General features: G+C 47.0%; 1 protein-coding gene across 2 annotated transcripts; it reads left to right on the top strand.

The window, feature by feature from the left end:
• The first annotated feature begins 12,056 nt into the window (after positions 1-12,056).
• Positions 12,057-71,199, top strand: LHX5 (LIM homeobox 5). 2 transcript variants are annotated; one of them, XM_085636383.1, is made up of 5 exons: positions 12,057-12,982; positions 18,717-18,940; positions 28,432-28,709; positions 51,746-51,911; positions 70,043-71,199. In XM_085636383.1, exons 1-5 carry the CDS (start codon positions 12,810-12,812, stop codon positions 70,411-70,413), a joined length of 1,212 nt encoding a protein of 403 aa, XP_085492509.1. In that variant the 5' UTR covers positions 12,057-12,809; the 3' UTR covers positions 70,414-71,199. The 2 variants fall into 2 exon arrangements, with proteins under 2 accessions (XP_085492509.1, XP_085492508.1); XM_085636382.1 differs by having other exon boundaries at positions 18,714-18,940.
• Positions 71,200-72,089: the final 890 nt, after the last annotated feature.

Raw genomic sequence — 72,089 nt, 5'->3', positions numbered from 1 at the left:
CCGTTTGTCTAGCTGTGCTCGAGTCAAACCGCGCGCCTGAGCGCGACCCTTGACTGGCTGTGCTCGAGTCAAATCGCGCGCCTGACGCTGGGTCTTCGTGGAACAAAGGCGGCTGACTTGCGGTGTTGAGCCTGCGACGAGTGAAGGGCAACAAGTTGATCTGTACACCAGCTCGAGTGTTCACCTTCATGAGCAGTCCTTCTGAACTTGTATGCCTGTTTCCACGAAGCGGAGGGTGTGCAACGAGATAGACACACTTCCTGGAGCGCGAGATTGTTTCTAAGTGATAGACACGTGATAGACACACTTCCTGGACAGCGAGATTGTCTCTAAGAAAAGGGGAGGAATACGTGTAGAAACACAACGAGATGGAGTGCCAAACAAAAAAAAACAACAAAAAAACATACAACTCTTGCAACATGGAACAATATTATTAGGCAACAAAAGGAAAAAGGACATTTGGAACACAACATTAGAATCGTTCATCTTAAAAATAAAAAGGACATAATTACAAAGATATTAACAGCAGCTAAAATATGGCAACACAGTCGTCGATCCCCATTCCACCTACATTTTTACATGAACCTGGTCCTCCGTGTATGGAATGGGAGGATTGGAAGGAGGCTTTTACTACATATTTAGAAGCTATAGGGGGGGATGTGTTTATACCAAAAAGAAAATTAGCCATATTAAAAGTATGTTTGGGGGTGGAAGGAAGAAATGTTCTAAGTACCTTACCTAATTTTCAGCCTGATTCCACGAATGTTGATAATTCGTCAGACAAAGAAGAAGATGTATATGAAATGGCTATGGCAGCCTTGGCTGACAATTTTGGTAAAAAGTTGAGCATTGTGGTTCCCAGAAACAAGGAGAAAACATAGAGCAATATGTTGTTGCTTTAAGAAAACTTGTAAATTTAAGGATTTAAGGGATGAAATCATTAGAGATCAACTTATAAACAGAACTAATAACAAAAGAATACAAGAGAAATTACTTGATTTAAAAGACCCATCGTTAGATAAATCCATAGAGATTGCTAGACGCTTAGAAAATACGTCACAATATGTGAAAGAGTGATCTGAAAATAATTCAAGGAGTGAAACAGATGCCAATAAAATATGTGCAGTGAATTTCAATTAAAAACAAAAAATGTTGTAAAAGTGATAGTGATGATAAGACAAATTTCAAGATGAAACAAGAAGTGAACAGTAGGAAATGTTGTTATAGGTGCGGTAGTTATAGACACAATGCTGATGCTGTACATTGTCCTGCACTCAAAAGTCGGTGTTATAAGTGTAAAAGGATAGGTCATTTTTCAAGGGCTTGTAAAACTAATGACCTTCCAAATTTTAAAAAAACGATAAACACGATAGATAATGCGTACATGACTAGTAAAACAGATGGTGAAAGTGTGGATGATGAAAGCGATATTGAAGTCATGGTAGTTGAACAAGTTAGTTCAGTTATTAATGATCAATCAGCGTTGTATGTTCATCCTAAATGTACTGTATCAATTAATAATTCGGAGATACAAATGTGAGCTGATTCATGTTCCCCGTTCACTTTGATAGACAAAATCAAATGGGAAAAACTAAGAGTTGGCAAATTAATTCCCACTGACGTTGAACCTTTAGGATATTGTGGGAAGAAACTACCAGTTATAGGATGTTTTAATGCTAAGATCCATTTTAAAGATCGAGAAACTTTAGCGAAAATTTATGTGGTAGAGTCAGGCAGATGTCTTTTGGGGTGGATGGAACAAAAAGGATTGGGCATAATTCTTAATCCAAATCATCCTTCACAAGTGCTTTTAACAGATGTGGGCAAGGCAAACAAATGGGTCAATGATTTTCCCAAGCTAATTAGTGATGACCTAGGGTGTGTCAAGGTATTTGAGCATAAAATTATTGTCAAAAGTGACGCAATTCCAAAAGTACACAAAGTACGTAATGTACCTATGGCTTTAAGAGGGGAGTTAAAAAAGGAATTACAAAGATTGTGTAAGGAGAATGTTATTGAACCCATAGAAGCGTCAGAATGGTTGAGTCCAATTGTGATCGCGCACAAGCCCAACGGAAAGATCCGCATGTGTGTGGATTTGAGAGATTTAAATGAGAACATTTGGGTGGACAGGTTTCCATTACCCCGTATAAATGAGATGTTATCGAGTATTGAGGGTGGAGAGTATTTCACGACCCTGGATTTATAAAGTGCTTATCACCAAGTACGCCTACAACCTGAGTCTAAACACTTAACATCCTTTATCACGCCTGAAGGTGCTTTCCAATTTATTAGGATGCCGTTTGGGTTAGCCTCGGCATCAGCAGTGTTCCAGAGGATTATGCAAAAAATATTGAAGGATGTTAATAATGCTATGGTGTTCCAAGATGATGTACTTGAATGGGGTAAGGATGAAGACCATCATGACAATGTTTTGAAGGAAGTACTGTCCAAACTTGAGTCTGCTGGTCTAACCATCAGTTTACAAAAGTGTAAATTCTGTTTACCCGAAGTTGAATATTTGGGACATATGTTATCCACCAAGGGTATAAAACCGAAATTAAATTTAGTGGAGGATTTAGAAAAGGCCCCTCCACCTTTAGACAAGGGCCAATTAAGGTTGTTTCTCGCACTGGCCGAGTATTATGCCAAATTTGTGCATCATTTTTCTGACATAGTACAACCGTTACGTGATATTATGAAGAAGGGTATCAGTTTCCAATGGTCAAAGGAATGTCAAGAGTCTTTTGAAACGGTCAAGAAAGCAGTTGCTAGTGCCACTGCTCTAAATTCTTTTAATCCCTTAAATAAGTCAATCATAGTAACTGATGCTAGTGGATATGGCTTAGGAGCAGTATTAATGCAAGAGTGTAATGGTAAGGAAAATGTGATAGTGTTTGCTTCACGTACACTTAAGGGTGCAGAATTGTCGTATTCCGCAATTGAGAAGGAAGCATTAGCATGTTGGTGGGGTGTGCAACATTTCAGGGTGTATGTTTGGGGTACAAAGTTTGAATTGTGTACCGATCACAGACCCTTGTTAGACATATTCACGACTAAGGGGGCTAGCAGAGCAACTCCACGCATAGCCAACTGGATTTATAGACTGCAAGAGTATCTGTTGGACCTGAGATATGTGCCTGGTGTAAAAAACTTAATGCGGATTGCTTATCAAGATTACCTGTGGATAATAAGTTGGATGATAATAGTGATGATGAAGATCTGCTAATTTCTAACATTGATGATCTCCGTCATTCTATAAGCGAACAAGAGTGGAAGGATGCCATTAACTCTGATGACTCATTGGTCAAAGTAATTAAAAGTTTGCCATCTATGAACAAGGGCAACCTGGATTACGACATAGCTATGTATAAGGATGTTTGGGAAGAACTATCTGTAGTTGACAGAATAGTGAGGCGAGGGGACAAGTTGGTAGTGCCTACTGTTCTAAGATCCAAATTGATGCATCTATTACATAAAGGTCATGGCGGCATGTCCGCTGTCAAAAGAAAGGCAAGAATGGATTTTTGGTGGCCTAATATGGACAGAGATATAGAAAGATTTGTGAGATTGTATATCTTGCACATGTAGTGACAAATCTCATGTGATGAGGGATTCCCCTATAACACCTATGAAGTTTCCTGAAAGAGCATGGGAAAGGCTGGCAATTGACATATGTGGGCCGTTTGATGGGCTAGGCTCGGTAGAAAAATACGCCATAGTCATGATGGATTACTATTCGAAGTGGCCTGAAGTAGTGCTTGTGACTGAAGTCAAGACCAGCAATGTTATCTTTTTTTGTGAAGAAGTGTTTAGGAGGGAAGGATGTCCGGCAGAACTTTTGTCTGATAATGGTCCACAATTTTCTTCACATGAATTTGATGAATTTCTGAAGAAATGGGGGGTCAAACATTTAAGAACACCAGTGTATCATCCTAGGGGAAATGGTTTGGTTGAGCGTTTCAACCGTGTTTTGGGGGAAAACATACAATTGGCAGTATCCATGAACATGTGTTGGAAAACGCAGGTAAAAAAAATGTTGTGGGTCTATAGAACTACTCCTAGTTCAGTAACTGGAGAAACTCCTTTTTGTTTACTTAAAGGTAGGACTCCTTGTTCGGCTGCAGTGCCCGCCTGGATGGGTAGGAGTGGTAGGAAAATGATAAAAGAAGAAAAAATCAGGGAATAAGTAATCAAATAGCAAGAAGGTTATCAGTTAAGATTCAATGAAAAAATTGAAAATAGTAAGAGAATCTTTTTAAAAGGTGACTACGTGAGAGTTTGTCCAAACAGTCTTGTAAGGAAAGGGAACTCTAAATTATCTGATCCCAAGATGGTAGTGGAAGTCAATGGAAATTTGGTTAAAACTTCAGATGGAAAATGGTGGAACATTTCTAGAGTTGCCAAATGTAATGATGTTGAAACAAAATATTGGTTGGATAACAGTACAAAAAGGTTTGAAAATTCGGCTTGTGGTAATTCTTTTGATATGACTAAAAGAATTCCAAGCGAACGTCTGAAAATGAGACCTAAAAAATTGGATGACTATGTATGCTCTTGATTTCATTCGTATCTATGTTTGTAATTGATTTGTTCTTTTAATTGCTATTTGTAGTTGTACAAGGGGGGGATGTGTTGTATTCTCCTAAATAAGTAGTGTTGTGTCGGCACCTAGTAACAAGGTTCTTCTGAGGAATCTAGATTGCAGAGACCTCAGAGGAAGCTTGGCTGAGGAGCTGAGAGGGCACGTCTACAAAACTCTGATGTCTTCAGATTGCTTAAATTAAACATCCTACTTGAACGTCGAATCAGGTTTTAATGTTTTCTGTGCTTTTTTGGCAGGGGTGATTTTCTTCATTTGTATTGCTTTGGTTCGTATTAATGATTGGAACTGGATTGTCCGGACTTTGCCAGCAGTGCTTTCATTGTCTTCAGCAATGGCGATGATTTCATTTGCATCTGTGCTGTTGGCTGCTGCTGAGCTGAGTTCCTTCAGACCTAGGGGATAAGGACATGGTTGCAGGGGGAACCCGGAGCAAAGATATTAAGAACTAAGGGGCATATCTACAAGGCGGCGATATAAAATTATCGCCGCTTTTGCGGCCGTTTTCGGCCATAAAGCGGCGATAATTTTATCGCTATATTAGCAAGGTCACGCTGTGGCGTGAAACCTTGCCTTAGTGCCTGAATTCCTAACACCCATCTTTGCATCTCTAATGAGATGTAAAGTGGGCGTTTCTCCCCAGGATAACGGGAGAAATGTCGCTAAGCGACATTTCTCCTATTTTCAAGCCTCACGCAAAGCAGCATAGTGACAAGAAAAGTAGCGTTAAGCCCTGTTATCGCTACTTTCCTTACGCCTGCTTTGAAACTGACTTAGCCATGATATCCTATGGAAGGTGGATATCATGGCTAAGTATGTGAGGCCCTATCAGCAAGCTATCGCCAAACTTCGTGGGATTATCGCTGGGTTTCCAGCAATAATCTCATGTTTGGCAGTTAGCGCTAGGATTTTTATCGCTTTTGAGATAAGCGTTGCTAATAGCACACTATCTCAGTGATAAAAAGCCGGCGATAATTATCCTAGCGCTAAATGCGCTTTGCGACAATTATCGCCGGTTGTTGCTGATATGCCCCTAAAACAGGCCATTAAGGAAGGTAGGAAGCTCAGGATAAGCCATTCTTAACCGAGTGGTGCCCCATTCGCGGCCTTTTTGTTCCGTACAACAGTTTGTTGATCATGTGCATGTGAACTATGATCAGAGGTAAGTCCAGCGTCCCTCTACTTGCACCCCCCTTCCAGTGACTTGGGTACTTTAAGGGTGATCATTGTATTTATTTTTCTGTTCTTTTATGTTTTCGATCTTGTATTAATTTTAGATATTGTACTTTGTTTCACAGTACTATTTCACTTGTTAAGCCATAGCGACACACATCGCGCAGTGCTTCGAGCTGAATCCAGGCTCAGCTCAGAGAAGAGCTGCTGAGTGGGAAACCCACCAAGGTAGTAATAGGCAGGCATTGCAAATACATGAGGGGTTAGACAGACTTTACATAAGGAACTACTTGACTTGGAAAGATCACTACGTCAACTTGAGTCCAAGATGCCATTGCATCTGGGTGGGGTAGGTCGACTGCGGAACCCCAGAAGGATCACACAGCACTAAAGGATTGCTTGGGGAAACTGGACAACAACCAGAATCTCACCCACCAGCACAATGAGGGAGACAGACCAGGGAAGTTAAAGGCCTGACTGCCCATAGGGTCCATTAAGACGGATGATGGTCACATACATACCACCGAAGCTGACATTAACAAGGCGTTCGTCACTTAGTACCGCCCCCTGTATGCAGCGCATGGTGGTGCCACTGCAAATCAGCTACGAGTTTACTTCAAGGGCATCCCCCATTACCGCTTGAACCCACTCCAGAGAGCTGAGCTAGATATACCGCTTCCCCTAGAGGAAATATGCACGGTGATAGCTGAAATGGCCCATATTGCAACCCCAGGCACCGGTAGTCCCTCTGCAGAATACTATGCTTCCTACGACACACTATTACCCCCAATACTGCTTGAAGTATACAACGAGGCGAGGGACAATGAGACACTCCCGGACACATTCCAAGAAGCAATTTCAGTGATTCTCTTTAAACCTGGAAGTGACCCATCGGACGTGCAGTTTTACCAACCACTATCACTCCTTAATCTGGATTACAAAATACTAGTGAGAGTATTGGCCAATAGGCTGCTTCCTGTAATTAATACCATGGTGCATACTGATCAAAATGCGGGATAATGTAATTGGTTCCTCAATATATAGCGCTTACTAGGATTGCTGAATGCGAACAGGGGGACGAGGCGCATGGGGGTTTTGCTTGATTTAAAAAAGGCATTCGACACCTTGGGGAGGAGTTTCTTACTGGAGACTGTCAAACAAGGGACATGGGGCACGACACCTCAGCTGTATGAGCGTGCTGTACAACCAACCGACGGGCAGAGTGACAACAGGGCCCATCATCTCAATCAATCAATCAACCATAACACTTGTATAGCGCGCTACTCACCCGGCAGGGTCTCAAGGCGCTTGGGGGAAGGGGTCTGCTATTGCTCGAACAGCCAGGTCTTGAGTTGTCTCCTGAAGGCGAGATGGTCCTGGGTCAGCCGAAGATGGATGGGGAGGGAGTTCCATGTCTTGGCCGCCAGGTAGGAGAAGGATCTGCCACCAGCGGTGGCTCTTCGGATGCGTGGTATGGCGGCGAAGGCGAGGCTTGTCGAACGTAGCTGGCGGGTGGGCGTGTAGAAGGTCAGGCGGTCGTTGAGGTACTTGGGTCCCAGGTTGTGGAGAGATTTGTGTGCGTGTGTGAGGAGCCTGAACGTGATCCTCTTGCTGACGGGGAGCCAGTGCAGGTCCTTCAGGTGGCCGGAGATGTGGCTGCGTCGGGGCATGTTCAGGATGAGACGGGCGGAGGCGTTCTGGATGCGTTGGAGTCTTTTCTGTATCTTGGCTGTAGTTCCGGCGTTTCCGTTTCCGTTCTCAGACAGTTTCGAAATACAGAGGGGCACCAGCCAGGGACATTTTAGCCTGATTATGAGTAAAGCAGCTTATTTTAAAGACTCTGTGTAGTTTCCTAGAGGCGTCTTTGAAAGGCCTGTGTAAGGGCTGTTGCAGTTATCGAAGGGGCGAAACACCAAAGCTAGAACTAAGGCAATTTGTTGGAGGGCAAGTAGAGGAGGAAATGTACTAGGAAGAAGGCAAAGACGATGAGGCACATTTCTAGGGACAGTGTTCACTTGGACAGAGAGAGCTCAGTATTAAACATGACTACAAGGTTACAACCCTTGGTGGTGGTGTGGTTGGGGCATCTATAGAGTTCCCCCTGGCATGGAAGGAATAAAGTGAACTTACAAGATTCACAAGTCCGACCTCCGTATTCTGGCTGTTGAGAAAGAGGCAAATTTGATGCATCCCGGCAGGGTACCAAACTCAGGGATGAGACACCCAGAGCTTTAGATGTGTCCATTCCCATTCTCACCTCCGCCTTCTGTTATCTAATACCTGATACTCCTGTTATGCTGTCTCTTTTCCTCTTCTTCTCCGTCCTCATCTCACTTCGCTCAACAGTCCTCGCTCTTCGGTGCTCTCCTCGTCGTCTCCCCCAACCCCTTTGCTGCTCTCCCCTCCCTCGATGCCAGTGCTCTACTGTCCTGCGTCCTAACATATTCCACTTCCTTCGCTGTGTCCTGTCTTGCCCTCGCCTTCCATTGCCTTCTCCATCCTTGTCTCCTTTTAACTTGTCCACCTCTTCTCTTTTCCCCCTTCCTTTCTCTCCTGCCCGTCCCCTCTCTTGCTCCCTCAGCTCCGTGTTTTGCTTCCATCTCGCCTCTCCCTTCCGCGCCTCTCTGCTCTTTTAACCTCCTCTCGTCCATCTTCCTTCATACTCCTTTCTTTCCTGTCTGTGCACCCCCTCCCCCCTCTCCGGCGTCCTGCCCTCTGTGTCCCCCCCACACCTCCTCCTTCCCTCTCACCCTCTCCCTCCTCTCTTGGGGTCCTTCCTCTGTCCTAATGAGGGTGCGGTCCAAGACTGCCAGTGAAGTGTTTCTTACGGAAGGCGACGGCCTGAAGCACCGATGGGCGCTGGGAGGGGGGAAGGGGTGTGGAAAAGGATTTCCTAGAATAAAACAAAAACACCTTGAGCTTCACGAGGAGCCGGAGTCAGCCGGCTCTGTCCAACCAGAGGCAACGGGGCACTGTACGCGGGGGCACACACGGGGTTAATTTGGGGAGGAGCTGAAAGGATGTAGCAAGTGGGCTGGGAGGTTCGGAGGGTGTTGAGAGCACACAATTTAAAGTATCGAATATAGATGCCTGTTGGGGGGCGGGGTATGGGTGTGCGTGTATTGTGTTACTGTTGAGGAGAGAAAAAGAAAACAGACTGTATCCTGATGCACAAATGACACATAGCTATATATATATATATATATATATATATATATATATATATATATATATATATATATATATATATATATATATAAGTATCAGTAAATATTTATATATATCGTTTTAAAAATTGTGTGCACGTGTGATACGCAATTATATATCACTGTCATATCTTACACACGCGGCTGTTCATTGTTACGTTGATCAGAAGCTGCACAGGCGCGTGGGATCATCGGCGATAATAAGCAGATGCATAACACTCTTTTTTATTGTTATTACAAATAATAACAAAAATGTCCTACAGTACAAAGTGTCATTACTTTAAATTGAAAAGCTGACCAAACAAATAGTTGTAGAAACTTGAAAGGAATCTCGAACCAGCAGGGACCGGTCACTCGAACCGGTACATATTTGCGGGTCGCCGATCGGAAAATACTACACATTAGTTCATCAAATTACATTTTATTTCACATTATCGTTACCAGTCCGATCTTCATTTAGCAAACATTATTGCAGCTTGGGGTGAGGGTATATTACCGAAAACGCCCGATTTGATGACTAAACCGCGGGAGCCGCCATACTGAGGTCACAGATTGTATTTTTCAGACGTGTTTCAAAACCAATCAGAACACAGCAATAGCAATCCCTGAGCCCAGCCCTCTGGGCATTGTTTTGCTTTAATACTCTTATTTTTTTAATTTTTTTTTTTAAACTGGACGATCGTTGTTATCATCTTTATTGCCTTCAGTTACGTTTGGTACGTCACGAGTTCGAGGCCAGATATCTTGTTTCTTCCATGCATACATGACCTGGGCGAGCCGGGGGCTCATCGGAAACGTCCACCAACTTAAGTAAAAAACAGGCATACTGCAAATATGACCCTCAGGAGAAGCACTGTGTTAGCATACATCAATTAGGACAAATGTAAATCTGCGGTCAGGGACGTGTGGGAAGTTTGACCCTAAACACGGACGGGCTGTTCACCAGAAATTAAACGAAAGAAAGAAGGAGTGGAGGGCGAATTGAGGCAGAACTGCTGAGATAGGGTATGGAAGACAAGAGGTGATAAAACAAATTGAAACGCTTAAAAAAATAGGACTAGAAGAATGAGAGACAATTGTTAAAAAAAAAATGAAATGTTGCTAAGAAATTGGGCAGAAGGAGAAAAGCGAAAAGGATAAAAAGAATGAAGGAAAGGAGCTGAGACTGAGCTGTTAAGTTAGGATACGGTAGACAAAAGAAAAAAGCAAAATGAAACGACAGAAATAATTTAGACAAAATTGAAAAAAATTGGATGAAGAGATAGAATGTTATGAAAAAGGAGCAAGATGGGACGTGGTACAACTGGGTAAGGCGGAAAGAAAAAGTGCGACAGATGGAAAGAAAAATAAATACCCCCAAAAAAGAAAGGGGCGAAGGAAATGTAGGGAAGGCAGACATGCAGAGCACGATTCGTTTCTCGGGGTCGGCGACTGGCGGCGCAGCTCCGACTCACCCCGGATGGTGAGCTACACTCATAAAAACTGCAACGTTTCCCACCCCCCCGAGAGACTTTGACAGTGAATGAGAATGGGCTCGTAGAATGTTTTTCTGGCAGGGGAAGACATTATCCTGCCCCCCTCGAGGTAAGTATCGCTGCCAGTGGGCATCATCTGAGTAACAAGGGCCCAGCGGGGCAACGGGACAGGCAATTCGGCATAAGAAGCTTCACCTTGTCCCTCAGAGTCCTCCCCCCTGGGGGGGGGGGCCTCGGGTGGGACGATCTGCATCCCCACCCAGCCCCCGCTGTGTAATGCGCTCCCACCGCGGGCATGCAGCCCCATATGTAAAGCGCGGCCTTTGTCTCACTAATGGGTGTATGTTGACACGGAGAAGGGCTGGGAAACGAGCACCTGACCTGCCTCCCCCCTCGCACACACACAGACCACCACCGCGGTATGAGGCGCACACAACCATAGGGCTTCAGCCCAGGCAGGAACGAGCTGAGGTTCTATGCAATCCCCCACAGGCCTGAGCAGAGACAACCACAGTGACTGACTCAGCCCCAGCCCTGCCAAACATTCAGAGGCAGCGACAAGTCCGTCTGAGCCCAGGGCACTTCACTGGGACTTTGGTGCAAAACGATTCAAATAAACTGCCATGACTATTTTCTTTGTGTATGCGACACCATCCATTTTGATGCCCATTTAAGCCCCTGGCACATTCGCCCCAACTATTCCTCCAGTCACAGTGCCCGGCTCCAAACAGCAGCGAATATAACCCTCCAAATAAATAAAGGGGGTGCAATAGCCCTCGCCCCTGCTACTATTGAGAAGTGGCTAGGAAAGGACAGATGCCATGCTCTCCTGGCACCGTGTACAAAATCTCAAACGCAGACCCAAAAGGAGCGTGCGCCTTGAGGCGCTTCCCACGCTCTCTAGCTGGAAAGAGAAACCTCAGGCGTTCTCGCTTTCTTCCCGCAAGCACCGGCTGCAGCCGTGGGTGCTTGCTATAAATTAAAGGGGTGCAAATCACGGCACCCCGTATGCCCTGCTCCCCTGTCAAAAAAAAGTACGAGAAATGTCCGTTGTCGCTTTCTTTCCGGAGGTTCAGGAAGCAGGCAGGTTCGATGCACCTTAAAACTTCGGGTCCCAAACTGTCCCCTTTTGTGACACCTTCGCTCAGCATTTAGCACTGCAGGCAATTCGCACTTGGCAAAATGTAAAGGTTTCCCATCACTGCACCACCCTGCTGAGAAGGGGACGAGAAAGTGTCTGCCGCCCTGCCACTGTAGGACGTCCCTCAAAACACACTCCACAGAGGGTGAGCTGCAGGCACTTCGCGTGCTGGAGAAAGACAAGCAAAAAATGAGAAAAGATTCTACTCACTTTTGTTCCATCGGCACCAGGTGAACCCAACCACTTTTGGTGCACTCTAATGTCCCTTGTTTTTTCCCCCTCTGTGCCTAGCTCAACGCCGCAGCCAATGTAGACTTGCTATAAATTAAAGGGGTTGCCATGGACACGGGCCGCTGATTGGCTGCGGAGCCCTGCGGGCCAGGGGACGTCACCGAATCTGAATAAGGATGCGCGAATGGACCAGCTTGGCAGTCAAAGCTGATCATAGGGGAGGACGAAAGTGGAGGAGAAGAAGGATCATCCCGCCGGGCGCCACAGGGGGAGGAGACGCAGGAAGAGGGGCCACTGCTGGTCCCACCTGGAACGGACACACAGATCTGCCAACGCGAAGCTCCGAGCTTGTGTGTTCAGGACACCTGCCTGTTCATCTCCAGGTACCACCTCAGTAACCAGCGAGGAGCACATTTACGCACAAGAGCGCAGAGAGGGGCAGATATCAGCGCAGGAGCCCAGCGAGGGGCACAGGCTGGTCCCTCGAAGATATCACAGCAGGAGCCAGGGATGGACAGGGGGCTGGCCCTCTAACAGCACTATCTCGGCCCGGCTAGGGGCACCTGCTTGAGCCTCTCAAGGCCCCGCCGCAGGAGTGTTTCCTAACAGCAGCACATTGGCCCAGCAAGGGAGCACCTGCCTGGCCCTCTCCGGAGACCAGCACAACAGGCCAGGACCCCTCTGGTTTTGGAAGGACGAGCCATCTTGCAGATCCACAGGAGCGCGCTGGCCGCAGGCCGGCCCAGGCCCTGCTCGGCGGGATAGCTGGACCCCTGGACGCGGACTGGCCCATGCACCGGGCACAGAGGCCCTCCTTGAAAGGACGAGCCTGGGCGCACCGGGGCGCGTGCATGGTCTGTACCCGCGCTCTCCCCCTCGAGGCCCCGGGACGGGGGAGCCGGAGTTGAGGGTGAGCTCCTGCTCGCTGGGGCCCGGGTCTTCCGTTTCTCGGACAAGAGGAGCAGCCCCCAGCCGCAGCCATGATGGTACATTGTGCAGGGTGTGAAAGGCCCATTTTGGACAGATTCCTTCTGAACGTTCTGGACAGGGCCTGGCACATAAAGTGCGTGCTGTGCTGCGACTGCAAGTGCAGCCTGACCGACAAATGCTTCTCCCGGGAGGGCAAGCTCTACTGCAAGAACGACTTCTTCAGGTGAGTGACCCCCGAGAGAGCCTCCCAATGAAACACACTCACACACACACATCCGGGCGATATCAGTCCCTGAGGTATGCCAACCCACCCCTGCGCCGTGGTCAGCTGGTGACATAGCATCGACGGTCGCTGTGCAGGAACCAGAGTTATGCGTTCAAACGGCAGGGAACAGGTAAAAACAAACAGCTGGGCCGGCTCAGCATTTCACCCTTTTGCGAGCCATCAAAGGCGCTTTATTGATGTTGGTGATATTAGCTAGTGACGCCTATTAAAGGCAATGGTGGGCTGTTCGGCTTTGTTATGCCCCATACTCAATAGGAAAAAATGGCCACACTCATAACTATTACTATTTGATCAAATGACACCACGCTGCAATCAGTAATGCTTCTAATAATGGCCTTCTGTCATTTTTATTAAACGTGTTACCAGCACCCATGTTGAAGGGTACTACTTTCCCGACCCGGAAGGGTGAGAGGGTGCACACTCCCGCTTATTATTTTTTTTTCAAACTTAAACGTTGTGGAAATTGCCGCATCCTCGCCCAAAAGGACAGGCGGTCCATTATTTGACGCCCCAGGCATGCACAAACTGCCTCGAAAAGCAAAAACAAGACAAGAACAGCCACGTTTCATTCGCCAATCGAAAACCTCCATGAACCCTGGGCTTAGGGTCCGAGGACCCCCTACGCCGGTGGGGATGGAGGCGCGCGCCGCGGAAGCACCTGCTCTGTGGCTCCCGGGGGCCCGCGCGCACTCACACCGGGATTAGCTGCGTAAAGCTCGCGGCCCCCTCCCTCCACTGACGGATTCGCACGGCCTGTGATTTACATTTTCCACAGAGACCCTCCTGCTATCGAGTTTTAACGGGGAGGGAAACGAGCAGTGATTATATATGTACAGGGTAGAGCGCGCGAGACAGGAGTACATCTTTAGAATTTATTTCTGAAACTGTGAAGTTATTTCTGGGGAAGTCGAAGGTGTCACGCAAATAAAAAAAAAATGTTATTAAACATAAGTCTTTAACTTCTCTCCCTCATTCTCTCTCTCGTAGACGGGCAGAGTCCCCTGTTTAAAACAATCGTTATAAGCAGCACGTGGGGCAGGCACAACGTTTTTCAAGGTTCAATGTCAATGTTGTTGCACTGTGGTAATATAGTGGAAATTGGTGATAGCGCCTATTAATAAATGTGCGTTAATCAATCCACTTGATGGGCGTATCACGTGTTGATATACCACCTTTTTTTAAATTCTACTAAAAATAAATTCGATCCAATAACGCGTTGTGTGAGGCAACTGTTCTAATAAACACACAACCAGCATTTATTATTACAATACTAAGGTCAAATATGATCCACTCAGCTTCTTTTACTCAAATGTCAAAATATCAAGTGGAGAGTGAATCACTAGTCCTGAAAAAACCAGGGTGTATAGTGCCAGTACTAAGTACTATTAAGAAACCCTCATTCACGTTTTTGTAAGTGGGAATTAAGCGGTATATTTGGATTCTCCGCTCAGTTGTTACCAACGTGACAGCATCATCATTGGGTTAATAAAATGCTTCCTCCACCCGGAGGTCATTCCACTGGTCATTTCAGTAGTGATTGTAAATAAAGGGGGTGTGAGTGTTAAGTGGAGTGATGTGTAAAAGAATATTTAAAAATCTCGTAAAACCAGTACATGCCTTTAATTAGACTGGGTTCGAGATTGTTTAAAAAGGTTATTCTGTGTGCACTTCTTAGACTGGTTATGGTCTATTGCACTATACAAAAATGTGTCCAAAAAAAGGTCGACATGTTTCAGCCCTCTAAAAGCCCCGAAGGGTCAAGTGGGCTTTCTTCAGGCCCTGGTAAAGTGAAGGGGACCCCAATCTCCAGGGGTCTCCAGTGAAAAAAATGGAAATTTTTGTTCCAATTACTAAGTTCAATTTGAACCTTGTAACCCTTGTTGTGGGCTACATCGGGTGTTTCAAGGAGGTCGCTCACGCTCTCTTCGGCGTGGGTGCGTCACCAGTGCCGACTCTGCCTTCTATGACCCGGGTCATATTGGGGTCCCCTTCACATCACTCCACTTAACACTCACACCCCCTTGATTTACCATCACTACTGAAATAACCAGTGAAATGACCTCCGGTGGAGGAAGCATTTTATTAACCCAATGATGATGCTGTCACGTTGGTAACAACTGTGCGGAGAATCCAAATATACCGCTTAATTCCCACTTACAAAAACGTGAATGAGGGTTTCTTAATAGTACTTAGTACTGGCACTATACACCCTGGGTTTTTCAGGACTAGTGATTCACTCTCCACTTGATATTATAACATACAGATGGACAGAGTGTAATATGTCATTTATTACTAATGTTGAGGCACCCGCCAATGGCAGTAAAGAGCCGAGTGTGCTCTGGCATCTGCATGCGCGCTATAAACACGCAGAGAGAGAACCATAGGCGGGGGAGAGGCAGGTTCCTTTAAATAAAAATCTGCGATTTCCATATATAGCGATAGTTGAACGCGCACACCTCGTGACAGGTATACACGCGCTCCTGACATTCCACCTGAGGTCAGGGTGATTGTGTACATCGGGGGTCCGGGCGTCATTCTCCCACTCTCAAACAGGACAATTGGTGGGGGGGGTCTGGGTGTCAAGGGTGGAAGTGGAAAGGTGATAGCAGAAATCCTCCTGCCCCTAGAACCCCCACCGTGATCCCGGTGATGGCCGCTCAGGGGCCGCTAATGCCGTCCTGACGGCCCTGCCCTGCGGCCCTCTCAGGGCTCTTAACGACCGGTGATAAGAGGCAGATGAGACAATTAGGTCCCGAGCTCAGAAGACGAGGCCGTGGCTCATGGCCCTAATGCGAGCGCTGCATCACCGTCACCGAGAGTGATGTGTCCGCTGGGGCTCCTTGAAGTGGGGGTGCTTCCCGCCTTCCTGCAGCCAGCGGTGGCCTTTACAGAGGCCGCACCTCCCCGCAGGCGAGACGCCACACCCCAAACACAAACAAGCCCTATTCCTACCTAGAAAGAGAGGGCGAAGGGCAGCGCTCCCACGTTTCTAGACTAACCATAGCCCGTACGTGGTTACACGTGTGGATAATAGTTTAAAAATGTGAGATCATACACCGCGGAGTCTGCATCTTTTATTTAAAACTCCTTATCTTATTACCGGTTATGTAGCGCCTTCCTCTTCTTTGAACGGTCTCACAGCGCTCTGGATCGTCGCGCACTCCTTCCAATTGCATGTTTGTGCTCCGGTTCTTACTGGCTCGAAACATTCAAATGCGGCCTTTGCCCGGAGCCCGCGCTACCTGCCCCTTCCAAGAGGAGTCACATCTGGTCATCCTGCGCCTCGTAGTCCGGGAACGTGCTAATGCAGCGCTATACTGTCCTTGCTCTCCGTGACCGCGTCTGGCACTTGCCCACTGTAGGCAGATATTATGTTTGGAGAGGCGACCCTCCTTCCTGGCAGGTGTGAGGCTGGCTCTACATCCGGCATGTAATTCGTTCAGTGTCCGCCGGTGACCGCCCACACCTCGTACCCTACACGGGGAGAGGCTGCAGGCACTAAGCATCGAGCGCCCGACTCCCAAATACTCCCAACAAATACAACCGCTTGTGCAAAAGGCGAGTTAACCAGCCTACCGCGCAATACGGATTTCAGAAAGACAGTAGCGGGCTAAGACTATATCCATTAAATCTCATGTGTTAGAGGGCTACTCTTTCACCAGGACCCAAGGACACAGAATGTCTTTCCTAGAGGCAGGCGGCGACTTTCCTTAAAATCCTAAATTCCCTCGGGAGAATTCACCCAAGGGTTCAAGAATAATTTTGGAAATATTGAATTCCCAAGTAAAATTGTTCAGCAGAAGCAGACATGGGCTCTCTGGATTCGAAGAATCCACCCATTCTCCTACAGAGAGCTTCGCGAAGGCGCACACATTTGCCAAGGGTTTCTTGGGGGTGTTTACGATCCAAGGTGACCTTTTTTAATAACGAACACCCTGATAAAATACAAGTTATTCAGGGGAATTATTCAAGAATATAAACACCTGCAATAGTATAAAAACATGCATTTCTAATTTGTTTTTGGAAGACTGTAAGCTTCGTTGACAACTCTTAGCTTACATTTGTTTTCACCCAATACCAAAATTCTTCTTTGTTCTGGTGTCACCTTCGCCGCGCAATAGATCAACCCAAAACCCTGGGTAAAGGAAAATGTAATTCGTTTAAGTTTGTGATACACAAGCTCAGGCGAATTAAATTGACCAAAAAATAAGTCTGACTCGCAAACGTCCGTGTTTAAAGAAAGACGAATTCAACTGTCTTTTGATTGGACTGAACTTGATTTAGATAGCACAGGTGTGTTATATTCCGCACTCCTTTTCTTGTTGCTTGACGCGAACAATGATGGATTTAGGCCCAGATCTCTGTACTGCGGTGAATGTATGACATTGTTCTGCATTCTGTCCATCAACTGTTGTTTTTGCATTTGACACGAACAGCAGCGTCTTCAAGTCCGGCTCCTCTGTGAGCCTGATCGGCTGGGGCAGAGCCCCGCGCCAACGCCGAAGCCCGGCAGCAGGCACTGTGTGACTATGGAGGCATGCCACGCCCCCACGACGAGCCATTGAATGGCTCTGTTCGAAACTACACACTGCCATCCGCTGGCAGGCACTGCGCGACCCCCAGGATCTGCCCTGACCCTCCATTCCGAGCCACCGAATGACCATCTTAGACACTCCCCACCCACGCCCCAGAATCTGCTCACCCGAGCAGTGCCTTGGGGCGCCGGCGCGTTACCTATGACCTTGTTTCCGGTGCGTAATCCTGGTAGTCACTGACCCTTGCTTGGAGCCAGCCCCCCCTTGTCCATGCCGAGCCCTGGCGGGCACTGAAAGCTCCCACAGTACCTGTACATTCAAGTCTCATTCGCTACCCGAGAACCCCTGCTCGTATACGTCATTCAATGCCACAGAACAAGTGCTACTGCTGTTTGTCAAGGGTTGAACTAGAGCTGCCATCGAGGCTGAATGTTCACCGCCCAACTCCCCGACCCCTACGGAGCCTGTTCCCAACCACGCTGAACCCGGCAGGCGCTGCACCTCCTCTGGGACACACGTCTCCCCCTCCCAAAGCAGTCCACCCCACCCCCCACGACCTCCTCACACTGCTCCCGCCAGACACTGAATGACCCCTGGGACTTGCTGCATTTACATGCTGATCCATGACAGGAACTGCTTCCGGGTCCTGAGCCTGACCCCAGAGCCCCCTCCACGCTGGGCCTTGTAGATACAGCACAACCCTAGAACCCCTCCCCACGCTGGGCCTTGTAGACACAGCATGACCCCAGAGCCACTCTCCCACGCTGGGCCTTGTACACAGGGCATGACCCCAGAGCCCCTCCTCCATGCTGTATGTGGCTGGCACTGCATGGACTCCAGTGACCTCCTCCAATGCACAGGCACCGTATGTGTATGAAATGCAGATCTCCTCCTCCGTGCACAACCACCAGAGCCACCCACCTCTGTGATGATTCCAAGGGCCTCTTCTCAATGCCAGACTGGCATGCACTGCATGACCCCCAGGGCGCACCGACCCCCACCCATCATATACTGCCCTCCAGTGTGGTGCTGAGCCTGGCGGGCATCGCCCCACACCGCGGGCCCCTCCGAGGGGCGATCTCCCCGCAGTCAGCAATCACGCACTGAGGGCCTTCTCTCTGCTTTTCTTCCAGGAGGTTTGGGACCAAGTGTGCGGGCTGCTCCCAGGGCATTTCCCCCAGCGACCTGGTGCGGAAGGCGCGGAGCAAAGTGTTCCACCTGAACTGCTTCACGTGCATGGTGTGCAACAAGCAGCTCTCCACGGGCGAGGAGCTGTACATCATCGACGAGAACAAGTTCGTCTGCAAGGAGGACTACACCAGCTCTTCCATCGGCCTGAAGGAGGGCAGCCTGAACTCAGGTAGGAGGGCTGAGGGGAGTGCAACTTCAAGGCCAAGGCCCGAGGTGTTTGTTGAAGGTGTGGGGGGGGGGGGCGCAAGGGGTTTGCAGAGTGTGGTGGAGGCCATGGCAGGGTCAGGGGGTGCCAGGTGAGCTCCTGACGGTCGCAGCAGTGTAAACTCAGGCAGATGAGAACTGTGGTGGGCAGCCTGAACTCAGAGGAGAGGGCAGCCTGAACTCAGGTAGGAGGGCTGAGGGGAGTGCAACTTCAAGGGCCAGTGCTCTTGCTGGTGGTGAGGGTGTGGGAGGCGCAAGGGGTTTGAAGGGTGAAGGAGAGGCCCATGGCAGGGCCTGGAGGTGCCAGGTGAACTCCTGTAGGTCGCAGCAGTGTAAACTCAGGTAGAAGGGAACTGTGGTGGGCAGCCTGAACTAAGAGGAGAGGGCAGCCTGAACTCAGGTAGGAGGGCTGAGTGGGTGGAGCTTGAACACAGGTAGACGGTCTGAGTGGGTGGAGTTTAAACTCAGGTAGGGGGGCTGAGTGGGTGGAGTGTAAACTCAGGTAGGGGGCTGAGTGGGTGGAGTGTAAACTCAGGTAGGGGGGCTGAGTTGGTGGAGCTTGAACTCAGGTAGGAGGCTGAGTTGGTGGAGCTTGAACTCAGGTAGGAGGATGAGTTGCTTGGTGGAGCTTGAACTCAGGTAGGGGGGCTGAGTGGGTGGAGCTTGAACTCAGGTAGGGGGGCTGAGTGGGTGGAGCTTGAACTCAGGTAGGAGGGCTGAGTGGGTGGAGTTTAAACTCAGTTAGGAGGGCTGAGTTAGGGGAGCTTGAACTCCGGTAGGAGGGCTGAGTGGGTGGAGCCTGAACTCAGGTAGGAGGATGAGTTGGTGGAGCTTGAACTCAGGTAGGAGGGCTGAGGGGAGTACACCTTCAAGGCCCAAGGTGTTTGCTGATGGTGGGAGGGGCGAGGGGTTTGCAGGGTGTGGGAGAGGCCCATGGTAGGGTCTGGGGGTGCCAGGTGAACTCCTGTAGGTCGCAGCAGTGTAACTTTGGTGGGCAGCCTCGGCTCAGAGGAGAGGGGATCATGAACTCAAATGGGAGGGGGGAGCCAGAACTCAGAAAGAAAGACTGGTTCTGAAGCGAGGAAGCAGGGCTCAAGAACAACCAGACCTCAGGGAGGAGAGAGGGGGCAAGTCTGGTCTAGGGTACAGCAGAGCTGTGGGGCACACATACCTCTGGTGGGCAGGATACGCAGTGGGGGTGGGCATTGACGGCAACATGAAGTCAGAGAGCAGACCTCAAGGGCAGCCTTAGCACAAGTTGTACTCTCAGGGGGCAGAGACAATTTGAAATCAAGCAGGACACCTAAGGTTGCAATATTAGCTGGAACTGAGGAGGAAGAGCACAGGGGCCACCTTAATTCACACGTCTAGTCCAAGTTCTACTCTGGCGTTAGATTTCAGGAGGCTCTCTCTTACGCACAGGGTCGAGGCGGGATTCAGTAGAATGAGACGATGATCCTAGACCCTAGAACCCCTAACCCAAGCCTGGTCTGAGATCTGTAGATCCCATCGAAAGAGACAGAACTTGTGTGGTACTGAGCAGTGTACAGAGGCCATACCATAGGAACAGAGGAGGTTTTCATTGAGACACATCTTTCGCCAGGTGTGATGCCTCACAGAGAGGCCTGAAGACTGCCGCAAACCAGCAGACGGGGATCACAGGAGTACATAATGGTGATTAGCGTTCTCTGGGTCCTTCTCCAAAGCAATGTCAGGGTGTACAACTAAAGAATCATCTCTAAAACCGACTGATGTCTCCTGTATCATATTCTGAATCAACAGCGATGGTACACAACTTAGTAAAGCCCCGCAGACGCCCCTCCAAACCAGCTGACAATGTATGCAACTCAGCAATGCCCTATAGATCCTGCTTCAAAATACTGTACAGAGCCTGGTAAGACCATCTATACAGTGCTCCAATACAAGGCCATGGGATAAAACTCAGCAAAGTTAGGGCATGAGGCAAGAGCGTCTTTTTCACCCTTCCCCGTACCCCAAAGCGAATGTTAGGACATGAAATTCATTAATATCCTCCGGATCCTACTCAAGGGTGATCACCATAGCACGTGAGGGAGTAATGGCCTCTAACTCCTACTCTAAAGTAATTACCAGGGCATAGGACAATGATAAAGGTATAAAGACGCTCCTAATGTAGTCAAAGCCCTACTTCAAAGTGATTATCAGGGCTTGAAAATCAGTAATAGAGCTCTTGGCCTACTCCAACGGGATCATAAGGGCCTGAGACTTAGTAATGCCCTCTAGACCCTACTCCAGATTGATGGTCAGGGCTTGAAACTGAAATGTCATCTAGACCCTACCAGCAAGTGATTGGCAAGGCATGAAACTTTGTAATACTCTAGTCCTTAGTCCATACAACACTGAATAATTTATTTATTTATTTGAGTTTTATATAGCGCTAGCTAGACCCGGAGGTATCAGAGCGCTTTACATAAGGATTAACAAAATTACATCAGTTACAAGTTACATCAGAGACAAGAAAACATTTCAAGAGCGTAGGAAAACGAAATAAATGGAGCTTAGAAGGGTAATACCCCCTATACAATCCTGCAAAACAACGGACATAGTCTAAGTCTCGGGAAAGTGCTCCAGACCCTTCTCAGAAGTGAGGCACGAGGTACAACACCGAATAATATCCCTATGCCCTCCTGCAAAACAACGAGCATTGTCCAAGACTCTAAGTACTCCAGACCATTCTCCCTAAAGTGATAATGTGAACATGAGAGTCAGTAAAGGGGTCCATACCCTATTCAAGCCCAGGAGTGCAACAGAAAGGACAGGAGACTGGAAGCTAGGCGGCTCTCTTAGAAATGCTTGGGACAGAGTAGGAGGACAGTATCTGTCAGAGTAGATCAAGGAGAAAATAAGCCTCCGTGATGCTCCGTAGACCCTGGTCCAAAGTAAAGATTTGAGTGTGAGATTGAAATTATGAAATGAGATGGAGAGGGAGACAAGGAGTGAGAGAGAATGAGAATAGGATGATGGACTTTGGGGAGAAACTGGGAAGCGAAAGACTGGCCAGAGGAAGGGGATAAGAGAGAGGGTGGCAAGAGAGGAAACAGGAAACAGTAAGAAGCAGAGAGAGAAGACTGTGGAAAGGGGTGAAGAAGCAAGAGAAAGGAGGAAATGGTGGTAGGGGTATAGTAAAAGGATAATGGGCCTGAGGAGAAAGAAAGTAAAATGAGAATGAAAAGAATGTGAAACAAGTAAGATTAGAGAAAGAAAAAAGGTCTATAAAGAAGGAAAGAAGAAGGAAGAAGGAAAGAGTACGGATAGGAAGCCCGCATCTACTGAAGGCTGGGTATCTCTCCTCCGGAACACAATTGCCATAGAAGAAATCCCTGCTGCCCAGCTCAGGGCGTTGATAGTGGCACGCAGCCATTCCATGCCCACTGGCAAACGTGCGCCCTGCACAGGTACAACCTGCTGCTAGCTGTTCTGGGTGCTGACACTGAGGGCAGAGGGTGCTACTACTGGAGAAGCCCCCACTGCCAGGCACAGCTGCCTCCTCTGTGCCCCTCTGCCACCCATGCATGACCTCACCTCTCTTCTTAAGTCCACCCTGAGGAGTGCGTGAAATTGTGAAACATCTCTGCGACCACTTCATTAAAGCCTGGGTCAAATCGATATATATATAACTCTATCTCTCTCTCTCTCTATATATATATATAGTATGTATATGTGTGTGTATATATATATATATATATGTGTGCCAGGTGTGTCTTTAAAGCAACCGACCGAGAAGAAATTTTCGAAAATGAGTTTTGAAGGAGATAAAAAAAAATTGCAGATTATATACAATATTTTCACCCAGCAAAAGAAGTGAAACATCCATGGGTGTTTGTTCGCATTTTTATGTAGAATAACCACCCGGTAAAGCGATATTTACGAGAGAATGCTCCTGAAAAAAATATTCTTTTGCAGATGAATTTTGCTTTAAGCTTTATTGATGAAAACAAATAATTCCACATTTCACGCGTGCTAAGCAGCCCAGCCCTTGATAATGGCGGGTGCGGGCTAAACGGGAGACCTGAATATTTGATGTTTTATTGATAAACAGACAAGTGGACACACAGAAGTAGACACTCCAGCATATACAATGGAAGAGAGAGAGAGAGAGAGAGAGAGAGAGAGAGAGAGAGAGAGAAAGAGAGATTAGGCGAGTAGACAGACTGCCGTAGACGGGTGGCTGATATATGGATGAGTGAGTTAGTGGATGAAACGCAGGGGTGGACGGCCGGCTGGATGAATAGTGACACCGGTCTTCGGCCGGGTGTACGGCTTTGAGCTCTGTAGCCCGGGAGGGAGGGTGCGCCTGGCCAGACAGATCCCCAAGAAGTGCGGTACCCCAACACCAGATACCCGGCAGGGCGCGGTTTGAGGGGCTCCATAGAGCAGCCCTCACAGCCCCCTCTCACTGTAACACCTTTAATGACATACACGCGCATACCCTGCAAAACACGCCATTAAATCGAAGAATGATTTCAAAGAATTGCTTTACTTCCATATTTAAAAAATACAATTTTAGATAAAATGGCCGTGAAGGCCTGATGCGAGAATCTCTCTTGCTGAGATCCTGGCAGCGTTTATTTAATGTTTACCCTTGTTCGTTCCTTTTTTGCGAGTGGCTGTGCTTGTTTTGCTCTCCCGGTAAAGGGGGCTGACAGCGCTGTTTCTGGTCTCTCCTGATCCGAGCCGGGGGTGCTTTTGTTTAAAGTCTGCTGATAGGTCAAACAAACCAGGGTGTAAATCTGAACTCGATTGTTATTTGATATGTAAACAGTTTGATGAAAAGATTTCGATTGTAAAACCTCCTTATTGGAGAGCGCCGCCGTTTGGATTCGCTCGTTGCCCTGTAAACAGTGTGTACATTTACAAGTGTATGTGGGTGATGTGTTATAATGTTTGCGGAAGTGGGACATGTGGTATTTCGATGTGTAATATTGCATATCCGTCGTTTGCGCGAAAGAGGGAGTTAAAGGGGCAGGAGTCAGACGCTGGTAGAGGAGAGGAACAAAGGGGAGAGAGGGGGCGAGAAAGGGAGATGTAACGAAAGCCAGAGATGTGGGGGTGCGGTCGATGCCTGAAGAGGAAGAGAGAAGGGGGAAAGAGAAGAGGTGTAGGGAGTGATCAGTGGGGGCGGGGCAGGGGGCAACATTAGAGGTACAAAGAGGAGCCCCCTGCCGACAGAGCTAGTGGGGAGCACGATTGGAGAAACCGGGAGTGAAACACGGCAGAGGCGCTGGGTGCGCAGCGGATAAAGCGCCTTGAACCCGAGGTCGTGTCAGTCGACGAATCCTGGGCTGGTGGAAAGGATGAGGTGGAGCGCGAAGGGTGGACTGAGGCATGAACATGCACCTGAATCACACAGGTCTATTATAAAACAAAAAAACTTTTAAATGATATCTGTGTAGGCTTCACGCTCAGCCTTTGCTTGTAGCGCGTGCATTCAGTGATTTGCCCTTTCAGAGGTAGGCGCTCTCAGACGTCATCATCTGATTCCACACCGGTTCACGTAGAGTCTTTCCCCTCACACACTCTTTGTCTCCGTTTCGTCTTTCTTTTCCATTGCTTCCCTTTATTTCTCCACATCCTTTTCCATTCCCTCCCTCGTATCCTAACCTCCCCTCTCACTGTCGCACTTTCGCCGTCTCACTCCTCCCTCTCGTTCCCTCTGTCACACTCCATCTCCATTTTCTAGTGCGTTTCGCCCGTGCCCCCCTCCTCTACATCTCTCTCGTATCCTCTCACCGACTGGGTGCGCGCTCTCTCTCTCTCTATATATATATATATAGTATAAATATAATTTCACAGGATTTCCCTCCCACACACAATCATAGTTTCTCAATGTATGTATATTTATATATATTGTATAAATATAGTTTCACAGGAGCGCCATCCCACACACAATCTCGGCCTCTCTCGCGCGCTCTCTCGGTGTGTGTGTATATATATATATAAATAAATTTCTGGGGGGTTGTTTCGCACACGCTATTTCACACCTGCGCTCTCTCATCTTTCTTCCCCCTTACCTCTGTCGGGATCTCTGCCTTTCTTGTTCCCTCTGTCTCACACGCACTCTCCCACTCTCTTGCTGTACCCCACCTCGCTCTCAATATACACATTTCTCGTGGTCTCTTTCTATGGCTCTCACGCGCACTATTTTACTGTCGAGCGCTCGCCCTCTTCTTCCTTCCTTTCCTCGCCGCCTCTCGTCCTCCCCCCTCTTCACCACACCCCGCTCACACTCACTCTCTCGCTCTCCGTGCCCCGCGCCTCTGTACCCCGGCCACCCTGCCGATCCCTCGTTTCCTGTATGTAAGTCACGCGCCTCTGATCTCCTGCCCTTCCGTCCCTACCCCCATCTTCTATGTTTACAACAAGCCTCACCTCCTAGGTTTTTTTGCTATGATGTAGTATCGTTGCGTTAGCGGAGTCCTGCATCCCAGCGGGTGCGTCGAAGCCCTATGTAGAAGTGCATACGGGGCTTGCATTGAAGTCGGAGGTGGAGAAGCTGTGAGTTGTCCATCATCTAAGTGTAAAACGGCGTCCATCCCACCCCTGACAGGTGTGCTAATGCAATTACCGATTCACAGAGCGAATGCAGAGTTAGTGAGTGTCTTGACTGGTCATTCTACCTGGGCGAAATGTAAAAAAAATTGCAATCATCAGAAGTGGGGTTGGGTCCATTTTAGCCACTGGGCTCTTTTGGAGAGGAGCGCGGCGCTTCATTCGCGCCAGTGATTGGCAGGTTTTGGTCATGAACACTTTCAGAGGCCCAGAATTAATTTTTCATCAAGGAAGCCCGTCTTGGGTCGCTTCATGGACAACATTTAAGGGTCGCCAGGGGCAGCCCCCTTGTGCAGCCCCCCTGGCATGCCCCTTGTGACGCCTGGCACTACCTTTGCAGAACCCTAACGTCACCAGTGCCAACAGAAGCAGCCCGTCCTGATGGACGTCGGTGGGGGCTTCACTCACCTCGTTTTGTGACAATTTTTTCTTAAACTAACATTGAATAATATTACGTTATTTGCTATTAGTTTCATTAAAAGGGAGTTCAGACAGCTGGAACATGACTATCCCTGGCAGCTGAGGCAAGTACAAAATGTGTTTTTTAAATGTGTGTGTGCTTGTAGTTTTGAGTGTGTTTATGAAAGAGAGTGCCTGTATGAGTGAATGTGCAGGCAGATTGTGTGAGTGTGTGTGTATGTATAAGCATATGTATGCGTGAGTGAAAGTGAAGGTCAAGGGGCGCGTGATGTCACTTCCCCTACCCCAGGTATTTTGGTGAAATTGACGTCCTAGGGTTGCTGTGCTAACATAACATCACCAGACTGTCCCTGAGCAAGAAAGAAGTAAGAGAAGGGAAGGGAGATAAGTACTGTGAGGAAGAGAGAAAGCAGCGACGAGGAAGAGCCTGCAGGAGTGAGGCATCGAGTGCAGGGTGGTGGGAAAACAGGCACGAGGTGGAAGAAGGCGAGGTAGGCTTGGGAGGCATCACACCGGTCATTACCGCGCACATAAGGGTTAATCGGGTGCAAGGACACACCCTGTGGAAGGTGCATTTTATTTCAAACCCCCCTCCCCCCAAGCGGTTGTTTCATCACCTCTTGATACTGCGATGGTCTAAATGACTGCGGGATTCAGTGATTCAGATCCTCGGGTGTCTCTTTATTGCATCTCCTTTCACTTCCCGTGCAACATCCGCCTCCGAGCCCAGAATGCCCTTTGCTCCCGGAAGTGTTTGAATGATCTAATCCGCATATTCCACATCTTCCCCTCCATGGCAGTCAGTATGCTGCCCCCTCTATCTCCAACTTGGTTATGCAACCGGAAGTTATTTAGTGAAGAATTCAAAATGTTCTGAACATGCGCAGTAATACCGTCGTAGGTTATTAAGTGCAATGTCTACCAGTGGTGTCCACATTAGGCCCAGCAGGCCGGATCCGTGTGTGAATTTGGCCCTTATTACAGGCTGGTCTGATTTAGGCGCTGGATGTAATTCCTAGAAAGGGGACTAAGTGGACCTGGGAATAGTGGGTAAAAATCCGCATATTTCCCCCATTTCGGGGTCTTTTCCGCCTGCATTCACTTCCTGCTTTCAGCAGGGAGGGGGAGGCCTCTGCAGGTCATGGGTGGGAAAGGTGCCTGGTGCCATGGTATGTTGTGCCCAACTGGGAGGAGCCCAGCCTGCTCCGTCTGTAGTGGTGTTTGGGGGTGGCAGATCCACACCCTTGACATCGGGTCATGTGATCTTTCACCCAGGAGACCTGAGGGACTAACTCTCCAAATGAGAACGTTTTATATTCATTGCATGCACATATATTTTATATGGATGTTCTAAGAGGATCTGGAACCCCTGGAGCTTTGTTGGACCATGTTGGCGCAGCGGGCACACGGTACACCCCCCTCCTGCCTCTCTGCTTCAGTTTTCCACATTGTAGGACCGTATCTCCGCCATTGGTTTTTATCCCCTTGTATGGCTATATGCACCAGTGAGCAGTGTAATATTACAGTTTTTTCTGCAACGAGTTAAGGGATCGACTGATCTCCAGTGAGAGAGCAAATTTCACATCAGCCCTACTCATCCCTCAGACATCTGGAAGCAGAAATGTGATTTACCACTGCCCACTGGTGCACATACTTTTGCACTCTCATGGGTATATTCCAATTGATATACCGTGCAATGCAAGCTGAATCCACTCTAGGCGCTCTCAGGTTTTGGTAGATTAAGTAATAGGCAATGCTAAATACAGAAAACTCCACAGGATCACACAGTTTAGTTCACAAAGGAAACTGGATTAAAATAAAGATCTGCGTGTTACTGTTTATGGTGAAGCCTTAATAAAGCAGCACATTACATAAGTAATTACATCAAAGGTCAAAGGTTTCGGTGCCTCTTTTTTTCTGTGCCCTTTCAGTACAGATTGTAACAATGAATTGTTCATCTGGCAATATTCTGTAGAATCATTTCCTAACATCTGCTGGGTACTCACATATTCGTATATTTCCTCCAAACATATTGTAACCACACATTTGTTTGATTTGAAGTAAGATTTAATATGATATTGAGAATGAGATAATATATGTTTTTCTTACAGTAGCTAGTAATGGATTCATGCGGATATGTATTGAAGCCATTATCACCTAAAATGTGGTTAAATTCAGTGTGTATAAGATACATATACACCTGTGAGTATCCAGCTCACGATGAGAAATATTTCTCTGGAAAATTACCAGATGAATCATTGTATTTAGTTCTAGAAAATCCTGCCCAGGCTGACCTCTGGCACAGATGGTGACCTTTGTTGTTATTTAAGGTCTCTTAAAAAAACCTGGTTCCTTTCCAGAATCATTATAACAGTCTTGACCCTGGCTCCAGAAAAGCACAATTATGGAGCCCTCCCACTAATCTATGTTCCCTCGTTTGTTCTGCAGTGTCCTCGTGCACGGACCGAAGCTTGTCCCCAGATCTCCAGGACCCCATCCAGGACGACACCAAGGAGACGGACAACTCCACCTCCTCCGACAAGGAGACCGCCAACAACGAGAACGAAGAGCAGAACTCAGGCACCAAGCGGAGAGGGCCAAGAACCACAATAAAAGCCAAGCAGCTAGAGACCCTCAAAGCTGCTTTCGCTGCTACCCCCAAACCCACCAGGCACATCCGGGAACAGCTCGCCCAGGAGACGGGACTCAACATGAGGGTAATTCAGGTACGAAACCAGGCCGTGTCCTTCATGTAGCTGTCAATGTGTAAAGTCAGCAACCCAGACAGGAAACACTTTGAAAGAACCGAATACACAGTGCTCTCAACAGACCGTGAACATCTTCACATCTTCAGCAAATCCTTATCTTATAGGATCTCAGAAGATGACTTTATATTGTAAAAATGTATACATCCTTATAAACATAGTCCTTTTTCCATAGGCTTTCTAAGTGTTTAGTGCACCACCAGAATCTCCTTCCACAGCAGGCACATAAGTTGGCGTTGTCTGCCATTAGACCGTGTGGTACTCCACCGTTTTTACCAAGCCTGATGTTTCTCAACTTGGCCCAAGTACGCAAATGTCATAAACATTTTGCCTGCAGAGATGTTCTATTATTGAACACTACATCACAAAGCATTCACAGTCCACATCCACTCTCAACCCAAGCTTCTCCTTTAAGCATTTGTTGACTGTATCTTTGCTATTGTCCCTGTTCAACACTCTACAATTTTTGGTTATGTTTGCACAATAGAAATACCACACACTTACATAGTCCACACCCTGAGGTGCAAAATTACTTGACATGCCCGAAGAAGAGGAGCTGCGAAAGCCAGACCCCGACTGCAGTCTGATGCAGAGAGGAGGCTGAAAATTGTGTAGGACAGACATCCCTGAGTCATTCTCAGGAGTCAAGAGTTCCTCTTCCAAATTCCCCCATCTCTCAAATGGTGTTCTGTCCCTGAATCAAATTAGAAGTTATGTTTATATTACAACTTTGAAAAGCTGCTTCATAGACATATTCATTATTTGTAAGTGATCTGGGAGCTGTTGAGTGAAGGGCTGTACCATCCAGTAGTCCATGTAATCTTGTAACTTTTGAAATAATGTTCAGGGGCGGAGCCTGGCACATGAATTTGTGGCATTTGAGGACTCCCAGGGCCAGTGCAGTGAGGCCGTAGGGCTACTTTCCAATCTACATCCCGGATGGGCCGTCCAGATGGCTTCATCACTCCATGAGTAATACTCAACAGTCTGAAGTGAAGAGAGATGAAGGGTTGGTGCTGCTTGTGGGTTCTTATTAAGGCTTGGTTGAGTGCAAGAATCCTCTGTCTGCAAGAATAGGGAGTCTAAATGGGAATTCGCCTTACATTTAGCCCATTCTAAATCCACCATATCAGATCTGACCTCATACTTTGCAATTGGATTTAATGCACTAAGGACATCACATGCACTTATAGAATTTGAGACGCTCCCTGAATGACGCAAGACACTGTCCCGGCCTTTGAGGTTGAAGTTTTACAGATTGGACAAGCACATACTGCATGTTTGGGCCCTTTCTAGAACCCCTTTATGTAAATTACAAAGTTTTCCTGGAAAGTGAGACATGAAAGTGCACAAATAGTTTAAACAGAGCTTTGCCACTGAAGTCAAAGATGTAAATAGTTCTATCACTTAGGTCGAGCAAACAACAAAAAAATACAACTTGATCTTTTTCCAAAGAAGCAAGGCAGACAATTGCTCAATGTCAATCTGTACATGCCCACAGTGATCCTTCCTGAGAATCAGAACTCAGACTTAGTAGGTAGCAACTTCATGTCTTTAATAGAAACATTGAACGTTGCTTCAATATTGTGCTTATGGGCACCTGTTAACTCACTTAAAAAGTTTCATAGAAATACTCTTGGAGCACACAGTAGAAATAGTGTCAACATTTAGGAGATAGTTATACAATTCAATGAGGAATTCTAAGTCGAAACATAAAATATAGACACAAAATGTAGAAATACCACATGTAGTTGGAGATAAAAGGTAAAATTGGTTGCATTTCATATGATGAATCTCAGCGTAAGAGGAGCAGCAGTAGAACAGCAGTTTGGGGGTCTTGTGCACAATGACTTAAGAAGAGAGGGGCAGACTTCATGGGGCTGTGAATTACCGGCAGAAGGATAGCTTTGTAGCTTGGAAGGAACCTGCATGTTTAGGTTTAGAACCCTCATTACCTGTTTAGGAAGTCACAAGGTTTGCCAAGATCCTGTAATCTCTTTCTATGTATAGTAGCATCCCTGTGAAGGAGACACTCCATGATGCCTCAGATTAATATATCTATATGGGGCACAGGCAGGCTTTGGTACTGGATCTGTTTGTGCGTATGCCTGTGAGGAGCAGGCAGCTGGGCTCCTGATTCCCCGAATCTGTATTATACACTGCCTGGGGAAGAGGCTAGCTGAAGCCCCGCCACCCCTGATTCTGTATTATAACCTGCCTTGGGAAGAGGCTAGCTGACGCCCTAAAGCCCTGGTCCCCTGAATCTGTATTATAACCAGCCTGGGGGAGAGGCTAGCTGAAGCCCCAGACCCCTGTATCTGTATTATAACCAGCCTGGGGGAGAGGCTAGATGAAGCCCCGGACCCCTGTATCTGTATTATGACCTGCCTTTGGAAGAGGCTAGCTGAAGTCCTGGACCCCTGAATCGGTATGATAACCTGCCTTGAGAAGAGGCTAGCTGAAGCCCTCTACCCCTGAATCTGTATTATAACCTGCCTAGGAAAGAGGGTAGCTGAAGCCGTCTACCCCATAATCTGTATTATAACCTACCTGGGGGAGAGGCTAGCTGAAGCCCTCTACCCCATAATCTGTATTATAACCTGCCTGGGGCAGAGGTTAGCTGGTACACTGGGTACCTATGCGTGGACAAAAACAAGCATGAGCAGGTCTGCTGGTACTCTGGGCCCTAGGGTTTGAGAGGTGGCATGCCTTAGGGCAGTAGGTTTAGCTGGAACTATGGGTTTGTATGATGACAGGCCTGGCAGAATGAGGCTAGATGAGACCCTGGATCCCTGGGTCTGTAATATGCCTTTTTTGGAAGGATGAAGCTGGTTGTGGCCCTGTGCCCCTGTAACTGATTATTAGCATGCCTGGGCGAGAAGGGTAGTTGAAACCCTGGATCTCTAAGTATGTATGATGGCCTAGTTAGGGACACAGGCTAGCTAATATAGCCCTAGAGCCCGACACAGCAGGCTCTACCGGCCATTAAAGGCCCACCCCAGCGTTAAAGCCCTGAGGGCAGAATGCTCTAATTTGTAAAACAAAGGCCTCATGGAGCCCGAGGGGGGTGTGAAATCCCCTCGGGATCTGTAAGGCCTTTGTTAAACATTGGAATGTTGATGCTCCGGGCCTCTACTGGCCATTAGAAGCCCGGAGCACTCCATTGTTTTCAATGGAGCGCTCAACATTCCAATGTTCTAACATGCATTACAGGAGCCAGCTAGCTGGGACTCTGTGTCCAGAGGTCTGCATGGTTGCATGCCTAGCAGGATCAGGTTTGCTCCAATCCTAGTTCCATGGGGTGCGTGATTTAGTTTCGCTGTTGGCAGCCAGCTCGTGTTTGGTGCAAGGGAGATTTTTCAAGGATCTGAAAGACAGAAATCATGACACTGCATTTCTGCTGCAAGTAGGGCATACAATGACTACCAAATGATGGCAGTCACTCTTAACTGCTGCTGACTTTCACGGAATGATGTAAAACTGTGCCTTCTTTCACTTTCTTTATCATTTAAGTGACTAAATAAACATTTGGTTTAGAGTTTCAGTCCCAGTAACATCAATGTACTGACAGTACTCCTACCGCCCACTTCAGGCGGGGCCCCTGCAGGTAAGAGTGGTGGCACGGGGGTCCCCCCTGCCCCGCCACCTGCCGCACCGCTCTTACCTGCAGGGGCCGCGCCTGGCCCACCTAGCTAATATCTGTTGGGCAATCCTTTTGTACAGGCATAAGTTTGCCCCACTTATGCTGCCTATTGGAAGAATTGCCTGTTGAACTATGCAAGTCAGTCCTGTTCATGTAGTAAGGGGCTTGTCACTTCCTGGCCTTTAGCTAAGATCAAGTGTAGTATTTGTTCGACCTTTCTGGCCGAGATCTACACCTGGGAGTGGGGAGAGAGGGGGCAGGTGGGAGCTTTTGCCCTGGCTCTGTCCACTCTTCTTTCTGCATGGAATGGTGCCCACACACTCTTACGGGATAAAAGAGGCGATCCCGCGCGACAGTGGCACTGAACTCGCTGTCTTTTTTGGAAGAGTCAAAGTGAGATTTTTTAACTGACTTCTCTACTTTGATAAGAGAGGTTTAAGGTGGGGGAGGTTTTTAAAAAAAAATCTTGGTCAGCTATGGATGGGTCAAGCTTTCCCCCGTCCAGACCCAGGTGTGCTAGCTTGACACCTTTTCCCACTCTAGATAAAAAAGTTTGGGCACAGCTTTGTGATTTAGTTTCAGATAAACTTTCATTTCTTCCCCCTTAAATGTCGGCAGCCAACATGTGTTTCTGGCACAGGTTTCTTCAAGGCTCTCAGAAGCAACAATTAGAGTCTATGCAAATGCCCCATCCTAGAAGCTTTTTCATTCTTGCATTTTTCTTTTTTTTCTGCATTTCTCAAATTTGATAAGGCATCATCTGGCCGCAAGAGCAGTGGGCAACAGAGCACTTACTGATAAATATGGCTTCCCACCTGACAGAGCCAGTGTCGGACTGGCTTATTTATTTATTGGAGCGTTTTATATAGTGCTAACTTGATCCGAGGGTATCAGAGCACTTTACAAGACGTGAGAACAGTGATTAGAGGATTCATATGGGTTGACGTAGTATACCAAAGGGTGTAAGAACATTACAGCATGATAGGCCGATCAGAGTCAATCATAGTACAACAATCTAAATCAGTGAGCGACTAATTTGGCTGCTGAGTGGGTCAAGTGACCATAAAGAGTGATCATTGTCTGCGTGACAGGAGCATGAACACAAGTCAGGTTGGTAGTGGATTGAAATATTTGTTCATCAATAGAGATTTGAGGTTCAGTTTGAAACCAGAATAGGAAGAATTGCAACAGAGATCCTTAGGAAGTGAGTTCCAAATCCTGGGGGCGTTTCCTGAGAATGCACGCTTCTGGGGTGGTTTTTTTCATTTTGGGAGGGATGAGGAGAAGTGAGTTGGAGCTTCTCAGGGCTCGGCATCTTTCTGCTGCCGATAGTTTGTTCTCCAGATAACTTGGTTTAGCTGTGTGAAGGGCTTCGAGGGTGATACAAGCTGTCATGAAGATGCATCTTCCTTCTATGAGGAGCCAATTGAGACTCTTGAGAGCAGGTGAGATGTGGCCGAACTGTTTGGCTCCTGTGAGGAGTCTGGCAACTGCATTACGAGTTGTACTTAGGGGCACACTGTGACTTTTCCGGGTCCCAATGACGATGGCGTTACCGTAGTTGAGCTATGACAGGTCTATTGATTGCACTATAGTTTTTAGATCGTCAGGAGGGGTAAACAGTTTGATTTTCCTGAGATGTTTTAAGGAGTAGAGCGCCCCTTTGGCTGAGTTGTTGATGTGTTCTTTCATTGACATACTTTTATCGAGGATGATTCCCTGGGACTTCATGGAGTTGGAGAGTGAAAGAGAACAGTTTAGTACGTCCACATTCACGAGCCATTCTTATATTGGCAAAGGTTTGTTCTTGGGGGGGGGGGGGGGGGAGTAGAAGTTCAGTTTTATTGGGGTTCATCTATAAGTGGTTGGTGCTTAGCCAGTTTTGTACCTTGTTTAGTGCCAACCAGGCAGTGCCTAGTTGGCTGGTTTGATAGACCAGTGAGTGGGCCATTTTATTAGGTCTGGGCTAAACAGCGCATGAGCTGTTTTGAAGAGACGTGTTGTGTTCTATCTGTGGGCTTACAGGCCATCCATCTCCTACCATTGGTAAACTTCAGTGTTGCTCTCATTTTCTTTGATGCCATTCATCATGGAATGTGGGCGTCAGGACCTCTTCTTCTGTTTGGCCCTCCTATAGTGCATGGACCAGGTACATGTCTCCTTACATTGCTCCTGGTAAGTGGAGCTATTTTTATCTTTGTTTTCAAGCCCTCCATAGGAGTACTTGTATTTTCAAGCTGTCTCCCTTGTACACCTACCACAAAAATGCATGTGCTTGTACACCAAAGAATGCATTTCTTAAAAAGTTGTTAAAACATGAACGCCACTTGTTTATTTTGAGTTTTTTTGCACGATCCGATGGTATTGGAGTGCTCGCTTTGTCGTCCGACTTGCCAAAGCGCGAACACAAGCCAATGGTATTGGAGCACTTTAAGTGCTCACCAGTTACATTACACAATGACACAATTATTTTTGTCACTGATCCTGCTTCAGTTAAGGTTTTTTCCCCATTATTGCTTGCCCATCTTCCCATCCCCTCCTGCTTCCCTGTTTGATCTGTCCCCCACTATCTCCTTCGTAGCAGCTGTTTTTTTTTTTTGCACAATCCGATGGTATTGGAGCGCTTGTTCCGTCCTCCATCGTGCCATAATGCTAACACCATCCGATGGTATTGGTGTGCTTTAAGTTCCCACCAGTTACATTACACAATGACACATTCATTGTATAGGCAGGGGGAAGCGTATGTGATTCTCCCAGAATCACAAATTGTTCCGTCGACCCGAGATTCAAACCTGTTTCCCCAGTTCTCCTGCCGACAGATCAAGCCTTTGCACCTCATCCTCACTTCACTTGAACACTTCTCAACTATTTTTCTCTATAACTTCCACATTTTGTTCAGCAAGACTCCGTCAACACTGAACAAGCACTGGCAAAGCCAATATATCTCAGCAATGCCCATACTATTGGTCTTGTCAATGTGAATATCTTTTAGCCATGTTGTCTAGCAGCACATCTGAAAGGTACTGAAGAAAGCACTTTGATGCGGCTAGCGCAGATTACATTACAACACTTTTCTGTGTTAGGAGGAGCAGGGCAATAAACTCAAAATGGAGGGGGGGCAAAGAGACTCGGCATTGGTTCAACATCCTGTGATTCTGGGCTTTCAATAACTTTCATCCATGCTGAACAGCATATATGATGCTAGACAACATGCCTAAAAGACATTCACATTGACAAGGCCAATAGCTCGGGCTTTGCAGAGACCTATTGGATTTACCAATGCTTGCTAGCAGTTGGTGGGCCGGTTTTATGGCCAGGTGGACTGTTTTTACTGTTGACTTTTCTAATATTGCAACAAGTATTGCTTGCAGCAAAGACAAATGCATGCAGTCACTCATACCTTGCAAAATACCTACAAAGTTTGTCCTTACAAGTTCCAAACTATCTTTATTTGCAAAAGTAGGCAACTTTTTTAGCTATTTAGTTTGCTAATTGGGGTTACTTTCATTTTGGTGCCCGGGTAATTTCTTGTCACAGTCCGACCCTGGACAGAGGTGCATGCACAGTCCACTGCCTCCAACAAAAGACAATCGGAGAGAGACCCCATTCAGTCACCTGATTGCACAGAGTAACATTGCTGCACCCCTGATTCAGGACCAAGGGAAAGCTGGTGTGGACTAGACACCGTTAGTTACCAGCATGCTCCCCCAGCCTCAGAAAGCCCTTCAATCTTAGCACCGTGTGTAGGAAAGTGCAAACTCTGTAGTGCAGGAGGCAGTACGTTGTGGACGGTCTTTTCAAATATCGTACAACCTCATTAGTAAGTAAGTAAGTAATTCTTTATTGCTCAGTTAATTAAAACCACTGCAATTAGCTACATGAGCTAATACATATAAACAAACTTAAAATACAAATGTATCTAGTACAGCCCTTTTTTATAAATGAAATTTGTTAAAATGGCTTTGAAACATTGCAAACATTTCATGAGGCTAAAAAGTGCATATAAAATGTTGGCATTATTAGCGCTTTCGATAAACTAAAATAAAAATGACTGGTTATGTGGCCCAAAGTGTCTATATTAAAATCCATACGACTGCATGTTCTTGAAGCAATTTTGAGCGGCACCGTCAGGAAGGCGTGACAGTCAAGAAATGGACTTTCGGGAGAGTGTGTTGGCTGGTTGCAAACAGCTTCTGCAGTTTTGTGACGTAGTGACCGAACCATAGTAACGGAAGTGTACTGGCTAGTTTAAATTCATTAGGAATTTACGAATTAAAGCTTTTGAGGCAAAGCTGCAAGCAGCCTGTTCTTGATATTTAAGAAAACTCAAAATGCTGGCAGTGTTTCTAGATGATTTGTCCTCTCATTTGTGCTCCACAAGCAGCTTTGTTGCTTCCGTCATCTTTTCTGAACTAAAATAAATAGGATGCTCTTAGCTCAAACGAAATTACAAGATACTATAGAATGCGCTTATGTTTGGACGGTAAAGCCATCGAAACAAACCTTTGAATGTATTTTGCATGCTTGGCAAAGCCAACTTGGTTGTGGCAAATGCATTTTTTCTCTGCCTTCTAGAGGTTTATCATGCAGAAAGAGGCCAACGAATGAATGGTCAAGGATCTGTATTTCTCTGCTGCCTCCTAAATTTGAGCCCTGAGGCGGCTGACAAGCATTCACTTCAAGTGGTAGTGGAAAGCCCACTCAACAAACTCGTCAAGAAAGGGTGCAGTAAGAGTAGCAATACATATTCAGGCCAGTAGAAAGAGGCCACATTATCAATTGTTATGGATTATGAGCATGATTTCAAAAGAGCAGCCTTAAGAAGGCCCAGAGCTCAGTAGATCCCGCCCTAGAGGATACTCTTTCACCAGAGAGAGGCCAGGCACTGGATGGCTGTCAAGTTCCATCCGGCCTCTGTCTGCAAAGGTGATTCATAAACCACTGAGAGGGTAGTGACAAAATGGGGTATCGAATCTAAAGACAGCTCTCCCTAAAAGGATACATTCACTAGAGACTATGGAATCTGCAGCGTGGCCATGTTGTTCCATTGGAAGATTAAAATTGCCTTTCTAATCCTATGGTAGAAATCTGAAGCAGAATATGTTATTCATTTTTTTTCAGGTTTTTTGTACAACACAGATCACAGTGATTGATTTCATTTTTACCAAAGAATATAAATATGTATCACATTAGTGATGCAATTCCTTGTGATGTTATAAGTATAGTGCCTGAAAAAAATGAATGTGTCTTCATGTAATGCAACTGGTGCTATGTAAAGCGCTCTGATACCCGACTCGGGTCATGTTCCTGCTATATAAAAGTCTGTAAAAAAATAAATAAGAATAAAATATATATATATATATAGATATATCTCTGAGATCACAAACACAGTCTTGAATTCATTGATCATCATTCTCAGACCCCTATGTTATTGTGTGTCTAAACTATTTAACTATAAAAAAATATGACAACTCCTTATCCATACTTAGGCCATTAGGAGGAGCTGCGAAAGCCAGACCCCGACTGCAGTCTGATGCAGAGAGGAGGCTGAAAATTGTGTAGGACAGACATCCCTGAGTCATTCTCAGGAGTCAAGAGTTCCTCTTCCAAATTCCCCCATCTCTCAAATGGTGTTCTGTCCCTGAATCAAATTAGAAGTTATGTTTATATTACAACTTTGAAAAGCTGCTTCATAGACATATTCATTATTTGTAAGTGATCTGGGAGCTGTTGAGTGAAGGGCTGTACCATCCAGTAGTCCATGTAATCTTGTAACTTTTGAAATAATGTTCAGGGGCGGAGCCTGGCACATGAATTTGTGGCATTTGAGGACTCCCAGGGCCAGTGCAGTGAGGCCGTAGGGCTACTTTCCAATCTACATCCCGGATGGGCCGTCCAGATGGCTTCATCACTCCATGAGTAATACTCAACAGTCTGAAGTGAAGAGAGATGAAGGGTTGGTGCTGCTTGTGGGTTCTTATTAAGGCTTGGTTGAGTGCAAGAATCCTCTGTCTGCAAGAATAGGGAGTCTAAATGGGAATTCGCCTTACATTTAGCCCATTCTAAATCCACCATATCAGATCTGACCTCATACTTTGCAATTGGATTTAATGCACTAAGGACATCACATGCACTTATAGAATTTGAGACGCTCCCTGAATGACGCAAGACACTGTCCCGGCCTTTGAGGTTGAAGTTTTACAGATTGGACAAGCACATACTGCATGTTTGGGCCCTTTCTAGAACCCCTTTATGTAAATTACAAAGTTTTCCTGGAAAGTGAGACATGAAAGTGCACAAATAGTTTAAACAGAGCTTTGCCACTGAAGTCAAAGATGTAAATAGTTCTATCACTTAGGTCGAGCAAACAACAAAAAAATACAACTTGATCTTTTTCCAAAGAAGCAAGGCAGACAATTGCTCAATGTCAATCTGTACATGCCCACAGTGATCCTTCCTGAGAATCAGAACTCAGACTTAGTAGGTAGCAACTTCATGTCTTTAATAGAAACATTGAACGTTGCTTCAATATTGTGCTTATGGGCACCTGTTAACTCACTTAAAAAGTTTCATAGAAATACTCTTGGAGCACACAGTAGAAATAGTGTCAACATTTAGGAGATAGTTATACAATTCAATGAGGAATTCTAAGTCGAAACATAAAATATAGACACAAAATGTAGAAATACCACATGTAGTTGGAGATAAAAGGTAAAATTGGTTGCATTTCATATGATGAATCTCAGCGTAAGAGGAGCAGCAGTAGAACAGCAGTTTGGGGGTCTTGTGCACAATGACTTAAGAAGAGAGGGGCAGACTTCATGGGGCTGTGAATTACCGGCAGAAGGATAGCTTTGTAGCTTGGAAGGAACCTGCATGTTTAGGTTTAGAACCCTCATTACCTGTTTAGGAAGTCACAAGGTTTGCCAAGATCCTGTAATCTCTTTCTATGTATAGTAGCATCCCTGTGAAGGAGACACTCCATGATGCCTCAGATTAATATATCTATATGGGGCACAGGCAGGCTTTGGTACTGGATCTGTTTGTGCGTATGCCTGTGAGGAGCAGGCAGCTGGGCTCCTGATTCCCCGAATCTGTATTATACACTGCCTGGGGAAGAGGCTAGCTGAAGCCCCGCCACCCCTGATTCTGTATTATAACCTGCCTTGGGAAGAGGCTAGCTGACGCCCTAAAGCCCTGGTCCCCTGAATCTGTATTATAACCAGCCTGGGGGAGAGGCTAGCTGAAGCCCCAGACCCCTGTATCTGTATTATAACCAGCCTGGGGGAGAGGCTAGATGAAGCCCCGGACCCCTGTATCTGTATTATGACCTGCCTTTGGAAGAGGCTAGCTGAAGTCCTGGACCCCTGAATCGGTATGATAACCTGCCTTGAGAAGAGGCTAGCTGAAGCCCTCTACCCCTGAATCTGTATTATAACCTGCCTAGGAAAGAGGGTAGCTGAAGCCGTCTACCCCATAATCTGTATTATAACCTACCTGGGGGAGAGGCTAGCTGAAGCCCTCTACCCCATAATCTGTATTATAACCTGCCTGGGGCAGAGGTTAGCTGGTACACTGGGTACCTATGCGTGGACAAAAACAAGCATGAGCAGGTCTGCTGGTACTCTGGGCCCTAGGGTTTGAGAGGTGGCATGCCTTAGGGCAGTAGGTTTAGCTGGAACTATGGGTTTGTATGATGACAGGCCTGGCAGAATGAGGCTAGATGAGACCCTGGATCCCTGGGTCTGTAATATGCCTTTTTTGGAAGGATGAAGCTGGTTGTGGCCCTGTGCCCCTGTAACTGATTATTAGCATGCCTGGGCGAGAAGGGTAGTTGAAACCCTGGATCTCTAAGTATGTATGATGGCCTAGTTAGGGACACAGGCTAGCTAATATAGCCCTAGAGCCCGACACAGCAGGCTCTACCGGCCATTAAAGGCCCACCCCAGCGTTAAAGCCCTGAGGGCAGAATGCTCTAATTTGTAAAACAAAGGCCTCATGGAGCCCGAGGGGGGTGTGAAATCCCCTCGGGATCTGTAAGGCCTTTGTTAAACATTGGAATGTTGATGCTCCGGGCCTCTACTGGCCATTAGAAGCCCGGAGCACTCCATTGTTTTCAATGGAGCGCTCAACATTCCAATGTTCTAACATGCATTACAGGAGCCAGCTAGCTGGGACTCTGTGTCCAGAGGTCTGCATGGTTGCATGCCTAGCAGGATCAGGTTTGCTCCAATCCTAGTTCCATGGGGTGCGTGATTTAGTTTCGCTGTTGGCAGCCAGCTCGTGTTTGGTGCAAGGGAGATTTTTCAAGGATCTGAAAGACAGAAATCATGACACTGCATTTCTGCTGCAAGTAGGGCATACAATGACTACCAAATGATGGCAGTCACTCTTAACTGCTGCTGACTTTCACGGAATGATGTAAAACTGTGCCTTCTTTCACTTTCTTTATCATTTAAGTGACTAAATAAACATTTGGTTTAGAGTTTCAGTCCCAGTAACATCAATGTACTGACAGTACTCCTACCGCCCACTTCAGGCGGGGCCCCTGCAGGTAAGAGTGGTGGCACGGGGGTCCCCCCTGCCCCGCCACCTGCCGCACCGCTCTTACCTGCAGGGGCCGCGCCTGGCCCACCTAGCTAATATCTGTTGGGCAATCCTTTTGTACAGGCATAAGTTTGCCCCACTTATGCTGCCTATTGGAAGAATTGCCTGTTGAACTATGCAAGTCAGTCCTGTTCATGTAGTAAGGGGCTTGTCACTTCCTGGCCTTTAGCTAAGATCAAGTGTAGTATTTGTTCGACCTTTCTGGCCGAGATCTACACCTGGGAGTGGGGAGAGAGGGGGCAGGTGGGAGCTTTTGCCCTGGCTCTGTCCACTCTTCTTTCTGCATGGAATGGTGCCCACACACTCTTACGGGATAAAAGAGGCGATCCCGCGCGACAGTGGCACTGAACTCGCTGTCTTTTTTGGAAGAGTCAAAGTGAGATTTTTTAACTGACTTCTCTACTTTGATAAGAGAGGTTTAAGGTGGGGGAGGTTTTTAAAAAAAAATCTTGGTCAGCTATGGATGGGTCAAGCTTTCCCCCGTCCAGACCCAGGTGTGCTAGCTTGACACCTTTTCCCACTCTAGATAAAAAAGTTTGGGCACAGCTTTGTGATTTAGTTTCAGATAAACTTTCATTTCTTCCCCCTTAAATGTCGGCAGCCAACATGTGTTTCTGGCACAGGTTTCTTCAAGGCTCTCAGAAGCAACAATTAGAGTCTATGCAAATGCCCCATCCTAGAAGCTTTTTCATTCTTGCATTTTTCTTTTTTTTCTGCATTTCTCAAATTTGATAAGGCATCATCTGGCCGCAAGAGCAGTGGGCAACAGAGCACTTACTGATAAATATGGCTTCCCACCTGACAGAGCCAGTGTCGGACTGGCTTATTTATTTATTGGAGCGTTTTATATAGTGCTAACTTGATCCGAGGGTATCAGAGCACTTTACAAGACGTGAGAACAGTGATTAGAGGATTCATATGGGTTGACGTAGTATACCAAAGGGTGTAAGAACATTACAGCATGATAGGCCGATCAGAGTCAATCATAGTACAACAATCTAAATCAGTGAGCGACTAATTTGGCTGCTGAGTGGGTCAAGTGACCATAAAGAGTGATCATTGTCTGCGTGACAGGAGCATGAACACAAGTCAGGTTGGTAGTGGATTGAAATATTTGTTCATCAATAGAGATTTGAGGTTCAGTTTGAAACCAGAATAGGAAGAATTGCAACAGAGATCCTTAGGAAGTGAGTTCCAAATCCTGGGGGCGTTTCCTGAGAATGCACGCTTCTGGGGTGGTTTTTTTCATTTTGGGAGGGATGAGGAGAAGTGAGTTGGAGCTTCTCAGGGCTCGGCATCTTTCTGCTGCCGATAGTTTGTTCTCCAGATAACTTGGTTTAGCTGTGTGAAGGGCTTCGAGGGTGATACAAGCTGTCATGAAGATGCATCTTCCTTCTATGAGGAGCCAATTGAGACTCTTGAGAGCAGGTGAGATGTGGCCGAACTGTTTGGCTCCTGTGAGGAGTCTGGCAACTGCATTACGAGTTGTACTTAGGGGCACACTGTGACTTTTCCGGGTCCCAATGACGATGGCGTTACCGTAGTTGAGCTATGACAGGTCTATTGATTGCACTATAGTTTTTAGATCGTCAGGAGGGGTAAACAGTTTGATTTTCCTGAGATGTTTTAAGGAGTAGAGCGCCCCTTTGGCTGAGTTGTTGATGTGTTCTTTCATTGACATACTTTTATCGAGGATGATTCCCTGGGACTTCATGGAGTTGGAGAGTGAAAGAGAACAGTTTAGTACGTCCACATTCACGAGCCATTCTTATATTGGCAAAGGTTTGTTCTTGGGGGGGGGGGGGGGGGGAGTAGAAGTTCAGTTTTATTGGGGTTCATCTATAAGTGGTTGGTGCTTAGCCAGTTTTGTACCTTGTTTAGTGCCAACCAGGCAGTGCCTAGTTGGCTGGTTTGATAGACCAGTGAGTGGGCCATTTTATTAGGTCTGGGCTAAACAGCGCATGAGCTGTTTTGAAGAGACGTGTTGTGTTCTATCTGTGGGCTTACAGGCCATCCATCTCCTACCATTGGTAAACTTCAGTGTTGCTCTCATTTTCTTTGATGCCATTCATCATGGAATGTGGGCGTCAGGACCTCTTCTTCTGTTTGGCCCTCCTATAGTGCATGGACCAGGTACATGTCTCCTTACATTGCTCCTGGTAAGTGGAGCTATTTTTATCTTTGTTTTCAAGCCCTCCATAGGAGTACTTGTATTTTCAAGCTGTCTCCCTTGTACACCTACCACAAAAATGCATGTGCTTGTACACCAAAGAATGCATTTCTTAAAAAGTTGTTAAAACATGAACGCCACTTGTTTATTTTGAGTTTTTTTGCACGATCCGATGGTATTGGAGTGCTCGCTTTGTCGTCCGACTTGCCAAAGCGCGAACACAAGCCAATGGTATTGGAGCACTTTAAGTGCTCACCAGTTACATTACACAATGACACAATTATTTTTGTCACTGATCCTGCTTCAGTTAAGGTTTTTTCCCCATTATTGCTTGCCCATCTTCCCATCCCCTCCTGCTTCCCTGTTTGATCTGTCCCCCACTATCTCCTTCGTAGCAGCTGTTTTTTTTTTTTGCACAATCCGATGGTATTGGAGCGCTTGTTCCGTCCTCCATCGTGCCATAATGCTAACACCATCCGATGGTATTGGTGTGCTTTAAGTTCCCACCAGTTACATTACACAATGACACATTCATTGTATAGGCAGGGGGAAGCGTATGTGATTCTCCCAGAATCACAAATTGTTCCGTCGACCCGAGATTCAAACCTGTTTCCCCAGTTCTCCTGCCGACAGATCAAGCCTTTGCACCTCATCCTCACTTCACTTGAACACTTCTCAACTATTTTTCTCTATAACTTCCACATTTTGTTCAGCAAGACTCCGTCAACACTGAACAAGCACTGGCAAAGCCAATATATCTCAGCAATGCCCATACTATTGGTCTTGTCAATGTGAATATCTTTTAGCCATGTTGTCTAGCAGCACATCTGAAAGGTACTGAAGAAAGCACTTTGATGCGGCTAGCGCAGATTACATTACAACACTTTTCTGTGTTAGGAGGAGCAGGGCAATAAACTCAAAATGGAGGGGGGGCAAAGAGACTCGGCATTGGTTCAACATCCTGTGATTCTGGGCTTTCAATAACTTTCATCCATGCTGAACAGCATATATGATGCTAGACAACATGCCTAAAAGACATTCACATTGACAAGGCCAATAGCTCGGGCTTTGCAGAGACCTATTGGATTTACCAATGCTTGCTAGCAGTTGGTGGGCCGGTTTTATGGCCAGGTGGACTGTTTTTACTGTTGACTTTTCTAATATTGCAACAAGTATTGCTTGCAGCAAAGACAAATGCATGCAGTCACTCATACCTTGCAAAATACCTACAAAGTTTGTCCTTACAAGTTCCAAACTATCTTTATTTGCAAAAGTAGGCAACTTTTTTAGCTATTTAGTTTGCTAATTGGGGTTACTTTCATTTTGGTGCCCGGGTAATTTCTTGTCACAGTCCGACCCTGGACAGAGGTGCATGCACAGTCCACTGCCTCCAACAAAAGACAATCGGAGAGAGACCCCATTCAGTCACCTGATTGCACAGAGTAACATTGCTGCACCCCTGATTCAGGACCAAGGGAAAGCTGGTGTGGACTAGACACCGTTAGTTACCAGCATGCTCCCCCAGCCTCAGAAAGCCCTTCAATCTTAGCACCGTGTGTAGGAAAGTGCAAACTCTGTAGTGCAGGAGGCAGTACGTTGTGGACGGTCTTTTCAAATATCGTACAACCTCATTAGTAAGTAAGTAAGTAATTCTTTATTGCTCAGTTAATTAAAACCACTGCAATTAGCTACATGAGCTAATACATATAAACAAACTTAAAATACAAATGTATCTAGTACAGCCCTTTTTTATAAATGAAATTTGTTAAAATGGCTTTGAAACATTGCAAACATTTCATGAGGCTAAAAAGTGCATATAAAATGTTGGCATTATTAGCGCTTTCGATAAACTAAAATAAAAATGACTGGTTATGTGGCCCAAAGTGTCTATATTAAAATCCATACGACTGCATGTTCTTGAAGCAATTTTGAGCGGCACCGTCAGGAAGGCGTGACAGTCAAGAAATGGACTTTCGGGAGAGTGTGTTGGCTGGTTGCAAACAGCTTCTGCAGTTTTGTGACGTAGTGACCGAACCATAGTAACGGAAGTGTACTGGCTAGTTTAAATTCATTAGGAATTTACGAATTAAAGCTTTTGAGGCAAAGCTGCAAGCAGCCTGTTCTTGATATTTAAGAAAACTCAAAATGCTGGCAGTGTTTCTAGATGATTTGTCCTCTCATTTGTGCTCCACAAGCAGCTTTGTTGCTTCCGTCATCTTTTCTGAACTAAAATAAATAGGATGCTCTTAGCTCAAACGAAATTACAAGATACTATAGAATGCGCTTATGTTTGGACGGTAAAGCCATCGAAACAAACCTTTGAATGTATTTTGCATGCTTGGCAAAGCCAACTTGGTTGTGGCAAATGCATTTTTTCTCTGCCTTCTAGAGGTTTATCATGCAGAAAGAGGCCAACGAATGAATGGTCAAGGATCTGTATTTCTCTGCTGCCTCCTAAATTTGAGCCCTGAGGCGGCTGACAAGCATTCACTTCAAGTGGTAGTGGAAAGCCCACTCAACAAACTCGTCAAGAAAGGGTGCAGTAAGAGTAGCAATACATATTCAGGCCAGTAGAAAGAGGCCACATTATCAATTGTTATGGATTATGAGCATGATTTCAAAAGAGCAGCCTTAAGAAGGCCCAGAGCTCAGTAGATCCCGCCCTAGAGGATACTCTTTCACCAGAGAGAGGCCAGGCACTGGATGGCTGTCAAGTTCCATCCGGCCTCTGTCTGCAAAGGTGATTCATAAACCACTGAGAGGGTAGTGACAAAATGGGGTATCGAATCTAAAGACAGCTCTCCCTAAAAGGATACATTCACTAGAGACTATGGAATCTGCAGCGTGGCCATGTTGTTCCATTGGAAGATTAAAATTGCCTTTCTAATCCTATGGTAGAAATCTGAAGCAGAATATGTTATTCATTTTTTTTCAGGTTTTTTGTACAACACAGATCACAGTGATTGATTTCATTTTTACCAAAGAATATAAATATGTATCACATTAGTGATGCAATTCCTTGTGATGTTATAAGTATAGTGCCTGAAAAAAATGAATGTGTCTTCATGTAATGCAACTGGTGCTATGTAAAGCGCTCTGATACCCGACTCGGGTCATGTTCCTGCTATATAAAAGTCTGTAAAAAAATAAATAAGAATAAAATATATATATATATATAGATATATCTCTGAGATCACAAACACAGTCTTGAATTCATTGATCATCATTCTCAGACCCCTATGTTATTGTGTGTCTAAACTATTTAACTATAAAAAAATATGACAACTCCTTATCCATACTTAGGCCATTAGGACTCATAGTCATCAATTTGATTACAATAGTTGACTCAGACACAAAGATTAAATTCTTTTTTTCTTTGAGTGTTTTGCAATAGAATATTTCTCTTCACATCTTAAAGTACCAATCTTCTCCAAATCCTGAATCTCAGTTGGCCTAAAGTACTCCCTACCAGTGCTTAATTTGTAAAAGAATAAGTGCCAGGGCTGCCAATGACAGTACAAACAAAGCTACAAACCATCACACTCTACAAGTGTGACAATTCATACTATTCAAGGCCCCCAAAGCTGTAAGAATGGCTTGGTAGGCAGGTATTAGTCATTATGTGTATATTGAACTAATAAACAGCTGTTGTCATGCTCATACCTAAATTGGCTAGACAGCACCACCATGTGGCAGACTGTTATAATCCCCGGTGCAGGCAATTAGGTGTCGGCGTCGAGTACCGGAAACCATCGGCTCAAATTAAGCACTGCTCCCTACCTCTAAAAAGCCACAAGGCAATTGTGAGCAAACTATATATGAGCTTTCAGTGATATAATATGGCATATTTTTCCATTAATGCTCTTAATCTTTGTATATTTTTTGAAGGCAGATGGACATATATTACAGATACCACAACAGTAAAATCATATTTCTAGTAACTTGGGGCCAGACGTACGACCAATTTTAGCATGCGCAAACAGGTTTGTGACCCGTTTGCGCACGCTAAAATTGGTATAGCCATGTACTAACACAATTTTGCGAGTCGCATATGGAATTGCGAACTTGCAAAAAAAGTTTAGAGACTTAGTATTTGGAAGGGGCGTTCCCTTCCAAATAGCGACTATCTAACCCATGTACGAATATTTTGTCGAACGCAATTGCGGTTGCAAAACACTCGCAAATTACCAACTTCTTCAAGAGGGTGGTAATGTAGTCGCAAATGAAAAGGGGTCCCCAGGGGACCCCTTCCCCTTTGTGACAGGCTCTGAATATATTTTTTAAGTGCAGGTAGTGGTCCCAGGGACACTACCTGCCCTCAAAAAATGAAATGAAAACGTTTCATTTTTTTTTAATGCAGCCCGTTTTCCTTTAAGGAAAACGGGCTGCATTAAAAAAAATACTGCTTTATTTAAAAGTAGTCCCAAACAAGAAGGTCTGCTGAGCCCAGCAGGCCACCATACTGGGAGGCCATGTCATTCCCAATGGGCTCGCAAATTGCGAGAGGCTCATCCAGTTTAGCGAGTCGCAATTGCGACACAATTTGCAAGTTGCAAAATTGCTGGTCGTACATCTGGCCCTTGGTTCTATGTAAGGTGAGCAATTTACACATGCGACAATAAGTATTATGCACAATTTTTCAGATTTTGTCTGATACGCTAGCGCAATAAAAGAACTGCACCCACCACTAATTGAGACATGCCTACGGTATGGAGTGCGATGGTTAACTAACGAAGAGGCCGCCGCCTGTGCATGAGTCCCCTCCCTCAGGGATATCACCAGGTTTAATTACCAGCCTGCTCCCGGCCAGCTCATCCTCAGTGGCCTACCCTGCCTGAGACTGCATTTCAGTGGCAGTGCAGGAAGAATTAATGCAAACTCAGCTATTCCTACCGCGCATCTTCCGGAGGAAGGGAAGGGGCAGCGGATCCTTGAGCGCTGTCGCTACCTGCTTCCCGCCAGACCCTTCAGATGAATGTGAAGGTGTGTCAGCTCCACCTGCTTCCTCTCTGAAGATATCCTTCACCTTCCCCTTTTGGGGTCTCTATTATGAAACACCCCAAGGGTTTTCAAAATCTCTCACTCCTGTAAGGCTTCAGGAGTTAAATCCAACTTTTGTGTGAATAAAACTGCTCAGCTGGACAGGATTAGAGGTATAATCCTTCCAGGCATCTCCTCTTTCCTCTCCATGGAGGCCTGTCTGCCTTCCGGAGCCCAGGGAGGGAAGGGGCCTTGCCGGTCTGGGAGGGGGCTCCCGCCCGCCATGCAGGAGATGCTGTCCCAAAGAGCATTTGTGAAGGACATCCTAGGTGGAATGCCCTGTCCACACCGAAATCCTTGAAAAGATTAACTACAGAGCCTGCTGGCGTGGACCACATATTACTCGTTGGGTAAAAGGGGCTAGGAACAATAAGCATGAGATTAAATTAATTGCAGTATACATAGCGCCCAGATCATCTGATCGGCCAGGTGCTGCTCCAGGGGCGAAGGATGACTGAGAGGGCCCACACACAGATGACGCAACTACGGCTGAGCCTCCAAACGACACCTCACATGATATGACAAACTGAATAAAAGTCGGTGGGTTTTTGTAGCGTGTCAGAACCTAGCACACATAACATTTTCTCATTTCACAACATCCATTTTCTGCAAACAGTCACTTGGCCAGAATTTGGGAGCAGCAATCAGCAATACTGTGGGATTCACAGAACGGCACAATTACTAGGAGAGAGCTGCAGGATTGCAGCATTGCAGCATGGGACAGCAGATCTGAATTTTTTTTTAAACCAGGGCTGCATGACATCCGTAAGAGTATCTAATTTATTTGTTATTGTAGGTTATGATGACATTACTACCTTCCAGCCTCGCACCTTTGTGCCTCCTGGTGCTCCAGGCCTTTGACAACCTCAAGTAGCATGTTATGTTGCAGGAGATTAAAAAAACAACTGATATCCCTCTACTGAGGCTACACAATGTTGTCTTCTTGTAGGACTTTTGTGGGGAATCCACCCTGGGTGACTCTTCAAAGATAAGCGCGGCCCACCAGAGTTTAATGTATTGGGATGATGTGCCAGAGTCACATGACACTAAACAAAAAAAAGAATCAATGGGCATGGGGAGATGAGGAGATACAGCAGATGGTCATGGTTAAGGGACATGATGCACAGGGACACGAAACTGGGCAAGAAATTCACTAGTGTCATGGAGCATGAGAGGAGACCCACCGTGGCTATGGAGCCAGTCAAGGGATCCCTGAAGCCAAGTGTGCTATGGTGGACATCCATCAAAGCGGCTGGAACAAGGTATGAGATCAAATAGGATTAGAAAGCCGGGTAGGAGTTCCATTGGATGTGCACCAAAGGGATAGGCTAAAATGCTTCAAGTAATCTGAAGCACTGGATATTTCTGTGGGTGTATTCAATTAGTTTTTAGCCCACCTCTGTCCTTACAGACATGGACCAACCAGATGTATACTCGCTTTAGCTCAACAACCCCAAAAGGGACAGTTCAGCGCCGTTATGGTCCTTAAGTTAAACAAAAGGTCAAGAAGTAACCTGAAACCATGCAGGTGCACGGCAGCCGAGCTAGCAGAGGCCTGAAACCAGGCAGGAGATACACCGAGGCAACAAGGCTAGTCAGGAGATCCAGCAGGTCAAAATATCTACTGAGGACAACAGATTAGGAGATCCAACAAGGGCCTCAGACCTGGAAGAAGATCCACTGAAGCCAATAAGCTAGTCAGGTGATCCAGGAGGTGCCTCTGAACAAGCAGGAGATGACCTAAGGCTAACCCTTGGAAGAAGATCCAGCAGGGACCTCAAACCTGGCAGAAGATCTACTGAGGCAATACATCTAGCCGGGAGATCTATCCGAGGCCTCCTAACTGGAGACCTGGAGACCAGGCAGACTGGCAGCTTCTTTGTGGAATCAGATTCCTCTCCAACTAAGAGACATTACGAATTAGACTACTTTTCGTAAACCCTTAAAAACTCTCCTATTTAGTAATTAATTTGCCTCACTGATCTGATCTGCTGTGTTTAGCGCCAGGACACTCTTGAGTAGCTGTGTGCTTTATAAATAGCTTAATTCATTCAGACAGGAGATCCAGAGGCCATGAATCTTTACAGCTGATTCAACAAAGTCTTCAAATCTGGCAGGAAATCTACTAAGGCAAAGAAGTTAGCCAGGAGATACAAGAGGAACCTCAAAGCATGCAGAGGATCCACTGATGCTACTTTGACAAGAGTTCTGGCAGGGCACTGAAAACAGACAGGAAATCCGTGGAGGCCATGAAGCTAGGCTGGAGATCGAACGGGGACCTAAAGCCATGCAGGAGATCCTTGAGGTAATGCAGTGGAGCCAGCAGAGGCATGAAACCAGACAGGATATCTACTGCGGCCATCAAGTCAGGCAAGACATCCAGCAACAAATGTATATTTATACTGGAAATATTGCCAGGCATGGAGCCAGACCCATTCGGCACACTGAACAACAATACACGCTGGCTATTTACCACCAACAATGGATTACGAAGGAGAGCTTCTTCAAACACAGCAGACCCCTACTTGTCCTCATACAAAAATGCCCTCCTAAAAAGATGACTGTGCTCATGGATAATGAGATTCCCCATTATAAAATACTAATTCTGAGATTACAGAACTCTTTATCTATACGCTGCAGAAAAAAAGTAAAATTAAATTAAAAAAACAAAAATGATCCAATGAGAGTTAAGGAGGGAGGCAGACTGTAATCTTACTAGGAAGGTGCAGAGGATATAGAGAGACCTCATAATACAAGTGAACATTGGAGAAGGGCCTGCATGTGCTTACATAATGTGGAAAAGGGATCAGATACCAACGAGCTGTAAAAGTTCTCCTTGTGATCACACTGAATTGCATACTCGGCAAGAGGGATATCCCATGACCACAGAGTACTAACACAAACCTAAAGCTGGGCCAGCAGGTCATCAACAATCTGTTGAAAGTAGGTGCTCTCAACCCGGGGAAACTGTCAGACTTTGAACAGTTTGCCTAATATAACCCAGGATCAGAGAAGTCCATCTGTCATAGTGAGCATATGTAATGCTAAATCACAATGGATGTAACAGGGGCTAATGCAAGCTTGTGGTCCATATTATTTTGGGGAACAGCAATTTTGTCTTTCTCCATCACTGGAATCAGTCGGCTCTCTCCAGGACATTGCTCAGATTCGGACAATGAGACTTACTGTGTCTTTATAAGATACATTCTAAATCATAGATCTACATGGGTAGCTATCTAATACAGGGGAAATAGCGTATGTACATGACATAGGATGTCTGAGGGATTGGGAAGAGAAGTTATGTTCCAACAAAGGAAAAGCATGTAAAAAGACCAAGAGCTGCTAGTCAGGTTGGCCAGGTTGGGTTATTTTTTCACGCATGCATTGATTATATTTACAAAACGGGTTTGTCACTGCATGTGTGGACTCGTGTTCTGAATTTCGAATCTTTTAACTCAGTTGAGGCTTTGCTTTAGTTGAAGAGTTGGGTGTACCCTCTTTAATGCTTGCTGATGTGCTTTCTTGTATCCTTCTCAGGTTTGGTTCCAGAACAGGCGGTCCAAGGAGCGGCGCATGAAGCAGCTAAGTGCGTTGGGGGCCCGGCGGCACGCCTTCTTCAGGAGCCCAAGGAGAATGCGTCCGCTGGGAGGCCGGCTAGACGAGTCTGAGATGCTCGGCTCAGCCCCTTACAGTTACTATGGAGGTAAGAGACGTATTCCGCGTCTGAGCTCTGCACGCTGCGCCGCACGATTTTTGGTAGCATTGACAACTAGCGGTTGAGGGCCTTTCAAAGGTTTCTTGCTCGTATTTTAGAAGGAAAATATGGACTAGGCTGACTGAAAAGTAATGTGCATTTGCTGCAATAACCCTACGTTTTGGGTATTTTCTGCTGAAAAAGAAGGATGGAATTTATACATTTACATCCTATAATATGAACAAACAAATGCAAATACTAAGCATTTTCTGTGAATAAATGAACAATTTTGCTCTATCCCTAGGCTGGGGATCCAGAAAATAATGGGGGTGTTTGATGAGGGCAACTTCCTTAGACATTTGGTACATTGCCATTCAACAGCCTTCAATCGGAGAAGGTTAGTTTTGTATAAAAGTACAACACTGCATTTGTAATACTGTAGTACCATATTACATTACAGTGAAACTTTGCAGTTACCTCAAGCAAATATCTGGCACTAACACCCAACAAATCAATGGGGGGTATCTCAGAGAAACACTGTCCTTGCAAGTTCTTTCCATGTAAAGTTAAAGTGGTGGCAATACCGTGATTACTTGAGGTGTTAACAAATGTATCACTCAAAGGCATTACGCAAATTCTCTCCAACAATCTAAATAGGTAATCCTTAGTTACACAGCTTCTGACTTGTGTGAGGTGTGTAGTGGTGATAATCCAGGTATCATATTGGGCCCAGTTTTGAACATATTCCTAAATTATTTAAAGAAGAATGTGAAGAGACATGTTTTTAACTGTGCTGGCAACTAACAACTGATTAGGATAGAAAATAGCAGAACACAATGATGATTATACAAGGACTTGGTCACTCTGTTCAAGGGCAGGCCATTGGCATAAGAGGCAACGTGTGTTTACATTCCAAGTGATTCTCCAAAGTGACATTTTGCCAATCAGGTTCTCCCATTCTCCTCACAACAAGGCCTCTTTGTAAATGTAAATTGATACTTGTATAGCGCACTACTCACCCTCAAGGGTCTCAAGGTGCTTGTACGAATACCGCTGTGGAACCCATCCTGGCTTTCCCTGTGAGGCGTCCACTCCTGGGCACCCCCAAGGTGGAGGCCAGGCATCCTTAGCGTTGTGGGGGCCGTTGTGGAGATTAAGCAAGCTATTGCCCAGAGTTGCAGAGTGGGACTCCATGATTGGAATGGCACCGAGGCGAGAATTATCAGGTCCGTGGAATTTTTGAGCCCAAGACCCGCCGAGGTGGGGAATTGAACCCTGGTCCCGGGCTAGACCTCTGCATCAGGGTCTGCCGCTCTAATCATTGAGCCACACTTCTCTTTGAGGCCATTTGTTGTCCTCTTGGCATTGGAGACTCCCTTAGGTAATTGCAGTGGTCTGAGGTCGACACCAGTCATACTCCTAGGTCACTGTTGAGCTTTAGGAAACAACTGAAGACTTAGCTCTTCAGCACCTGCTAGAGGATACATATCCGTTAAATCTCTCTCCATTTTTAAAGCCAGCGCCAAGACACCTTCGGGTAATCGAGCGCTTTAGAAGACTTATTAACATAACATAACATAGAAACGATGCATAGGCCAGGTACAAAGCCAATGAGGCGATCACTGAGTTGAGAATACAAACCAAGGAAGGAGTCTGAGAATGTTCGTAGACAACAAGTGGAATACAAAGTGCAGGAATTGGTGCAGCAAATTTCAAAGCGAGGCCCATTGACCCAGCTTTAAATGAAGCATGAAAAGGAGGGTGAGGGATAACTTTGTTGCTGTACTAAGTCATACTCAAGCAATATTCAGAATGCAGTATTCACTTTTGGTTGAGAGAGGATCACCATGTGAATTGAGGCAATCTGAGATGCTGTGATGCTTGCTTGGGGCAGGAGAGGTGGGCAGGAAGGGCCAAGAAAGAAGAAGGATCACAGGAGAGAGGCTGAGTGGGGAACCTTGTGGACAGAACTGTCTTCACCAAAACACTGGGACACACTGACTGCCACTGGAGCACTGCATTAGGGGAAGCAACACTAACATGCTGGGCTGATGTTGCGTTGCTTTCTATAGTTTAAAAAAAGGGGATTGATCACCCCATAGATATACTTGGGAGCATATTATCAAGACAGGCGAAAAAATTATCGCCGCTTTAGCGGCAGAACACTGCCGCTAAAACGGCGATAATGGGCTTGATAATATGCTCTACGGAATTCCAATTGAAGCTCAGGTTAGATGTCCTTCTGCTAAAGCGGCGATAATTTTATCGCCTGTCTTGATAATATGCCCCTAAGTTGGGTATATATCAGGCGGTGGCAGAGTGTCTCTACAACCACAGAACAACGGAGGGAATTCACGCCCATCCACCAGGTTCGGTAATAAAGGTTAGTCGCTGTTGAGTAATGGAGCACTTTATACAGTGTAAAAAAATACAGGATGGAATGCACTCTCTTCGTTAGTGTGGGCAGTTTCCCTCAATGCCTAAAAGTCCAGGTCGGAAAAGGTTTTTGAGGCAGCAGCATTATTGGATAACAGCACTGTTCACTGGAAACAGGAGATGGTAATGTGTTGCTCTGGACATGTTGTTTAGGTCCAGGGCATCTGGATTACCAACCCTGTTGGGGACAAGTTTGGAAAGGTAGCATGTAAATTATGTTGTTTCGTATACTACGTTGGAAGGAAACTAAACTTGATGGACCTTGCGCCTGTTTTAAAATGTATTCCTGTGAAGCAACAGAAATAACACATTTTGTGAGTGACACTGTGTGTTTGTATGACGTTGTACCCTGTCGCTGTGTGTGTGTTTGTAGGGCATGGTATCACGCGTGTGTGTGTGAGTTAGAGAGTGTGTGTGTGAGTGTGTGCGTGGGGTAGGGGGTGTGTGTGTGCCTGTGACATGGGTATTTTGTCCCCGAGTGCATGTTAATACGCGTATGCATGCTTGTCTTTGGGTCATCATACTTGTCGGTGTGACCATGCTTATGCGGCACTGGCAGACATCTTGCTTCCACCAAGCACTCTTGGCTTAGGCTGAGCCATAAAACTCAATGTACCGAGTCTTTCTTGTGGGTAAGAATTAGTCTAGCTGTGGTCACATATTGCAATGCAACCATCAAGTGCCAAAAATACATTCCCAATAATGGGAGGGTGTAGCCTACTGTAAAATCTTTATAAGGAGAAAGAAAAAGTTATCTCAAGTCCAATACATTTAAAATAATTAAATGTGTGAAAAAAATGAATTGAATCCAATGATAAATAGAAGTGTCTGCTTGGATGGAGGGTTCTCACTGAGACCATATCAAGCACAAGTGGAGCAGAAAGTGATGTTCCAATGTCCAGAAATCATGTCTGTCCATCAAAGAGTCATTATGTGGTAACCCCGAGTACAGCAGTTGTTAAAACAATAAACCAACGTTTCCTTTTTGTCAAAGGCGCACAAGATTGTGAATCTGATGCGCACATGGCAAGTTCCCTTTCAGGAAGGTTAGAATATGGGTCTATGGTATCTGCTCTGGTGATGCTGCCACGGTAGCAATGATTTATTCATGAGTCTGTCTGCCTCACCTATGCAACCTAATACATAGGGCAGCATTGGGCTACGCTGTCAAACAGGGGCATGAAAAAAAAACATGTTTGAGCTGATTCTATCTTCTTGGTGAAGTTCCTGAAGCTCAGTACAGCTTGCAACTAAGGTAGTCTCATGAGGAAGTTGGAGGTATGCAAGTCTGAGTTCCTAGCGGCTCAAGTAGCAGATGCTGCAGCTTGAATGCTTGGAGCAACTATGCTGCCCTTGTTTCTGCCACCCCTGGGACTGATGGAAGATCACCAGGTCTCTTTTCTGCCATATTTTTTACTATTTAGAATGGTTGTAGAGTGCCCCATGTCTCCTTAGAGCTATTGCAGAGAGCAACAAAACAGACTGTATCACCTGAAACCTGCCAGCACTTCTCGGATGGCTATAGTCCAAAGCAGAGAGCGAGGCTCCTGACTAATGTTTCTGGTTCTCAATATGAGTTCATGCAGATCTTCGGTAGAACGCATGCTTGAAGAGTTCAAGTTTAACAAGTTTGCTAGAGTAGAGGTGGTTGGGTTCTATGTTCAGGTTCAAAAGGATTCCACAGTCTGGGTCCCTGGGTCAGGGTGCCCCACGATCTGCCTCAAACATCCTTACATTCAAAGGTTGGTGAAACAGGTGCAAGTTAGACAATGGTACTGACAAACGTTTGCAAGTAGCATGGGTCATTTGTTCTAGTGAGGTTTGAGGATCGTACAAGGAGCGTCGAGGAGCCAACGTTTGCAGGGAGCCTGGGCCATCTGTTCCAGTGAGCTTTGAGGATCATGCAAAGAGTGTTGAGGAGCCATCGTATGCAAGTAGCCTGGGCCGTCTGTTCCAGTGAGCTTTGAGGATCATGCAAAGAGCGTCGAGGAGTCAACGTTTGCAAGTAGCCTCGGCCGTCTGTTCCAGTAAGCTTTGAGGATCATGCAAAGAGTGTCGAGGCGCCATCGTTTGCAAGTAGACTGGGCCGTCTGTTCCAGTGAGCTTTGAGGATCATACAAAGAGCGTCGAGGTGCCAACGTTTGCAAGTAGACTGGGCCGTCTGTTTCAGTGAGCTTGGAGGATCATGCAAAGAGCGTCAAGGAGCCAAACGTTTGCAAGTAGCCTGGGCCGCCTGTTCCAGTGAGCTTTGAGGATCGTACAACGAGCTTTGAATGTAACTCTTGACTCCATTGGGAGCCAGAAGACTGCCCTTAGTGCTGGTACCACGTGGTCCCTTTTCCTAAGGTTTAGAGACAGTTTGGCAAACCCTTGCAGTCCATCGGTGAGCTTCCTGAACCAGGCCATACCTGAAATACAATTGACCTATTCAACACTTAGAGAGTGAGCTGTCTTCCGTGCTATACATAAAGCCCTTCCGCTGCCATGACGCACAAAGCCAACTCAGGAGAAGTCTGCATGTCTCCTTGAAGACTTTACTAGTAGAAATATTTCCAAGTGCCGCTCTTATTCATTTATGAGACCTCATAATTTCTTGCTAACAAGACCCCCAAATCTCACTCAGCCCATACATGAGAAAAAGAGACTTCCCTGGGATTGAGTCAGGTCAAAAGAGAGTACACTTGTCACTTGGGGAGCGACTGATGGGCAGGTTTCTTTCTGCGGTGCACAGTTGCCCAGCAGTGTGCTCACTGATTGCCATGAAGCTCTGGGGTGCAAGTTTGCAAATGTGCAGTGAACCCAGAAGTGACTTTAAAAGGGAAGTTCAAAAGGCGACAAAAATGACCCTCTCACTGGCATAGTTAGCTCTTCCACACCTTGTAAGCCCCCTCTCTCATACTAATGTGCACACATCAGAGGTGGCGGAACCAATTACCACAGAATTCAGTGGTAGGTGAACCTGTCACAAGACTGGAGACACATGCAGCTCACAAGTGTGTGCAAGCTTTGGTTTCAAACATTGTGGCTCAAGAAACCTAGGACAGTCTCCTACCACCGAACCAATGAGATGCATGACACCAGGGCAGAAGCAGCCAGGGGCATCACTGGGTCTCAGTCTGGGAACTGAGGGTCTGTTCTTCCCAAGATCAGCTGGCTTGTGTCATGTTAACACCCCCAAAGCAGGTACTTGAGCAGAGCATTTGACTGTGTGCAGTTTTCTCACGATGTCTGTGCCACTATATCTTATGGTCCGGTACGGCCTACCGCCCCCTCCTCCCCTCACTGTGACAAAAACCAATATAACGTTTTGTTTGGAATAGGGGGTCGTTGACCCCCGATCGTATTTATTAACAAACACACAAAATTATATTCATATATACAATTACGCAGAAAGGCCAAAACAGGATTCGATACATTTGCTTCATTCCTAGCTTTAACAAAACTCTAATACATAATGTTCATATCCTAGTCTAAACACATTGCTGATCACATTTCTGCGTATTCCTTTGGGCCTACGGCAAGGTCAAAACGCTGGCCCCTCCCCCTTTAAACCAGATTGTCCCGCGCACCCCAACCGGAGTGCGCATGCGCAGGGGGCCCAGCTAACCCAGAAGTACTTACCCCCAGGCAACCTCCATACGTTCAAGACTTACTCCATAAAGGGGCCATGCAGACAGCGCAGCTTACTTACGCCCGCGTGCGGGGTGGCCAACCAGCCAATGGAAAGCGTAACCCCCCCTTTGTCCCTGCACCGTTCCAACCAACCGGTTGTAACTGCCCCTGGAGTCTGGTGAGAGCCACATGTCCCTCCCCTCTGGGCGCCCCACTTAATAAGGCGCCCCAAAAGATTAGTCAATTTAGTCTGTCCAACCTATGACCTTACCGCCCGACCCGGAATACCGCCTAAAACACGACAAAAAAGGCATTCACATTCAATATCTTTTACCAATTGACACCCTGTGGAAAAAACACATCAACCATACTTTGCTTCAACAAACTTCTATTTCAGGGATGGTGGGTGGGGAAAAAAGGATTAAATGTCCTCCCGAGGGAGGGGGCACAAGCGACGGGTGTGCTGCCGAGGGGAGCAAGAGATTGCCCTTCGTGCTCCCCCTGGCTTTAAAGGTGCCAGAGGGTCTCCCACGCCCCGGAAGCGATCAGATCACTTCCGGGGCGCGGGGAAGCCTCGCATGACCCGGAAGCGATTCGATCGCTTCCGGGGCACGGCCCCTAGCCAAAGGCGGGGCCACTGAGTGGGCACGATACGGGGGGCACGGCCGACCACCATAATGGCGGCGGGGCCGATGCTGGCCCCGCCTTCCTCTTTTGTATGTGTGTTTACTTGCGCCACACACCAGGTATGCCTCAATGTCACTGTATGGTGTGTATTTGTGTGGTTGGGTCTAAGTATGTCTCTCGGTCTCTGTCAAAGTTTACCATAATGTGCCTGTGTGTGCTATGCCTTACTGTGTCTGTGCCTATGTGTGCTGCTTGTGTCTCAATGCACCTCTGTGTCAGTGTATCTCTTATTGTGAGGGTGTGTACTTCTGCCTCACTGTCTGTTTTCCTCTGCCTATTTGTGCTTGTTCCATACTGTGTCTGTTCCACTTTCACTGTGTCCGTTTTACTATGTCTATGAGTGATTGCATCTTACTGTGCGTGTGCCGCTGGGTCACTGTGCTTACTGTTCCTGTGCACGTTTGCGCCTCACTGTGTCTTTACGTATGTGACACCTGCATCTGTTTTCCTGCGCCTGTTTGTGCCTAACTGCATCTGTGCCTCTGTGTCACCGTGTCTGTTCTTCCTGTGTTTAAGTCTCTGCCCCTGTATTTATGTTACTTTACCTGCTTTTTTGAGTCTCTCTTTGTCAGACTGTTTAAGTGGCTTTTTGAGTTAAGGAAATGCTAATAAATTGATTCTGGGGCTCGCCCGTGGCTGCAGAACACTTTTGAGAGATTCTCTCTTCTGATGTCAGCCTCCTCTATAAAGTGACAACTGCCTACAGATGTTAACACTGTTATGAATTTTACGTGGAATCATCCGGGTTATGGTCATTTCCGAGTGAGAATGCTCTCTGCGTCTATATTCTCGGTGACATCCCTTGACACAGGGAGAGTCGGCGCTCTGTCTTGAATGGATTGCTACTTGAGCCTTTGATATTAGAGTGCAGAAACAATTGTTCAGAAGGGACTGACCCTGGCTGGGCGCTGGTTGGTCAATGCTCTGCAGAGCAGGAACAATGAATGTATCATGCTGCCTGTGTGCTTACAAAGGGTGCCATGCCATCTTCCACAGGGTTGGCATGTCTTGGGGAATTTTATGTTTTTGTTGGCTGCAGGAAAGCATGCGTTTAAGTGCTGTTCCCCCCCCTTGGTGGCCATTTTGATGGCATTGTTATTCTTGGGTGCTAGCGGTCTAGCTCCTGTGTTAAATCCTTATTTAAGGTGGGCGGGGAGCAGACGCGCAGTGGCTAGGTAGAGGCTTGCCTTTGAGAACCGCTATCGCTTCCTTTTGCACATTGCCAGATTTCCTATTGTTTATCTGTTTTAACATATTTTGACTGCTTGGGAACGAAGAGTGTTTTGGAGGACTTGGGCCTTTTATGTTTTGCATTGCCTGCAGGAAAGAACGTGTTTAAGTGTTGTTTACCACCTTGGTGGCCATTTTGGTGGCGATGTTATTTTTGGGTGCTAGCGGTCTAGCTCCTATGTTATGACCTCATTTAAAGATGGCTGGGGAGCGGACACGTTGCTGATGCGTGGGGAGCGGGCATGTAACTGATGCGCGCAGCAGGTGCACCTAAGGCAAGCCTGTCTGCACCTGTCTGCATGCAGCCATGGCCAGGGACCATGGACCCTGGTCCACTCCTACCAGAGAGACAGTTCTACTCCGCTGATCTACTAAAAGCATTATGGCCGGACTTTCTTTCTAATTGCAAGTCCTTTGTTCTAGGGGTGTGTCCTTTTACGTGCAGAAGTTGCAATTTCTCTTGTTCAACTTCGCTAAACTGTAATGTTCACAATGCTATGCTTCCATCCTCCACCGGTGGCCCTGATTCCACAACCAGTACGGCTGCTCTGTTGTATCATCCCCTGGTTATGTGGAAACTGGTGCACCTCCTTTCGGATCTAATAGCCCTGCACATTTTAAAATCAGCCACATCAATCTTCATCTGGATGATCCTAAATGTTCTCAGAGCTCAACCCTCATGGAGGTCCTTGGTGTTCTCAATGTGAATCTTTGCAATTTTACTCCCACTCATGTAGCAGGCCGTCTTTTGGAACCAATTTTTTCAAATCTGTCAGACCTAATCACTGCTACTTTGGTCTGACCTCTTTGCTGTGCCTTTCAATGTCAGAATTTCATCTGGCTATGCACCTACGCATTCTACTCACACAGTCAAATCGAGGAACTGGTCCAAGTTGGATATTCCTGCCTTCAATACACTACTCCATTGTACCAGATGTGAACTAAAACAATTGCCTGTATTTTTAAGGAACAGTGGTCCCATTCAAGAGGAGTCAAAATAAATATCACAATTACTACAATAAGGAATTGGAATTCAAGAGAATGATCAATGCATGTGATGAAAAAGGTATTTATGGTGATAATTTGAAAAACGTAATAAATAACACAATGAGTGAGCTAGCCGTGAGGAGGTTTAGAAGGGAAATCAGCCGATTTCCTTAACCCAGGCTGGTGACTTAAAAAGGTGACTTTTGAATAAACAGTGCAAATACGTAAAAGTCAGATCAACATCTCACACTCAGAAAACAGATATACAATAAGGTTTTGAGTTTAGAGAAGTAGGTCGACGACATTTTGATCCCCATACGGATAGTGGGATCTCTTCAGGACAAGGCGATGATAAGGGTGCCTGGGAAGTAAGCGTGATAGCCACAAAATGAGGGGCCGAAGGGCCTCAGGTGCTGCAGTGCATGCACGGAAGAGGCGGAAGGTCCGAGGTCCGCAGCGGGAAGGTTTGATCGCAGATGCGAGGAGGAAAATAAGGTCCGTGCCAGGACCGGCGGGCGGGAGTGGAGCCAGGCTCCCGGATGCTAGCGAGGCTCAAATTACAGGCGTGTGCGGTAAAATAACGGGGCGGTAGAGTCCGTGCCGGGATCGCCGTAATGAAGTCTGGCAATGCCAGAAGTGCAGGAGCCGAAGCCTACGATGAGGTCGGGTCAGGGGTTCTTCCGGGAGCGGAGAGCGGGGCAGGTCACATGATGCGTGCTCTCAATGGAGAATGAATACATGGAAACAATTGCCGTCATGGATCATGACCAGACTCATTGTTGGCTTACGGAGGCCGTGGAGAAAAGTCTACCGGCCACTGGAAAACATCTAGGACATTATTTACCAACTGCACCTCGGTTTAATGAAACACTGAGACTAAAAAATAAACAACGCAAGGTCCTGGAAAGACTTTAGAAAAAAGTCTTATATGGAGGATGCCAAAATCAGTTATAGAGAAGCACTAAAAAAATACCATGGGCTCTGTAAATCTGTTCGAGCTGCTTTTTACTCAGACAAGGTTCTAAATGCTCAAAACTGCCCCAAAACACTTTTAAGTTGGTTAAGGAGTTATCTGATTCCTGTAACCTGCCTCCCACTCCTCTGCTTTCTCAAACTCAATGCAAGGACCTCGCCCTCTTTTTATTCGAAAATTGGAAAATATTCACTCCCAAATTGACCAGGGACTGCACTCAGGGAGTACAATCAATGGACTGTTGTAAACGCTGATACTCAGAACCTTTCTCTTGTAGTCTCTCTAGAACCATGTCCACTGCTGGCCTTCCTTCAAAAGGTGTTCCTTGGCACCCTCTGGACATCGCTTCTCTCAAATCCATTCTTCAGTCTATCAAGTCAGGTTCCCCGCTGAATCCTTTACCACCCAACAGCTCAGGCAATTGGATTCTAGCCTGCTACTTATAATTACGGATTTCCATAATGTCTCACTCAGGAAGTGGAAACATGCCAGGGTTCTTCCACTCTTGAAAAAAGCAAACTTGGACCTTGCCAAATTGTCAGATGTGTGCCCAATCTGCCTGCCACCCATCTTCTCTAAGATTTTGGAGAAACATGTCAATGGCCAGCTAACCTCTTTTGTGTAAGTTCAGAATTTTCTCCATCCTTCCCAGTCTGGCTTCAGAGCTGGACACTGTACTGATTCCACCCTTTTGGGTGTAACTGAGCTTCTAAGGCAGCGCCTGGATGAGGGAGGAACAGCTGTGCTTATTTTGTAAGACCTTAGCGTGGCCTTTGATGCAGTGTCTCACTCCATCTTGATGGAAAGATTGGTGGCACTTGGCCTTGATGGCCTAGCCCTGGAGTTGCTCAGTTCTTTTGTTAACGATCGGTCCTTTCAGGTCTTTTCTTCTGTTGCCAGGTCCAAACCAAAAGCCCTAACCTCTGGAGTCCCACATGGTTCTGTGTTGAGTCCGATGTTGTTCAACATCTACATTCGTCCTTTAGCAGATGATGTGCAGAGCAGTGACTTGTCCCTTTTCTCCTATACTGATGACATACAAATCATCTTCACTCTGTCATCGGTCCATTATATTGAAGTTTTGGCTTGAGTCACATCTCCTTATGGATGACTAAAAAACCGTTCAACGGGTACAACACTGAGCTCATGATCATGGGCAAGAATCCTTGTCTCTGCGGCTCTACAACACTGGTTTGTTTTCCTAGGGGCTCTGCCCGCTCCATCCTCAAAGGTCAAGAACTTGGGCTTCCTTCTGGACGACAACCTATCTATGAAGCCTCAAGTGGCTAAGGTGATGGCCCCTTGTTTTGCAGTGCTCAGGTGGTTAAAAAAGACCCTTAGGCTGAACCCCGCCTCTTTGCAAAGGACGGTGATTCATCCCCAAATTATCTCCAGATTGGATTATGGCAATGTGCTGTACATAGGAGCCAACAAAGTCACTATCCGTCGGCTGCAGCTAGTGCAGCACGCTGCTGCTAGGCTTCTCTATCGACTTCCTAAATTTGCCTCAGGCTCTAATCTTTTGCATGAGTTGCACTGGCCTATGATCACTAATCGTGTCAGATTTAAAGCACTATGTTAACTGTTCAAGGCAAAAGCTGGACTTGGACCTTCGTACATCCAGGATCTGGAGCGTCCGTACCCTCCGTCTCTCTCCTTGAGAGCCTCTCGTTTACGGTGCCTCGGTTCCGTTAGTCTGGCATGAGAGGGCACTGCTTTGCCTATTTAGGCCCCAAACTATGGAACTCTCTTCCAGATTCTCTGAGGAGCTGCATGTCACCTTTTGTCTTTGGTAGAGGCTGGGAGACTTGGTTCTTTCCCAATTTTAATCCCAAATGTTCTATCCCAGACTCTTCTGCATCCTCCCTATCTGCTCTGTGCCGGGAAACCCCTTGGGGTAGCTTGAAGTCTTTTACAATAATAGGGCACTCTGTCTGTTATTATTGAACACTAATATTTACAGTTGTCCTCCTGTGGTGTCAAGGGTCTGCACTCGGCACTGTGCAGGTAAAGCCACGAGCACCAATAAACCGGTGTTATCTTCACTGTCTATCAAATGGGAGGATTGTGAAGAAACGCCAGACATCTCAGGGAGAGGTTACTGTGCTATGATGGCGTCATGACCTGCTTTGCCCCGTCTGCTCCCTCCTGCTCCCAAGCAGGTTACCCCCCCCCCCCTCCTTCTAACACACTCCCCCTGCCCCGCCCGCCCTTCCATCACCTGGGCGGTACCTCCAGCCGCTGCCTGCGCTTTGAAAGGACTTTGCTCGGCTCTTCGGAGCGCGCCCGGGCCTGCCTGCCGCCGGCTGCGGCTGATTTATGTGCGTGAAGCGCCGCGGTCGGGTCGATACGGAGGGGCAGAGCCGAGAAGGGGCAGGAAACCCCCACAGGGCAGAAGAGGGAAGGGGAGTCGGAGAGTGTGGCCGCCTGTGATCGTGCCAGGTCCCCTCTGGCATCTGCTCCGAAAGGGTTCCTGCCCCTCATTCCAAAACCCCTTTCTCACTCCAGTGAACTGTGCTGGCATGACAGGCCTTCGAACCCACACACGGAAGTACTGAATACACTTCCACACACACGCCGACTTACACTCACAAAATGACATGCATTCGTTTTAATGTTATGATGAAACATTTGACTGAAGAGAAGAAAACATGTCTGCTGCAAATCAATGCGCACACAATTACAACGATTTACCAATGGCATGCTTCTAAAAAAGGGTAGCCTAGTTCAGTTACACATTTCGGAATTTTCCTATAGTCGTTATTGCAAAAATGAAAAAAATATCTTCAATCAAAATGCTTATGTGACATTTGATGATTGATTTCCCGTTTAATGAACTCGCGATTACAAATAACGCCACATATGCACTCAAACACTCATCCAAACACTGACACATTTTTAAACACAAACGCACGCTCATGCGTGCGCGCACACACACGCCCTTCCTGCCTCTCGGATACTCACAAGCAGAACATACCACACAAATACACTAACAGAAAGGAACACAGCGGCTCAGTATTCATGTATACACAAGGGTACATACACGCATTCACGCATGCCCATGGTTTTATAAACACACAATCAACCAGTTTTACACAAATACGCAATCACATGGATACACGCACATTACTATAGTTAAACGCCCCCGCCCCCACACGCACACTTACGTCCCACCATGTTTGCACAAAAGTCACAGACACTATCTAAAAACGAACATGCACTCACAGATTCGCTCACCCCCTATCATTTTCATTCAGTCACAAGCAGTGGTAAGGAAACTTGAGGGGTCCTGCCTACAAGATGCATGGGGGGGGGGGGCTCCCAGCTCAACACCCAGTCAGGAGTGCTCAGGCCAGGGGCCCGCCTCCGCCGCCCCGTGTACAGTACCTGTAGGAGCCCCCTGGAGCTCACCCCCCCCCCCCCACCTGGGGGGTGACGGGGTATTTCTACGTCACCGGTCACATGCACCCAAACACTCACACAGGCGCGCCCACACACGAACACAGGCACAGATCATACTAATGAAAACAGTCTTATGCATTCACATGTGCTCATACAGTCGGACATTCAAAGGCTCGTGCCAGTCACCCACTCTCGCTCACATACAAAAATACACCCACTCACCCCTCACAAGCGTGCAAGCACACCAGATGCAGTAACTAACACACTACACCTCACAGTCCCGCCCGGCCCAGGCCCAAGTCAGCCCTGCTCTCTGCAGAAGGGGAGCTAAGCCGTACATTGTGTAGAGAGCTCGAGACACCCCCTCTGAACACCCCGGCCCCCTCCCTCCCTCTCAATCCCTCCTCACTCTGCAGAGCTGAACAAAGATACAGCTGCCCCCCTTTGTACCCCTTTCATGCGGCATTTGTTCCAATTACCTCCGAACTCTCCGAGCATACGGAAGGTCATTGTCACAGACCGGGGGCTCCCTCCTTTCATGCGCCCCCCCTCCCTCCACCCCAAGAACCCTCTGTTTGTCTCTTCTGCTGTTTGTTTATACCCCCGGCATTTTCAAAAACAAAACTCGAGTCTCTGCACGTCACATGAACACGCACCGCTTCTTTTATAAGTCTGTCTCCGTTGCAGCGTTTGAGCCACTGTCTCAATTCACCCCCCCGCCCCCCCACCCCTTTCAATAAGTTGCAATTCGCCATTTGATTCTTTCAAAGGCTTCGTGTTTGTTTATCAGCTTAATGCGAAAACAGGCTGAATGGGAGGTAGAGTTAACGGATTACAAAACACGATTTATTTCGTGTTATGTGTGTTGTGTGTGTGGGGTAGGGGGTCTGGAGGCTGCGATCGGGATTATGTTCACCTCCACCCCACCCGAATTTCATTCAGACATGTCACAAAGGAGATCTAATAACTGGATATTTTATGTGGCGAGCCCGTGTCCGCATGTGAAGGAACGCCGCGCCTCGCGGGATTTTTACCGAAGTGTCGCAGCCGGAATGCGACTGCGCGTCAAAATATCGAAGCATTGTCAAAATGCGTATGTAAATATATATTAGAGAGTCGCGAACGGAGGCGCTAATAGCTGGCGCCAAAAATACCCCGCGCGCAGAGCAGATTTAAAGGATGAATTGGAAACCGAGTTGGCTATTTGAGTGTTTTTTGCACGGGTTAAATCGACATTCCGCGTCCTTCAATTAGGAAAAGAGGTGGAATTTTGAGCATTTTCGTTTTGTTTAAAATGTTTATGAACCGGCAACGTGCCCCGCACACCTAGGAATAAGTGTTAATTTGAATGTGCGATCGCAAGAACTTTTTCCTAATATTCGCTAATTCAAAAGTGCTTTTGTATGTTTCCAGTAAATGCGTGGACATGAATTTAACGCGCCGATATCTGATTTGTAGAGATCACATACACTTCGGTGGATAAAAGAAAAATAAAGGAAGGGTGCACACACCGAGAACAATATATTTTATGGTTAAAATCAACTGAAACGTGAAATTTAGTCTTGAAACGTTATGAGTTTTTTTTTACCTACGGACGTATTTGGGATGCAGAGGGCACGGAAGAATAGGACTGTATTTGAACATAAGCTGAGCCTGTGGTATATTCGTGGTAATATGCGCATCTATCGAATGGTTTGTGTGCGTGTTTTCACAGAAAGCCTACAGATACAAACATGTTTGCACTTTAACATGCCCTATAAATGGCCCTGCATGTTCTTCCTTGATATGTGTGTGCACGTGCATAGATATAGTCATGTGTATTTGCATACATTGGATCGCTTTTGTAGCCGTGTGTGAACACGTGTGCAGGTCAAGCCACGTGTCCTTTTCACGCGCGCAGCTCCTGTCGTGTCCATTTCCATAAAATAATGTGACATGGTGTATGCCTATGCGCAGACAGTCCTGACATGTATGCAAAGCCCTCAGTATACAACAGCAGCTGCTTCTGCAGGCGTGTACAGGTACTGGGACTGTAGGGCACCCGCCGATGTCTGCGTATGTAAGTGCAAAGATTGTGGGCAGTATCTGTGCACGTTTCGGTACATATGTATGTCCCACAGATGCAGCCCACTTAACAAGGCCTGTGCACATATCTCAACGTGTATCTGTAGCTGTACGTGTGCATGTGCACAGACACGTTCGGTGTGTGTCTCCATATGCATTCCTACCTGCACGCAGACACATACGAAGTCTATACAGATGGCTGCACAGATACAAGATGTATGTAAGATCATTTGACAGATTTTTTCAGCCTCAAGATATCCTGGCGGGTGATGCTGCGCTTTACAAACACACATAACATAGTTCTGCGTACACACTCCTAGGTATCTAGAGGCGAGAGTATGTGTACACACACGTGCGGATCTGTCATAGGTGCTCTGCTCACTATCCAGTGACGGATGTCACATGGTCGTGTGAATGTTCGCCCTTTGGTATCTAGTGTCGGCCCTATGCACACGTGTGGATGCTATCACAGGGTAGTGTGCATGTACGCCGATCCGTATCTAGAGTTGAATGTGGGTGAGCGTGTACATATGCTATTGCAAGCTAGTGTGCATATACGCCGATCGGTATCGAGAGGTGAATGTGGGCGCACGCGCACAGCTGCTGTCAAAAGGTAGTGTGCATGCGCACCAATCCCTATCTAGAGGTGAATGTGGGTGCGCGTGTACATATGCTATCACAGGGTAGTGTGCATGTACACCAATGCGTATCTAGAGGTGAATGTGGGTGCACGTGTGCAGCTGCTTTCACACCGTGGTGTGCATGTACGCCTATCGATATCGAGAGGGGGATGTGGGCGCACGTGCACAGCTTCTGTCAAAAGGTAGTGTGCATGCACGCCGATCAGTATTTAGTGTGTGGGGGGGGGGGGTTGGGTGCACGCGCAAAGCTGCTGTCACCCCAGATAGTGTGCATGTACACCGATCAGTTTCTAGAGGTGGATGCGGGTGCGTGTGTACAGATGCTGCCGCAAGGTCACACGGTGGTGTGCATGTACACCGTTCGGTATGTAGAGGTGGGTGGTCTGCGGCTCCCCCTTGCCTTCTCTTTATCTAGAGGTGTCTCAGCTGGGTGTGCACATGTACAGATGCCGTGAGACGGTGGTGTGCCCGCACACCCGCGGTACCCAGCGGGGACGCGTGTGCACACGCTCCGGCCTGCTGCTCTCCCTTGCCTTCTCTTTATCTAGAGGTGTCTCAGCTGGGTGTGCACATGTACAGATGCCGTCAGACGGTGGTGTGCCCGTACACCCCGATACCCAGCGGGGACGCGTGTGCACGCGCCCCGGTGTGCACGCGCCCCGGCCCGCAGATCCTCCTCGCCTGCTGCTGGTGCAGACAGATCCCTGTAACGGAGCCAGGCCGATACCCCGGGCGTGCCTCGCCGATCCGTGCTGCACTCACTTCGTTAGCCCGCTCTATAATTAAGCTATTGTGCAGCAATTACAGATAATTTAAGGCAAACAATGTCCGGGCTGAGAGGACGGGGCCTCTTTGTGAAGCCGGGGGCTGCCAGTGTCTGCTGGAGGGCCTGGCACTGGGCTTTATTGAAGCGGCCCCTTCTGACGCGTGCAGACGCCAGTTACCTGCACACGTGTTTATTTTAAAATAAACCCAGGCAATGCAGAGCTTGGGGTCCTCGTCGCCCTAAGACTGCCCCCTCCACCCTCGTGCCAGCTCGAGGGGGAGGGGGCTCTCTTCACGGCCCCGGGCCCCCTTCTGCCGGGCTCGACGGAGATGAGGGAAGCTGTGAAAATGAACGAGAACGCATTCACACTTCTCGGCCTCGCCAGCAACGCGCGCCGCGCTGTAGCAATGATTCACGGCTCAGACCTGATGTGTATTAACGCTGATTTTTTTCTTTTTTTCCCCTTTCCTTGTTTCTTCCTCTTTGTCGCCTTCTCTCATATCTTTAACTCTACTGTTCTCTTTATAATTCTGCTCTTCTCTGCCTTATTGTCCTGTTCTTACCACCCCGCCCCCATGGCTTTGTCTCCGCTGCCGTCCCTCTTACCCACTCGTTCCTACCTCCTCCATTCACCTTTCAAATATTCTCATTTGAACCCTTTTGTGTCTCATTTTTTAATATCGCTCTAATTTTGCCCTCGGCTCTATCCCCTTTCTTGTCTCCCCTGTCTGTTTTTTGCATGCTTCTTTCTCTGAAACTCCTTCATCCCCTATCTCTCCCGTTCTCTGTCCTTCCACTCTATATTTCTTCTCCTCTCTTCTTTATTCTCCTACTCTTTCTCACTCAATCCTCTCTTTCTATCTCCTCCTTGCCACATCGTTCTTTCTTTTTCGCTTATCTTCCCTTCTCTGGCCTTCTCTATCGCCCCCTTTCTCACTCCCTAAACCATGCTCTCTCTCTCCCTCTCTCTCCCTCACTCCTTCTCTCTCTCCTCTCTCTCCCCATCTCCTCGCTCTCTCTCTCTCTCTCTCTCTCTCCTCTCTCACACACTCTCTCTCTCTCCTCTCTCTCTCTCCTCCTCCTCTCTCTCTCTCTCTCTCCCCTATCTCTCTCTCTCTCTCCTCCCCTATCTCTCTCACACACACTCTCTATCTCTCTCTACTCTCGCTCTCTCTCGCTCTCTCTCTCTCCCGCTCTCTCTCTCTCTTTCCCTCGCTCTCCCTCTCTCTTCTCTCTCTCTTCTCTCTCGCTCTCTCCTGTCTCCCCCTCTCTCTCTCGCTCATCTCTGTCTCTCATCTCTCTCTCTCTCTCTCTCTCTCTCTCGCTCTCTCATTCAACGCAGAATACCAAGGTGAATACTACGGACCTCCCGGCAGTTATGACTTCTTTCCTCACGGCCCTCCCTCCTCTCAGGCCCAGTCCCCTGCAGACTCAAGCTACCTTCAGAACTCAGGACCTGGGTCTACACCTCTGGGCCCCCTGGAGCCCCCTCTGTCTGGACACCACCCTTCAGAAAACCAAAGGTACACGGACATGATCTCCCACCCGGACACCCCCAGCCCAGAGCCGGGGATGACCGGATCCCTCCATCCCATCCCTGGTGAAGTCTTCGGAGGGGGGCCGAGTCCCCCTTTCTCCATGTCCAGCAACAGTGGGTACAGCGGCCCCCTCTCTCACCCCAACCAGGAGATGAACGAAGCGGCTGTCTGGTAAACCTGGGCATGGAGAAGGCACATGGACACATCCGGTGCGGACCAGAACAGCCTACCCTTCATCACGCCGAGCTTTGGACCAGAAAGTATCGTACAAAGCATCTTGGACCGGCCTAGAGGGACACCCAGATACCAAAAGCCCCAAGCAGCCAGGCATCGGCCCCCTGGGCACGGCAACCAGGGCAGCAGGCTAAAGCCCCCGAGTGAGCAACCGCTGACCCCAAAAAGAGCAGAACCAGAAGGAAGCCTGCACTGGGGCTCCCCTGGCCTCTCTGCTCACGGTACCCCAAGGGATCTGAGAACCGCACTCTTGAGTCAGTCTGCACACAGCACCCATGAGACGCGCAGCATATGACATCACAGGGAGGTCTGTACACAGCACAATTGAGTCAGTGTACACACAGCATCCTTGAGACGCGCAGCATCCACCATCACAGGGAGATCTGTACTCAGCACTCTTGAGTCAGTGTACACACAGCATCCTTGAGGCGCGCAGCATCCACCATCACAGGGAGGTCTGTACACAGCACTCTTGAGTCAGTGTACACACAGCATCCTTGAGACGCGCAGCATCCACCATCACAGGGAGGTCTGTACACAGCACTCTTGAGTCAGTGTACACACAGCATCCTTGAGACACGCAGCATATGGCATCACAGGGAGGTCTGTACACAGCACTCTTGAGTCAGTGTACACACAGCATCCATAAGACATGCAGCATATGGCATCACAGGGAGGTCTGTACACAGCACAATTGAGTCAGTGTACACACAGCATCCATAAGACACGCAGCATCCACCATCACAGGGAGGTCTGTACACAGCACTCTTGAGTCAGTGTACACACAGCATCCATAAGACACACAGCATATGGCATCACAGGGAGGTCTGTACACAGCACTCTTGAGTCAGTGTACACACAGCATCCATAAGACACGCAGCATATGGCATCACAGGGAGGTCTGTACACAGCACTCTTGAGTCAGTGTACACACAGCATCCATAAGACACGCAGCATATGGCATCACAGGGAGGTCTGTACACAGCACTCTTGAGTCAGTGTACACACAGCATCCATAAGACATGCAGCATATGGCATCACAGGGAGGTCTGTACACAGCACAATTGAGTCAGTGTACACACAGCATCCATAAGACACGCAGCATATGGCATCACAGGGAGGTCTGTACACAGCACTCTTGAGTCAGTGTACACACAGCATCCATAAGACATGCAGCATATGGCATCACAGGGAGGTCTGTACACAGCACAATTGAGTCAGTGTACACACAGCATCCTTGAGACACCCAGCATCCACCATCACAGGGAGGTCTGTACACATCACTCTTGAGTCAGTGTACACACAGCATCCATAAGACGCGCAGCATATGGCATCACAGGGAGGTCTGTACACAGCACAATTGAGTCAGTGTACACACAGCATCCATAAGACATGCAGCATATGGCATCACAGGGAGGTCTGTACACAGCACAATTGAGTCAGTGTACACACAGCATCCTTGAGACACCCAGCATCCACCATCACAGGGAGATCTGTACACAGCACTCTTGAGTCAGTGTACACACAGCATCCATAAGACACACAGCATATGGCATCACAGGGAGGTCTGTACACAGCACTCTTGAGTCAGTGTACACACAGCATCCATAAGACATG

This window comes from Triturus cristatus, chromosome 11 (assembly GCF_964204655.1).
Source record: "Triturus cristatus chromosome 11, aTriCri1.1, whole genome shotgun sequence".
NCBI classification, from domain to species: Eukaryota; Metazoa; Chordata; class Amphibia; order Caudata; family Salamandridae; genus Triturus; species Triturus cristatus.
Note: the sequence above shows the minus strand (reverse complement) of the source record. Positions and strands in the feature narration are given on the sequence as shown.

Bases quoted from the DNA above. Each gene is read 5' to 3' on its own strand.
- LHX5 (XM_085636382.1), top strand. From the start codon at position 12,810: ATGATGGTACATTGTGCAGGGTGTGAAAGGCCCATTTTGGACAGATTC. The intron at 12,983-18,713 runs GTGAGTGACCCC...CTTTTCTTCCAG, and splicing joins TGCAAGAACGACTTCTTCAG to GAGGTTTGGGACCAAGTGTG. The intron at 51,912-70,042 runs GTAAGAGACGTA...CATTCAACGCAG, and splicing joins CCCTTACAGTTACTATGGAG to AATACCAAGGTGAATACTAC.